The sequence below is a fragment of the Lithobates pipiens genome, unplaced genomic scaffold (genome assembly GCF_037356315.1).
Source record: "Lithobates pipiens isolate NorthernLeopardFrog02 unplaced genomic scaffold, aLitPip1_a1.2 Scaffold_28, whole genome shotgun sequence".
NCBI lineage: Eukaryota > Metazoa > Chordata > Amphibia > Anura > Ranidae > Lithobates > Lithobates pipiens.
This window is the reverse complement of record NW_027507789.1, coordinates 216,189,856-216,261,944: the sequence shown is the minus strand read 5'-3', so window position 1 is coordinate 216,261,944 and position 72,089 is coordinate 216,189,856.

Below are 72,089 nucleotides of genomic sequence, written 5' to 3'. Positions count from 1 at the left end.
AGGCGTTTGTTACTCTAAAACTTTTAACGACTGAAGTCAGAATCCATTATAGGAGGGTTCCAACAGGTGGTCAGATACTAGGGAGAACACCGAGTACGAGTACCAATACTTTTTTTTTCAAAGTACTCACCGATACGGAATACCGATATCTGTTGCCTAGGAAGACCAGGTAGAGGGCTGGTAATAATAATAATACTTAAGTAAAAAAAAAAAAAGTGTAAATAAATTAGGGCTGTGGAAGTTAAAGATTAATTCCTCGATTAATTGTTAATTTTTTTGATCGATCAAAATTTTTTGATCGGTACTCACCTCTCTGCCAGCTTCCGGGAGTTCCGTCGGAGATCCGGTGACATCACGGACATTGATGTCACCGGACTCCTCCCCCCCCTTCCTCAAGTACCTCCGTCTGCTAACGAAGGGAAGGGGGAGGAGTCCGGTGATGTCACAGACATCGACATCACTGGACTCCTCCCCCCTTCCCCAATTACCTCCGTCTGCTAATGAAGGGAAGGGGGAGGAGTCCGGTGACGTTGAAGTTCTGATTGAACGTAACGCGTACGGGGGAGGAGCTACGCATGACGTCACCCGCTGCTGTCCTACGGAACTAACACGATTGTCGGCTTTACATGCTGTGTTTTTATCATCTTTATGTGAGTAGTTTGTGTTTTGAATAAAAAATGTAATCTTATACTTAAGCAGTGAGCACTTAGATCTTTTCTTTCTACCCATGAACTGGCGTCCTTGCTGAGATCTAAGGAGACGTGAGAGACGTTTATGGTCCGTGTTAACCTTTTTGATACCCGCTTGCATGACCACCTGTTTGCACAGGGGTCCATGCCATAAGTTGAGAGCGATTGGTTAGATCGGAGGTGGAGGGATTGTCACGCTACTGTGGAAAAAAAAAATGACTTACATCAGTGCTACAGTTTGAATTTAAAACGTATTTGTGTGAACTGTGAAGTCAAGTCATGGATTGTGGAAACTAACTAGTGTCAGGTCATTGTATATAGTGTATACCACATTTACCACTGACTAATGCAGAGTTGCAATGCAAGGAGATCAGCTAAAAGGAGTTGGATCTGTAAGTGCGTTATAATTAATCGAAATTAGTTGATTAATCATTTAAAAAAAAATAGATTAATCGATTACGAAAATTTTAATCAGTAACAGCCCTAAAATAAATTGATTGATATTTATTGAATTAGTAAATGCAAAAATCATATCCAACAACCTGTCCTTGAAGTGCAAAGTCCTTAAAGTACAGACATCTTGAACTGAGATAATATACAGTCCGCATAAAATCCCGAAATACTGCTGTATATACCATGCCAAGTACAGTACCTTGAAAAAGTATTCACACCCCTTGACATTTTCCACATTTTGTCATGTTACAACCAAAAAAACGTAAATGTATTTTATTGGGATTTTGTGTGATAGACCAGGGGTCTCCAAACTTTTCAAACAAAGGGCCACTTTATTGTCCTTCAGACTTTAGGAGGGCCGGATTGTGGGCAGCAAGGGCAGAAAATGTCACGGGCTCAGCAGGGGCAGAAAATGTCACGGGCCCAGCAGGGGCAGAAAATGTCACGGGCCCAGCAGGGGCAGAAAATGTCACGGGCCCAGCAGGGGGAGAAAATGTCATGGGCCCAGCAGGGGGAGAAAAATTTCATGGGCCCAGCAGGGGCAGAAAATGTCACGGGCCCAGCAGGGGGAGAAAATGTCATGGGCCCAGCAGGGGCAGAAAATGTCACGGGCCCAGCAGGGGCAAAAAATGTCACGGGCCCAGCAGGGGCAGAAAATGTCACATGCCCAGCAGGGGGAGAAAAATGTCATGGGCCCAGCAGGGGCAGAAAATGTCACGGGCCCAGCAGGGGCAAAAAATGTCACGGGCCCAGCAGGGGCAGAAAATGTGACATGTCCAGCAGGGGGAGAAAAATGTCATGGGCCCAGCAGGGGCAGAAAATGTTACGTGCCCAGCAGGGGCAGAAAATGTCACGTGCCCAGCAGGGGCAGAAAATGTCATGGACCCAGCAGGGGCAGAAAATGTCACGGGCCCAACAGGGGCAGAAAATGTCACAGGCCCAGCATCAGTGAGAATAAATATGGCGCCAGGGTTGGTGGTCAATAGGAGGAGTATTCCCCCTATTAATAGGAATAGTATTCCATCATTGGTATCGGTGGAAGATATAATGCCCCATTGTTGGTGTCAGTGAGAGGAATAGTGCCTCATGTTAGTGGAAGGAGTCGTTTTCCAAGGGCCCCATAAAGGCTAGCAAAGGGCCCCATCTGGCACTCGGACCGCAGTTTGGAGATCCCTGTGATAGACCAACACAAAGTGGCACATGAATGGTCATGTTTGTCGCTTTGGATAATTTGGGAGGAACTGTCGCGATCGTCTCTCGAAAGTTGCCAGATTATCGGACGATCTCTTCGAAAAGCGGTATTTTTCCTACGATCTTCTGATCGTGCGTACTAGCGGATTAGTAAATCAACCTCCCCCATGTTTTGCCGTGTGCTGTGGTAAAGCATGTCAATGGATCCTTGGAAAATTCACCCCGTTATATACAACAGCTTAACGCGAGAATTGCCGAGACGGGACATTTCCTCTTACATGACCCATATCAATACAGAGGAGTCACACTTGCTTCGGCGACACATAGCCAGGACCGGCTGTGTTGGCGTGAGTCACACATTTGCACATGCAAACATTACATAAAAGTTGTGTAACTAAGCCCGGCGTGTTCACATGAGTCACACATTCTCCCACCATACAGAGGCTTGCCTTGGGATTTCCTAAACTGTAACCAGATCCATCCATTCATCTGTTATCAGATCATTAGTGAGTTGTGTCAAAACACTGGCCTTAAGAGATAGCACTCTACCGGCTCTGTATAATTACATTTCATCAAGAGCGCAGCTACTACACTTTATATACATTTTATTTTCCAGCACCAGTGTGGACTAAAGTTGTTCCATCTTCATGTATATTCAGTAGGGACCTCTCGGGGAGGTGGCCATGTGGCCCTGACATCTGATGCTCTGCAGACCTTATCTCTGCAGGCTTGCCCTTTCTTCTAGGCACAGACCTCACCAAAAGCCAATAAACACCCCCCCCCCCTCCCCTCCGGTGTGTGATTGAGCCATTACACCTGTTTTACCATCAGCCAGGAACCTTTCTACGGCTCATGTGTATTCGATTTCGAATTCAATTGACACTTCACATATAGAAGTTATAAATGTACCTACAATGAAAAAAAAAGATAAAATAAAATGCGCATTTATACGTTTTTTTTGCAGTGAAGCCTGCCAATCGGGATGGCGGGGGCAATGCATTGGGCCCCTGACGTTGCCTCGTTCATGGACCATTAAAACTACAGTGGGACCTTGGTTAACGAGTAATGCGCTTAACGAGCGTTTTGAGAGATGAGCAACTTTTTAAACAAAATTCTGACTCGGTTTTGTGAGTGTTGTCTTGCAAAACGAGCAGAATTCAAGCTAATGGGGTGTGCAGTACCGCATTTGACCAGAGGTGCGGGGGGCGCCGGTGACACACGGAATGGTTCGGAACCATTCAGAAATACTCTGAATCACTCGGAAATATTTTGTCCCCGTGTTTTTTTAGAGCCTTTCCGGGGCTTTCTGAGTTCAGCCGAGCTATCCCTGATTATTTCCGAGGCTCTCTGGCGCCCTCTCCCCCGCCTTTGGCCACATGCGGTATTGCATGCAATAGAAGTCAATGCGGAACAAATTATCTTCATTTCCATTGACTTCTTTGGGGAAACTCGCTTTGATATGCGAGTGCTTTGGATTACAAACATTCTCCTGGAACGGATTGTGCTCGTAATCCAAGGTTCCACTGTATGGGCAAAATAGTTTTTTGTTTTTTTTTCATGTTGGATAGAGTATAGGAGGGTTATAACTCCTGTCGGATTTTTCTTTTTTTTTTTCGCTGTCGTTTGTCCCATTGGGGAGATTTTCCTTCACATCTGTCCCAAAGCCAAACAGGAAGGGAGAGGAAATCTCCGCAAATTATGGGAACCCCCAGGTCACCAGCACTAGTGCTCCCATTGGAAAATTTCCCCTTTATTATTTTTCTGGCGGTAACCCAAAAATTGGGATTTTCTTTTACTTTCACTATCAATGACAGTAGCGGCTGGTGTTTTTTGTTTGGGGGGGGGAAACAACCACCCCCATGGCAAGTTAAACCCCCCCCCTTGCTGTCTGCTGGTCCACCGGCACTTACCCCATCTAGGCGGCAGGCACATTGGGCAGCGGCAGGGATCTGGTATTGGCAGGCACAACGGGCAGCAGTGGTGATCGGGCATCAGCGGGCACATCGGGCAGTAGCGGTGATTGGGCAACAACGGGCACATCGGGCAGTGGCAGGGATCTGGCATCGGCAGGCACATGGGGCAGCAGCGGTGATCGGGCAGCAATGGGCACATCAGGCAGTGGCAGGGATCTGGATCGGCAGGCACATCGGGCAGCACCGGTGATCGGGCAGCGGTGGGCACATCGGGCAGTGGTGGGGATTGGGCATTGGCAAGGCACATCAGGCAGCGGCAGGGATCAGGCATTGGTGGGCACATCGTGCAGCATCGGGAATCGAGCATCAGCAGACATCAGGCTGTGGCGGGCATCGGCAGCGGCTCCTGTGTCTTCTCCTACTCGCTTCCGCCGTGTGTCTTCTCCCCTCCTCCTAGGCATCTAATAGGATCACCGATCCTTTCAGCCAAGCAGGTGACGGGCATGAGAACCGCTTCCCGATTGGCCGGTAGGAGTATCGGTGTTGCAACAGCGAATATTAATTTCCTGTTGTAACACCTGGGTGGGTTCATGGCGCAATGCTTTGCGCCACTAGCCCACCCTATTTTGAAGCCTACTAGAGCCTCTGTCTCTAATCAGGTGCTTAAAAAAAAACACCCCCGCTGCAGTATTTAATGCACCGTACAGGTCAGATGCAATACACGTGCGCCAACATGGCATTCCCCAGCAAGAGGAGAGAGCAGAGTGCACAGTGAGGATTCATCATTCATGACCTAGCTTGGAGGTCAAGGACTGGCAGTGGGGTCTGGGCTTGGCTAGTGGAGGTCATGGATTGGCAGGGAGGTCTGGGCTTGGCTAGTGGAAGTAAAGGACTGGCAGGGGGGGTCTTGGCTTGGCTAGTGGAGGTCAAGGACTGGCAGGGAGGTCAAGGACTGGCAGGGGGGCCTGGGCTTGGCTAGTGGAGGTCAAAGACTGGCAGGAGGTCTGGGCATGGCTAGTGGAGGTCAAGGACAGGCAAGGGGGTCTGGGCTTGGGTAGTGGAGGTCAAGGACTGGCAGGGGAGTCTGGGCTTGGCTAGCGGAAGTCAAGGCCTGGCAGGGGGTCTGGGCTTGGCTAGTGGAGGTCAAGGACTGGCAGGGAGGTCAAGGACTGGCAGGGAGGTCAAGGACTGACAGGGGGGTCTGGGTTTTGCTAGTGGAGATCAAGGACTGGCAGGGGGGTCTGGGCTTGACTAATGGAGGTCAAGGACTGGTAGGGGGGTCTGGGCTTGGCTAGTGGAGGTCAAGGACTGGCAGGGGGTTCTGGGCTTGGCTAGTGGAGGTCAAGGACTGGCAGGGGGTTCTGGGCTTGGCTAGTGGAGGTTGATCAGGTAAATGGAATCGCCATTTATTTATCAAACATTTAGTTATGATTATCATACATCTTTTTGAATGTGGTTCAGCAGTCAACATGATATTGGAATCCCCTAAGTTCTGGGATTTCCCTATCAAGGTCAAGGACTGGCAGGATGGTCTTGTCTCCACTAGTAGAGGTCAAGGACTAGTAGAGGTCAAGGACTGGCAGGGGGGTCTGGGACGTAAAACCGCTTCCATATATGTATTCCAACTGTGCATTTAGACGCTGCTTGGAGTTCAACAAGCCAACCCAACTTTATTTGTCACCGCTCACGGACAGTTTTTTTCTCCGCTGTCTGTTGTTTTTGCCTGTTCTCTACAAGAAATGTCATTGTTCTTTACTTCTCTATTAACTATCACAATAATGTTCCCACCATGATCAGGGGAACATGTTCCTGTAACAATGTAACACTTTCAAGTTTTTATGGATACATAAAAGTACTTCTATAAGAATAAAGTGCTATTGTTATTATGTATCTTTAGATATTTCTTTATAATTTATCAAAAGTTATGATTTCTATATTATGTATCAAAAGATATTATTTCTTTATTATGTATCAAAACATGATTTTTATATTATGTATCAAAAGATATAATTTATTTTACTTTTATAAAGATGTCGAATATTAACAAGGAAGAGGCTAATAAAGACTTTTTCATCTTCCAGAAGATTCCATATGGTCAGTGAATTTGGTCCCATTAAAAAGAAGAGGAATTAGTTTTAATTTGAGCGTGTAGCAAAGGGCATTGTGGAGAGGAGAGGCAGAGGCTGCAAAAAACTGAAATCCTTTCAAAAGGATTGTGATGGTGCTCTGATTTCATTAGGTTCAAAGGGACTTGGTTTGTTGTGCTTAGTGAAGCAGAGGGAAATTGTAGAGGATTCCAAATAAAAAGAGCCGGGCCAGATAAGGGAACATCCCCCCATTTTGGGGCTGGAATCTACATGAATACAGCTGCAGCCAGCAGAGCCTCTATTGTATGATGGAAGGGCACATAGGTGACATATTAACCCTTCGCTGCAACAATGACCGCACCCAGCTATACAAATCATCCCATATAGATATCATACTGTACACCAGGATACACGTTTATCCATATAGATATCATACTGTACACCAGGACACACGTCATACCATATAGATATCATACTGTACACCAGAACACAAGTCATACCATATAGATATCATACTGTACACCAGAACACAAGTCATACCATATAGATATCATACTGTACACCAGGACACAAGTCATTCCATATAGATATACTATACACCAGGACACAAGTCATTCCATATAGATATCATACTGTACACCAGAATACACATCATTCCATATAGATATCATACTGTACACCAGGACACATCATTCCATATAGATATCATACTGTACACCAGGACATACGTCATTCCATATAGATATACTGTACACCGGGACACACATCATCCCATATAGATATCATACTGTACACCAGGACACACGTCATACCATATAGATATCATACTGTACACCAGGACACACGTCATACCATATAGATATCATACTGTACACCGGGACACAAGTCATTCCATATAGATATCATACTGTACACTGGGACACCAAGTCATCCCATATAGATATCATACTGTACACCAGGACACAAGTCATTCCATATAGGTATCATACTGTACACTGGGACACCAAGCCATCCCATATAGATATCATACTGTACACCAGGACACAAGTCATTCCATATAGGTATCATACTGTACACCGGGACACAAGTCATTCCATATAGATATCATACTGTACACCAGGACACAAGTCATTCCATATAGATATCATACTGTACACTAGGACACAAGTCATCCCATATAGATATCATACTGTACACCAGGACACAAGTCATTCCATATAGGTATCATACTGTACACCGGGACACAAGTCATTCCATATAGATATCATACTGTACACCAGGACACAAGTCATTCCATATAGATATCATACTGTACACTAGGACACAAGTCATCCCATATAGATATCATACTGTACACCAGGACACAAGTCATTCCATATAGATATACTATACACCAGGACACAAGTCATTCCATATAGATATCATACTGTACACCAGAATACACATCATTCCATATAGATATCATACTGTACACCAGGACACATCATTCCATATAGATATCATACTGTACACCAGGACATACGTCATTCCATATAGATATACTGTACACCGGGACACACATCATCCCATATAGATATCATACTGTACACCAGGACACACGTCATACCATATAGATATCATACTGTACACCAGGACACACGTCATACCATATAGATATCATACTGTACACCGGGACACAAGTCATTCCATATAGATATCATACTGTACACTGGGACACCAAGTCATCCCATATAGATATCATACTGTACACCATGACACAAGTCATTCCATATAGGTATCATACTGTACACTGGGACACCAAGTCATCCCATATAGATATCATACTGTACACCAGGACACAAGTCATTCCATATAGGTATCATACTGTACACCGGGACACAAGTCATTCCATATAGATATCATACTGTACACCAGGACACAAGTCATTCCATATAGATATCATACTGTACACTAGGACACAAGTCATCCCATATAGATATCATACTGTACACCAGGACACAAGTCAATCCATATAGGTATCATACTGTACACCGGGACACAAGTCATTCCATATAGGTATCATACTGTAGACCAGGACACAAGTCATTCCATATAGATATCATACTGTACACCAGGACACAAGTCATCCCATATAGATATCATACTGTACACCAGGACACACGTCATTCCGTATAGATATCAAACTGTACGCCGGGACACAAGTCGTTCCATATAGATATCATACTGTACACTGGGACACAAGTCATTCCATATAGGTATCATACTGTACACCGGGACACAAGTCATTCCATATAGATATCATATTGTACACCGGGACACACGTCATCCCATATAGATATCATACTGTACACCGGGACACAAGTCATTCCATATAGATATACTGTACACCGGGACACAAGTCATTCCACATAGATATCATACTGTACACCGGGACACACGCCATCCCATATAGATATAAAAACTGTCCACCAGGACACATGTCATTTCATATAGATATAATAATGTACACCGGGACACACGTCATCCCATATAGATATCATACTGTACACCGGGACACAAGTCATTCCATATAGATATCATACTGTACACCAGGATACAAGTCATGATATATCAGTATGATATCTATATGGAATGAACTGTGTCCTGGTGTACAGTATGATATCTATATGGAATGACCTGTGTCCTGGGTTACAGTATGATATCCATATGGAATGACTTGTATCCTGGTGTACAGTATGATATATATATGGAATGACTTGTGTCCTGGTGTACAGTATGATATCTATATGGAATGACTTGTGTCCTGGTGTACAGTATGATATCTATATTGAATGATGTGTATCCTGGTGTACAGTATGATATCCATATGGAATGACTTGTATCTGGTGTACAGTATGATATATATATGGAATGACTTGTGTCCTGGTGTACAGCATGATATCTATATGGAATGACTTCTGTCCTGGTGTACAGTATGATATCTATATTGAATGACTTGTGTCCTGGCGTACAGTATGATATCTATATGGAATGACTTTTGTCCCGCTGTACCGTATGATATCTATATGGCATGACTTGTGTCCTGGCGTACAGTATGATACCTATATGGGATGACTTGTATCCTGGTGTACAGTATGATATCTATATGGAGTGTCCTGTATTCTGGTGTACAGTATGATATCTATATGGAATGATGTGTGTCCTGGTGTACAGTATGATATATATATGGAATGACTTGTGTCCTGGTGTACAGTATGATCTCTATATGGAAGGACTTGTATCCTGGTGTACAGTATGATATCTATATGGAATGACTTGTGTCCTGGCGTACAGTATGATATCTATATGGAATTACTTGTGTCCTGGCGTACAGTATGATATCTATATGGAATGACTTGTATTCTGGTGTACAGTATGATATCTATATGGAATGACTTTTGTCCTGGTGTACAGTATGATATCTATATGGAGTGACGTGTATCCTGGTGTACAGTATGATATCTATATGGAATGACTTGTATCCTGGTGTACTGTATGATATCTATATGGAATGACGTGTATCCTGGTGTACAGTATGATATATATATGGAATGACTTGTGTCCTGGTATACAGTATCATCTCTATATGGAATGACCTGTATCCTGGTGTACAGTATGATATCTATATGGGATGACTTGTATCCTGGTGTACAGTATGATATCTATATTGAATGACTTGTGTCCTGGTGTACAGTATGATATTTATATGGAGTGACTTGTGTCCTGGTGTACAGAATGATATCTATATGGGGTGACTTGTGTCCTGGTGTACAGTATGATATCTATATGGAGTGACTTGTGTCCTGGTGTACAGTATGGTATCTATATGGGGCGACTTGTGTCCTGGTGTACAGTATGATATCTATATGGGATGACTTGTGATATCTATATGGAATGACGTGCGTCCTGGTGTACAGTATGATATCTATATGGAATGACTTTTGTCCTGGTGTACAGTATGATATCTATATGGAGTGACGTGTATCCTGGTGTACAGTATGATATCTATATGGAATGACTTGTGTCCTGGCCTACAGTATGATATCTATATGGGATGACTTGTAACCTGGTGTACAGTATGATATCTATATGGAATGACTTGTATCCTGGTGTACAGTATGATATCTATATGGGATGACTTGTATCCTGGTGTGCAGTATGATATCTATATGGAATGACTTGTATCCTGGTGTACAGTATGATATCTATATGGAATGACGTGTATCCTGGTGTACAGAATGATATATATATATATGGAATGACGTGTATCCTGGTGTACAGTATGATATCTATATGGAATGACTTGTGTCCTGGTGTACAGTATGATATCTATATTGAATGACTTGTGTCCTGGTGTACAGTATGATATCTATATGGAATGACTTGTGTCCTGGTGTACAGTATGATATCTATATTGAATGACTTGTGTCTTGGCGTACAGTATGATATCTATATGGGATGATTTGTATCCTGGTGTACAGTATGATATCTATATGGGATGATTTGTATCCTGGTGTACAGTATGATATCTATATGGAATGACTTGTATTCTAGTGTACAGTATGATATCTATATGGAATGACTTGTATCCTGGTGTACAGTATGATATCTATATGGGATGACTTGTATCCTGGTGTACAGTATGATATCTATATGGAATGACTTGTATCCTGGTGTACAGTATGATATCTATATGGAATGACGTGTATCCTGGTGTACAGTATGATATATATATGGAATGACTTGTGTCCTGTTATACAGTATCATCTCTATATGTAATGACCTGTATCCTGGTGTACAGTATGATATCTATATGGGATGACTTGTATCCTGGTGTACATTATGATATCTATATGGAATGACTTGTGTCCTGGTGTACAGTATGATATCTATATGGAATGACTTGTATTCTGGTGTACAGTATGATATCTATATGGAATGACTTGTATCCTGGTGTACAGTATGATATCTATATGGGATGACTTGTATCCTGGTGTACAGTATGATATCTATATGGAATGACTTGTATCCTGGTGTACAGTATGATATCTATATGGAATGACGTGTATCCTGGTGTACATTATGATATATATATATGGAATGACTTGTGTCCTGGTATACAGTATCATCTCTATATGGAATGACCTGTATCCTGGTGTACAGTATGATATCTATATGGGATGAATTGTATCCTGGTGTACATTATGATATCTATATGGAATGACTTGTGTCCTGGTGTACAGTATGATATATATATGGAATGACTTGTGTCCTGGTATACAGTATCATCTCTATATGTAATGACCTGTATCCTGGTGTACAGTATGATATCTATATGGGATGACTTGTATCCTGGTGTACATTATGATATCTATATGGAATGACTTGTGTCCTGGTGTACAGTATGATATCTATATGGAATGACTTGTATTCTGGTGTACAGTATGATATCTATATGGAATGACTTGTATCCTGGTGTACAGTATGATATCTATATGGGATGACTTGTATCCTGGTGTACAGTATGATATCTATATGGAATGACTTGTATCCTGGTGTACAGTATGATATCTATATGGAATGACGTGTATCCTGGTGTACATTATGATATATATATGGAATGACTTGTGTCCTGGTATACAGTATCATCTCTATATGGAATGACCTGTATCCTGGTGTACAGTATGATATCTATATGGGATGACTTGTATTGTGGTGTACATTATGATATCTATATGGAATGACTTGTGTCCTGGTATATAGTATAATCTCTATATGTAATGACCTGTATCCTGGTGTACAGTATGATATCTATATGGGACGACTTGTATCCTGGTGTACATTATGATATCTATATGGAATGACTTGTGTCCTGGTGTACAGTATGATATCTATATGGAATGACTTGTATTCTGGTGTACAGTATGATATCTATATGGAATGACTTGTATCCTGGTGTACAGTATGATATCTATATGGGATGACTTGTATCCTGGTGTACAGTATGATATCTATATGGAATGACTTGTATCCTGGTGTACAGTATGATATCTATATGGAATGACGTGTATCCTGGTGTACATTATGATATATATATGGAATGACTTGTGTCCTGGTATACAGTATCATCTCTATATGGAATGACCTGTATCCTGGTGTACAGTATGATATCTATATGGGATGACTTGTATCCTGGTGTACATTATGATATCTATATGGAATGACTTGTGTCCTGGTGTACAGTATGATATCTATATGGGGTGACTTGTGTCCTGGTGTACAGTATGATAACTATATGGAGTGACTTGTGTCCTGGTGTACAGTATGGTATCTATATGGGGTGACTTGTGATATCTATATGGAATGACGTGTGTCCTGGTATACAGTATGATATCTATATGGAATGACGTGTATCCTGGTGTACAGTATGATATCTATATGGAATGACTTGTGTCCTGGTGTACAGTATGATATCTATATTGAATGACTTGTGTCCTGGCGTACAGTATGATATCTATATGGGATGACTTGTATCCTGGTGTACAGCATGATATCTATATGGAATGACTTGTATTCTGGTGTACAGTATGATATCTATATGGAATGACTTGTATTCTGGTGTACAGTATGATATCTATATGGGATGACTTGTATCCTGGTGTACAGTATATCTATATGGAATGACTTGTATCCTGGTGTACTGTATGATATCTATATGGAATGACGTGTATCCTGGTGTACAGTATGATATATATATGGAATGACTTGTGTCCTGGTATACAGTATCATCTCTATATGGAATGACCTGTATCCTGGTGTACAGTATGATATCTATATGGGATGACTTGTATCCTGGTGTACAGTATGATATCTATATTGAATGACTTGTGTCCTGGTGTACAGTATGATATTTATATGGAGTGACTTGTGTCCTGGTGTACAGAATGATATCTATATGGGGTGACTTGTGTCCTGGTGTACAGTATGATATCTATATGGAGTGACTTGTGTCCTGGTGTACAGTATGGTATCTATATGGGGCGACTTGTGTCCTGGTGTACAGTATGATATCTATATGGGATGACTTGTGATATCTATATGGAATGACGTGCGTCCTGGTGTACAGTATGATATCTATATGGAATGACGTGTGTCCTGGTGTACAGTATGATATCAATATGGAATGACGTGTGTCCTGGTGTACAGTGTATCTATATGGAATGACTTTTGTCCTGGTGTACAGTATGATATCTATATGGGATGACTTGTGTTCTGGTGTACAGTATGATATCTATATAGGATGACTTGTGTCCTGGTGTACAGTATGATATCTATATGGAATGATGTGTATTCTGGTGTACAGTATGATATCTATATGGAATGATGTGTATTTTGGTGTACAGTATGACATCTATATGGGATGACTTGTGTCCTGGTGTATAGTATGATATCTATATGGAATGACTTGTATCCTGGTGTACAGTATGATATCTATATGGAATGATGTGTATTCTGGTGTACAGTATGATATCTATATGGAATGATGTGTATTTTGGTGTACAGTATGATATCTATATGGGATGACTTGTGTCCTGGTGTATAGTATGATATCTATATGGAATGACGTGTATCCTGGTGTACAGTATGATATCTATATGGAATGATGTGTATCCTGGTGTACAGTATGATATCTATATGCAATGACTTGTATCCTGGTGTACAGTATGATATCTATATGGGATGACATGTATAATGGTGTATAGTATGATATTTATATGAAACAAGGACAGAAGTCATTCCATATAGATATCATACTGTACACAGGGCCAGCGCTGAAGCTAGGTGAACTATGCACCCAAATAGAGGGTCCACTGCTGCCAATGGGGGCGCAGCCATGACCCTTGACTTCCCTACTAGCCTGACCTGGAAACAGCCTGGAGGGGGCACCCTACACACGGCTGGGGCACTGACTGACTTTCCACTGGCCAATCCAGAGAAAGCAGCAGCCGTGGAGGACATTCATCAAGGCTGCTGCAGAGGAGGTCAGCAGCAGCTCAGCATATGAGGAGGGCAACACTGAGCCGACTCCCGGGAGTCGGAGGACAGCTGGGGCGACGGAGGAGGTGAGCACCATGTTTCAGGATGGAGGAGATGTTCTGCTGCCCCGGGGAGTACGCTCTGACCATCAGCACCTGGCTGTAGGCAGCTACGACCTAGGCAAGACTATCAACCCCCCCCCCACAGGGGTGGTGTTAGTCTTGCCTAGGGCAGGCAATATTCAAGCACTGGCTGTGCACCAGGACAGAAGTTATTCCATATTATTATTATTATTATTATTATAATACAGGATTTATATAGCACCAACAGTTTGCTCAGTGCTTTACAACATAAAGGGAGACAATACAGCATCAATACAATTCAATACAATAGGGTTACGAAGGCCCTGCTCCTGTGAGCTTACAATCTAAGAGGGAGGGGTTGGTGGAACAAAAGGTAGTAACTGAGAGATATGAACTGATGAGGGAAGTAGAAGATTTGATTGTTAGCTTAAGACAGGATAGGCCTCCCTGCAGAGATGAGTTTTAAGGGATCGTCTAAAAGTGGACAGAGTTGGAGAGAAGTGGACAGATGGGGGTAATGAGTTCCAGAGGATGGGAGAGGCTCTGGAGAAGTCCTGGACTTAGATTCCATATAGATACAGTGGGTATAGAAAAAAATCCCCCCTCTTTAAAATTAACATTTAACATTTTGTTGCTTTTGCAGCCTGAAATGAAGATAGACACAGTTTTTGTTTTAACCAGCTGTATTTAACTGGATGTTATAAGTGCAACTTATAACATCCAAATGAAAGATATAACACCAACATGTCAGAGAAAAATATTCAAAAACAGAATCTCTGAGTTGGAAGAAGAATCACTCCTCCTACAAACAACTTGTAAACTCAATTAGGTGTAGCTAATCACCTTCTCAATGGCACACAAAGACTTTCAACTGTGATCAGCTGTGGTCATTTTGATTGGCCCAGCATGCAAAGAGCTTTTCTGGAGCATTTCAGTCCCAGGTAGTGCAACTGAAGCAAGCAATCAACTATAGGTGCCAAGGCATTGTCACCGGGATCTCCGGGATAAAGTTGTGGACAGGCACAAGTCAGCAGATGTATACAAAGCCTTTATCAATGCCTTGAATCACAGTGAAGTCTATTACTATGACGTGGAAGGCATTTGGTACAACACAGACCCTCCCTGGATCAGGACGTCGTTCCAAACGGGATGAAAGAGCCAGGAGGAAACTGGTCAGAGAGGCTACCAATTAGGGTTGCCACCTGTCCGGGATTCACCTGGACAGTTCACGTTTTAAATTATGTGTGTGGGTTTCATTCCACTTGAAACCCGGACACATTGTTCCGACAGGAATGTGGGTCGGAACAGGACTTGACAGGAGGGTGAAGGGGCATTATGTGCACCACATTACTATTCTCTTTGGAGTGCCCACAGGTGCCCCAGGTGTGTTGCAATCCTATAGTTTATACTAAAACAAAAATAAATAAATGACTGTGCACTGCCAAAGAGTTCGGGTTTGGCTTGAAGAAAAAGGCCTACAGCAACTCTGAAGAAGTTTCAGGAACTGATGACAAAGAGTGGCCATTGTATGCATGTGACAATAGTATCACAAATTATCCACAAATGTGGCTTGTATAGGAGGGTTGCAAGAAATAAGCCACTCACCAATATGCCGCGTACACACGGGCGGACTGTATGGCGTACTTAGTTCGTCATACAATCCGACGGACAGTCCGTCGTACTTTCGACTGAACGGACTTGACCACACACGGATACCCAAACAGTCCGTCGAAAGCTTGCGCGATGACGTGTACAGCACGTACGACGAGACTAGAAATAGGAAGTCCAATACACAGCAAAGCACCCTTCCGCCGTGTAAATCCTTTCTGGGCATGCGCCATTCTTAGTCCGTCGAACTAGCCTACTGACGAGCGGATTGTCCGCTGAAACCAAAGTACGACGGACAGAATTTCGAAAAATCCGAAATACTTAGTACGCCAGACTGCACGCTGAAAAAGTCAGCTGAAGCCCACACACGAGCGGACTGTCCGCTGAAATGTGTTTCGACGGACTAAGTACGCCATACAGTCCGCCCGTGTGTACGCGGCAATAGATTTACCAAAGCTCTCCTTGAAGATTCTGAGGCCACTTGGAAAAAGGAGTTCTTGTCAGCTAAAGCCTCGTACACACGATCGGATTTTCCGCAGAAAAAAACCTCGGACTTTTGTCCGAATGCATGTGCCTGGATTTTGTCTAGAATACAAACGGCAAGGAATTGTTGGCCAACAAACACAAACGCAGTGATGTTCTACGTGGTTCTCAGCTCTTTAGCGCCACCCTTTGGGCTTCTTCTGCTAATTTCGTGTTAGTAGAAGTTTGAATGTTGATTTGACTTTTCGTTTCACGCTTTTAATTTTTGCGCTTTTCATTTTGCGCTTTTTCGGTTCATTTCTGAACGGCCGTTCGTCAATCAGACATATTGCGGAATCGGATGGAGATAACGTGTTATTTATTATTGGCCTTGGAGTTATTGCTTTGACCCAAGTCCAGTCCAGGAACAGGAGGAGGAGGATTTCTTGGACCAGAAATTGGTTGCTTTATTAGTCATGACCAATTATGTCATATGCCTTTGCTGCGGGAGCTCCAGGAGAATAATCCGGATGATTTGCAGAATTATCTCCGGATGACGGACCCTTGCTTTCACCAACTCTTGGCATTGTTGACCCCTTATATTAAGAAGCAGGACACATGCATGAGGCTTTTATTTTATTTTATTTATTTGGTTGAATAATAATGATTTGATTTGGTATATTTTCTATATTTTTGGATGCATAGAAAGTTGTATCTTTGATCTTAAAAACTCCGGGATAATGGTGTTGTGGTAATTTGCTCACATAAAAAAAGCATAATAATATTATTCTTGATATTCTTGAGAAAAAGGGGAATGTCCTTGCATGGCCTAGTCAGACCCCCGACTTAAACCCCTTTGAAAATCTGTGGAACGAACAAACGTCATGTCTACCAAGGGCTACAACTACTTAATGCCAAAATAGAAAGGACTACAGCACCGACGTAATGGAGATTATAGAAATTGGAATATTTTATTCCAGAAAAGTGGGACCTTCTAAATTCTCTGAAGTGTTCCCCTGCAACATTTTAGAAAGAGGCTTTTCTCATTAGATGGGGCTTCATTCCATTTAAAGCGGAGCTCCACTCTCCTAAGCACATTTTTAACAAAAGCACCCCCGTGAATCTCAGTACTCGTACAATCGAAATTTGGATATTGTGATAACTGTGCCCATCGTTTTTTCTTAGAAATCTGTAATCTCTTACTTGATCTTGGCAGGGAGGTGCCATCGGGGGAAGCGGGCATCTGAAGCTTGCTCCTGTGGATTTCCGAGATTCGGTGCAGCTGGCTACCCAGCATGCACCTCCCGACCTCACGCCTGCGCAGTAATGACACTGCACAGCACACTTTCAGGTTGCCATAGCAATGGAAGTTCCCGCCCCATTGTTATAGCAACCTGTCAATCAACAGAGAACTCAGAAGGCAAGTGCGGTAGGGCGGGCTTCCCGAAAACTCCTGGGATAGATGATGGCGATATCCCAGGAGTCCAAGGGAATCACCTAATGGTGAAATCGCCCAGGCGGCCGGGACCAGAAGTCCCACTTAAATACATAAAAAAAAAAAAAGGTATTTAGAAATAATAATAAAAAACTAAAATTTAATATCCATTTAGGACTGTACTGCGGGTGGGCATTGATATTCGAGGAACTTGTCAAAATGGGAGGAACTCTTTAAATGTTTAACCACTTGCCGACTGCCTAACTAGGAATGTACGTCATATTTTTGATGTTAGTTACCAGGGTTATGGCTGTGCCTTGATGCCATAGCCCCGGTATCGTCTTTCCCCCTTTGGTGGCCGGCTTTCTAATAAAGGTGATCTCAGCAGCGGATTGGCCACAAGATCATTTTTAAAAGCGGCCGGAGAGGTGCTCTCAACCAACCCCGTTGTTTCCAGGTTTACTGAAGCACCCCATGCTGATGAGGACAAGGGCCTCTTCCCGACAACCCTGGCCGGTGGTTGTCGGGGGTCTGCGGGCGGGGGGCTTATCGGAATATGGAAGGCCCCCTTTAACAAGGATACCCCCAGATCCCGCCCCCCTATGTGAATGAGTATGGGGTACACTGTATACATTGTACCCTTACTCATTCACCAAAAAAAGTAGTGTAAAGTGATAAAAGACAATAGCCAGTTTTTGACAAGTCCTTTATAAAAAAAAAGTCTTCTTCTTTCCCCACTTCTTCCCCTGGTCTTCTCCTTCCCCCGCTTCTTCCTCCGGTCTTATTCTTCCTCTGCCGCCGCTGCCGCCACAACCCACAGAAGATCCAAAAACGACCCTCCTCCGACACTGGGGCCCGCCGATCTGTCCCCTTCCATGGCACACATTTCATTTATAACTAAGGGGAGTGGCCACTGGATGGCATCATCTGGGGACTCCGCCCCCTTGTGACATCATGGACCCATCATACCCTGGCGGTAAAGTCAAAAGGGTTGGGCTCTCTGAATGAAGTCATCCGACCCATCGCAGCATCGGAGGAGGTTCAGCGGGTCGACGGTGGGAGTGGTAGGGGAAGAAGAAGTAAGTAGAAGACTGGAGGATGAAGCGGGGGAAGAAGAAGCCAGAGGAAGGCCAGAGGAAGAAGGAGAAGAACAGAGGAAGAAGTGGGGGAAGGAGAAGACCAGAGGAAGAAGGAGAAGACTGTAGGAATAAACGGGGAAAGAAGAAGACATTTTTAATAAAGGACTAAAAAAACTGGCTATTGTCTTTTGTCACACTACACTACTTTTTTTGGTGAATGAGTAGGGGTACAATGTACCAGATACCCATTCACATGGGGGGGGGGGGCAGGATCTGAGAGCCCCCTTGTTAAACGGCGCTTGCAGATTCCGATAAGCCCCCCACCCGCAGACCCCGACAACCACCGGACAGGGTTGTCGGAAAGAGGCACTAGTTCTCATCAACATGGGGACAAGTTACTTTGGAGGGGGACCCCAAAGCAACCTTCCCATGTTGAGGGCATGCGGCCTGGTACGCATCAGGAGGGGGTGGGGCGCTCACTCGTCCCCCCTTTCCTGACCTCCACAGGATGCATGCTCGGATAATGGTCTGGTATGGGTTTTGGGGGGAACCCCACGCCATTTTTTTTTTATTTTGGCGTGGGATTCCCCTTAAAATCCATACCAGACCAGAAGGCCTGGTATGTACTGGGTACAGTAGTTGGCAGGGCAGTTGGTGGCAGTTTTTTTCAAATTTTACATCTATATTGCCAGGAGCTGGCAATACATTACAAGTTTGTATTAAATTATTTTCTTTAGAAATGTAATTATTGCTGTAGCATGTTCTACACATTGCACATATGCACCACTTTAAAGACAGACTAAGGGGACCCCCCAGGGACGATATTTAAAGGAATATCTAATTTTTATTGTTTCACTTTAAGCATCATTAAAATCACTGCTCCTTTAAAAACGATTGTTTTAAAAACTTTTTTTTGCATTGATACATGTCCCCCAGGGCGGTATCCCGGTCCCCATACACTTTTTTATGGCCAATAATTTGCATACAAGCCTTCAATGAGGACTTTGGATTTTGCAGGTTCGAGCCCCATTGAATTCAACTATTCCCGCATATGCGGATGTGACAGGCATGTTCGCCGCCAATAGCGCCTTTTCCATTTGCATGTCCACCGAGGTCTTAATTGACTTTAATTGGGTGCTATTAAATGTAGATCGCATATACTTCCTGGGAATAAATTAGTAAATCAACCCCACAGTGTCTTTGAAAAAGTATTCATACCCCTTTAAATTGTCCACATTTTGTCATGTTACAACCAAAAACATAAATGTATTTTATTGGGATTTTATGTGAAAGACCAACACAAAGTGACACATAATTGTGATGTAGAAGGAAAATGATGAATGATTTTTAAAATTTTTTACAAATAAATATGTGAAAAGTGTGGCGTGCATTTATATTCAGCCCCCTTTACTCTGAGACCCCTAACTAAAATCTAGTGCAACCAATTACCTTTAGAAATCCCCTAATTAGTAAATAGAGTCCACCTGTGTGTAATTTATTCTCAGTATAAATACAGCTGTTCTGTGAAGCCCTCAGAGGTTTGTTAGAAAATCTTAGTGAACAAACAACACCATAAAGGCGAAGGAACACACCAGACAGGTCAGGGATAAAGTTGTGGAGAAGTATAAAGCAGGGTTAGGTTATACAAAAAATCCCAAGCTTTGAACATCTCACAGAGCTCTGTTCAATCCATCATCCGAAAATGGAAAGAGTATGGCACAACTGCAAACCTACCAAGACATGGCCGTCCACCTAAACTGACCGGCCGGGCAAGGAGAACATTCATCAGAGAAGAGCCAAGAGGTCCATGGTAACTCTGGAGGAGCTGCAGAGATCCACAGCTCAGGGGGGAGAATCTGTCCACAGGACAACTATTAGCCCTTGTACACACGGTCGGACATTCTGCCAACCAATTCCGTTGGATTTTGTCCGACGGATTGTGTCCAAAACTGTTGCATACACACGGTCGGACCAAGTTGTCTGAAAATCCGATCGTTCAGAAGGTGATGACGTTATTTCGTTACAACGGGACTACGTTCAGGCTAGTAGCCAATAGCTTTGATGTAGGAATTTGATCTGAGCATGCGTGGCACTTTGTCCGATCGAAATTCTCTACACATGATCGGAGTATGTCCGATCGGACCAGTTTGTCGGAAAATATTTCCAACAAGTTGGAAAATTGGGTCCGATGGATATTCCGACGGAAACAGTCCGATGCATACCACACACAGTCGGATTATCCGACAAAACGGTCCGATAGGACACATTCCGTCGGAATCTCCGATCGTGTGTACAAGGGCTTAGTGGTGTTCTCCACAAATCTGCCCTTTATGGAAGAGTGACAAGAAGAAAGACATTGTAGAAAGGAAGCCATAAGAAGTCCTGTTTGTAGTTTGTGAGAAGCCATGTGGGGGACATGTGGAAGAAGGTGATCTGGTCAGATGAGACCAAAATTTAACTTTTTTGCCCAAAAAGCAAAACGCTATGTGTGGGGAAAACTAACATTGCACATCACCCTGAACACACCATCCCCACCGTGAAACATGGTGGTGGCAGCATCATGTTGTGGGGATGCTTTTCTTCAGCAGGGACAGGGAAGCTGGTCAGAGTTGATGGGAAGATGGATGGAGACAAATACAGGACAATCTTAGAAGAAAACATGTTATGCTGCGTACACACGGTCGGACTATCCGATGGAAAATGTGCGATCGGATCTTGTTGTCGGAAAATCCGACCGCTTGTGGGCTCCATCGGACTTTTTCTGTCTGAATTTCTGACACACAAAGTTTGAGAGCTGGATCTAAAATTTTCCGACAACAAAATGCGATTGTTTAAATTCCAATCGTGTGTAGACAATTCTGACGGACAAAGTGCCACGCATGCTCAGAATAAATTACAAGACAAAATCTATTGGCTACTGCCCTCTTTATAGTCCTGTCGTACGTTTTGTACGTCACCGTGTTCTGAACGATCGGATTTTCTGACAACTTTGTGCGACCGTGTGTATGCAAGACAAGTTTGGGCCAAAATCCATCTGAAAAAAATCAGACGGATTTTGTCGTCGGATTGTCCGACCGTGTGTACAGGGCATTAGAGTCTGCAAAAGACTTGAGATCGGGGTGGAGGTTCACCTTCCAGCAGAACAACGACCCGAAACATACAGCCAGAGCTACAATGGAATGGTTTAGATCAGGGGTAGGCAACTGTAGCCCTCTAGGTTTTGTGGAACTACATTTCCCATGAGGCCTTGCAAAGCTGGCAGTTACAGTTACTCAGAGGAATGATGGAAATTGTAGTTCTGCAACAGCTGGAGGGCCCCAGGTTGCCTACCCCTGGTTTAGATAAAAGCATATTGATGTGTTAAAGTGGCCCAGTTAAAGTCCAGACCTAAATCCAATTGAGAAACTGTGGCAAGACTTGAAGATTGCTGCTCAAAGACTCTCTCCATCCAATCTGACAGAGCTTGAGATATTTTGAATGAAAGAAGAATGGGCAGAAATGTCCCTCTCTAGATGTGCAAAGCTGGTAGAGACATCCCCAAAAAGACTTGCAGCTGTAACTGCAGCGAAAGGGGGTTCTACAAAGTATTGTCACATATTTAATTGTAAAAAAAATTGAAAACCATTTATCATTTTTACTTCCACTTAACAATTATGTTCCACTTTGTGTTGGTCCATCACATAAAATTCCAATAAAATCCATTTACGATTTTGGTTGTAACGTGAACAAAATGTGGAAAATTCCAAGGGGTATGAATACTTTTTCAAGGCACTGTAGGTGATGATCAGCATGAATGCTGGATTTTCTTCCTTTTTGATTAAAGAAGAACTCCAGATATGGATATTTTCACAGCTTGGACCAACATGACTATGCATACTATGGGATCCCTCTAGAACAGGGGTAGGGAACCTTGGCTCTCCAGCTGTTTTGAAACTACAAATCCCATCATGCCTCTGCCTCTAGGAGTCTACCTGTGATTGTTAAGGTCTTGCAATGTCTCATGGGACTTGTAGTATCAAAACAGCTGGAGAGCCGAGCTTCCCTACCCCTGCTCTAGAACCTGCAAATCCTGTAATAGGCGGCACTATTCCAGTGACCGCCGCGAGCTTCCGGGTGCCATGCAGAGTGGCAGCCGTGCTACATCGTGAACTCGGAAGGGCGGCCGTTCAGCACAGGCACCATTCAGAGATCACTTTGCTTTTTTTCTCAATAAATACAAAGCATTTTCTGATTACACGATGTGGGCTGGTGGACTGGTGGGCTGTTGACATCACGATCTGCGCCTCGTCCAATCAAAGAACACTTGAGAAAATGCAAAAAACAGTCTCTCGACCGGCGTCCTTGCCGAATGGGTGCTGTGCAGGCCCTCTGCTCGACATGGGTCCTGGATTAATATTAGTTTTTTTTTGGCTTTGGATTTAATACCGCTGTAAAAAAAGTACTGCCGGTGTTGAGGTCCCGGCATATTCAGTCCGGCCATCATATAGTGTCCGCCCTGTACTGCGCATGCGCAGCGCTTGCGCAGTACGGAGCAGGAGAAGCTTCGGAAAATCTCCGAAGATGAACGGCGCGCCTGCGCCGTGAGTTGAGGTGGTAGCCCCACCATCCAAGCGGACATAGGGCTGGCGAAATTAGAGGGCCCTTCGCGGGCTCGCTTCGCTCGTCACGCTTCGGGCTTGGCCTCAATGCGCTAGGCTCTTTTTATTCCAACTCTATGTCCACTTGGATGGTGGGGCTAGAACCTGGACTCACGGCGCAGGCGCCGTTCATCTTCGGGTATTTTTTTCGGAATCTGTGTGTGCTGTGTACTGCCCATGCGCAGTACACAGCGGACACTATCCGATGGGGGACTCTATATGATAGGACACCGGCAGCCCGTGTGGATTAGTTTACCTACAGAATATATTATCAATAAAACCATGTACATGTAAGCCCTTGTACACACGGTCAGACATTTCGACAACCAAATCCGTCAGATTTTGTGCGTCGGATTCTGTACGTCAGATCTTGTCCGAAACTGTTGCATACACACGGTCGGACAAAGTTGTCGAAAAATCCGATCTTTCAGAACGTGATGACGTTATTTCGTTACGACGGGACTACGTTCAGGCTAGTAGCCAATAGCTTTGATGTAGGAATTTGATCTGAGCATGCGTGGCACTTTGTCCGATCGAAATTCTCTACACATGATCGGAGTATGTCCGATCGGACCAGTTGGTCGGAAAATATTTCCAACATGTTGGAAAATTTGGTCCGACGGATATTCCGACGGAAACAGTCCGATGGAGACCACACACAGTCGGATTATCTGACAACACGGTCCGATAGGACACATTCCGACGGATTCTCCGACCGTGTGTACAAGGGCTAAAAAGATATCTATGTACCGAGATAGAGAAATAAACACACAGGCTTTTCTAGAGGTGTTTTTATGTTATCGGCATAAAATGATAAAAAAAAAAAACCTTTTGGTAAATGTGCACGGTATTAAATTGTGGAAAAGACATAAAAATGTCAAAATGGAAAAAGCTGCGATTCCATCTTGATTAGGATCTCATTAAGTCTCCCTGCATATTAGAGAGCTGCTGTTAAGCTTTCCGGATAACATATAATGAGTTTCCTGTTCAAACCATAAAGACATAAAATCCATTTCCAAAGTTGGTGGTGTTGGAAAACAGAATACACATACCTGAAGGATTAGAACAAATCCACCAGTATTATGCTTCCTATCCAGTCGCCTTTTGTTTTACTTTATGTATTTATCACCCCAAAACACCAGGCAAGCATCTGATCACATGAAAATAGTCGTGCATACCTAGAATATGGAACCGTCAGACTTAGGCCTGCCATACACGGGACGAACGCCGAAAGAACTTTCTTTCAAAAATCGTAACTAAGAATTTTCGTTTCCAATTTCGCACCATCAGCGGCGCTGCAGATTCCCAGCCACGAAAAGAAAAATTCTGTCCCGTAGCAAAATGAGGGGAAGTTGACGGCTTGGTTGGGCAAATTTCAGAATCGATGGTGGGACCATCGCATCACAAAACGCACAAAAGTTCTAAATTTTTTCGGAAGAAAATTTGTTCGGAATTCGCCCCCTTGTATGGCCTTGCATTAGTATTCTAGATTTTGATTTGATGTATGCGTGTGTACACAGTCTTCCAGACGCATTCAAATACTAGTTTTCACAAGATTGTCTAAGCCCTTGTACACACGGTCGGATATTCCGATGGACAATGTCCGATAGGACCACGTTGTCGGATAATCCGAACGTGTGTGGGCTCCATCGGACTGTTTCCGTCGGAGAATCCGACGGACCAAGTTTTCCAGCTGGGCTATAAAATTTTCCGACAACATGATCCGATCGGACTTTGTCCGATTGTGTGTAGAGAATTCCGATCGGACAAAGTGCCACGCATGCTCAGATCAAATTCCTAGACCAAAGCTATTGGCTACTAGCCTGAACGTAGTCCCGTCGTAACGAAATTACGTCATCACGTTCTGAACGATTGGATTTTTCCGACAACTTTGTCCGACCGTGTGTATGCAACACAAGTTTCGGACAAAATCCGTCGGACAAAATCCAAGGGATTTGGTTGTCAGAATGTCCGACCGTGTGTACAAGGGCTAAAAGAAACAAAAAAACAAAACTGAAAAACGAACAGTCAAGAGAAGTTTGACCTCTAAAACAACAACAAATGAGCCCCAATGGCACACAACAGTCAATCCAAATGCTAATTGCATGGACTCTCAAAACCGGAAGTGTGGACGTTAACCGCTTCAGAATTTAGATACTAAATAAGTGGACTTTAGAGGCACACCGGTAGTAAATCTAAAAAGTATTTTTAGTTTTTATCTAATTGTATTATTCAAATATAAAAAATAAAATTTTATGAATAAACATACATAAAAAAACAAATAATAAAATTAATTATTGATATACCCTACATATATATCAATGTTGACGCCACATAGCATATTAATATATTGCATAACCACATCCATAAATAATTGAGCCAAGTAGGTTGTTAATTAATATTCCAAAGAAGATATGGCTGTCCAAAAAAGGCTATGGGTCCAGGTATGGGTCCGGGTATACTGAAATTTCTTATACGCTGACCCATACCTGGACCCATAGCCTTTTGGACAGCCATATCTCCTTTGGAATATTAATTAAGAATCTACTTGGCTCAATTATTTATGGATGTGGTTATGCAATATATTAATATGCTACGTGGTGTCAACATTGATATATATGTAGGGTATATTAATAATTAATTTTATTATTTGTTTTTTATGTATGTTTATTCATAAAATTGTATTTTTATATTTGAATAATAAAATTAGATAAAAACTAAAAATACTTTTTAGATTTACCGGTGTGCCTCTAAAGTCCACTTATTTAGTATTTAAATTCTGAAATCAATCACTTTTGGGACGTTGGCACCCTATTATTTTGTGCTTCCACAGTGTCACCCTGTGCAAGCATCTTTCTAATCCATACAAGTGTTTCTCCAATTAACCACTTCAGCCCCGGACCATTTGGCTGGCCAAAGACCAGACCACTTTTTGCGATTCGGCACTGCGTCACTTTAACTGACAGTTGGGCGAACGTGCGACATGGCTCCCAAACAAAATTGATGTCCCTTTTTCCCCCCACAAATAGAGCTTTCTTTTGGAAGTATTTGATCACCCCTCCGGTTTTTATTTTTTGCGCTATAAACTAAAAAAGAGTGAGGCCGCGTACACACGCGCGGACTGTTGGCCCAACCTTGTCCGCTGAACAGTGTTTGGGCGGACAGTCCGCTCGTGTGTGGGCTTTCAGGGAACAGTTTCAGCGGACAGTTGGACGGACAAGGTTTTACGGAAATTCCGAAAAACTGTCCGCTGAAACCTTGTTTCAACGAACAGTCCGCCCGTGTGTAGGCTTGTTCGTCAAACTAAGTTCCGCGCATGCGCAGAAAGGATTTTCAAGCCGAAAGTTATAATGCAGTGTATAGGACGTCGTATTTTGCGTCCCGTCGTACGTGCCGTTCACGTCATCGCGCACGGTTTCAGAAAACTGTTCGTTCGTCGTGTGTGGCCATGTCCGTCCATGCTAAGTTTGAGCGGACTGTTCGCTCAAACTGTTGGACGGACAAAGTTGGGCCAACAGTCCGCGCGTGTGTACGCGGCCTGACAGTTTTGAAAAAAAAAGCATTATTTTTAACTTTTTGCTATAATAAATATCCCCCAAAAATGTATAAAAAAAAATGTTCTTCCTCAGTTTAGGTCGATACGTATTCTTCTACATATTTTTGGTATAAAAAAACCCCGCAATAAGCGTTTATTGATTGGTTGGCGCAAAAGTTATAGCATTTACAAAATAGGTGATAGTTTTATGGCATTTTTATTAATATTTTTTTTTTTACTAGTAATGGCGGTGATCAGTGATTTTTATCATGACTGCGACATTATGGCGGACACATCGGACATTTTTGACACATTTTTGGGACCATTGTCATTTATACAGCAATCAGTGCTATACAAATGCACTGATTCCTGTGTAAATGACACTGGCAGTGAAGGGGTTAACCTCTAGGTGGCAGTGTAGGGGTTAAGTGTGTCCTGGGGAGTGTTTCTAACTGTGGGGGGGCGTGGCTATGTGTAACACGTCACTGATCACCGCTCCCGATCACAGGGTGCAGAGATCAGTGACACTGTCACTAGGCAGAACGGGGAGATGCTTGTTTACATTAGCATCTCCCCGCTCTTCTTCCCCTTGAGACGACCGCGGGTATACCCGCGGCGATCGAGTCCGCGGGACCTGCGATCGGACTTACGGAGTTCCCGACCGGCGTGCGCACATGCAACGGCACGGTGGCAAATTTAAAGCGATGTACCTGTACGCCCATTTCCCTGTCCGTGCCATTCTGCCGACGTATATCGGCGTGCGCCGGTCGGCAAGTGGTTAAACAAACCCCCTTACAATCACTTTAAGGCCTCTTTCACAGGGACTGTCCTCCTAAAAAAAAAAAAAAACTGACAGGCGGACCTGAACGGACGCTCCATAGTCCTCTAAGGAGCGTCGGATGTCAGCGGTGACATGTCCGCTGACATCCGACCCGCTCCGATCCGAAAAAGTGTGACGGAGGAAACAACCTACTTTTCCATCCGTCTGCGGATCAGATCGGATGACCACGGACTCTACGGTCCGTCCTCATCCGATCCCCCCCATAGGGGAGAGTGGCGCTCTGACAGGTCCGTCCCCGCACAGTGTGCAGAGACGGACCTGCCATCTTTGAGGGAGCGATCCCCCGCTGAGCAGAGCGGGCTCCGTACACGGACCTTAGGCCTCTGCTGTTAAACTCACGTTTTTTTTCATGGCTTTAAACTCCTCTCTGTTATCCATGTACACATGAAAGTTTTTAGTCATTTAGTAGCTCTAAAAATCTCATTCATGAGAGGGAATTCTGACCACAAAAAAAAAAAACGCAGAACGCTGTTAAACGCACATAAATGCGAAGCGCTTTCAGCACTTAGCACAAATAAACTCCCAATTGCCAAACAATGCTAAACTGGTTTGAAATAATGCATCTTAGGTGAGTTTTTTTTAGCGCTAATTTACCTTCTGTCAGGATAAACAGCGTTTACAGGAGACCAGTGTGCAGGAGGCCTCATACAGAAGGCTTTCTGTGCAACAAGCAGTTACCAGCAGGCAGGGTCAGAATGAATGGACTGGAAACAAAGCACACCGGGAGGCTGCTGGTGATCACAATCATTGGACAGTGATCAGCTGACAAAGTGGTGTTATCCAAGCGTTGTTTTTTTTTTTTTTTTTTCGGCAAACATGAAGGGCAGACCTCTCAAACTCGCCAAAACACGGAATATTCACAAACTCGTTTCTTTGCTATGAAAGACACAAACTCAGAAGTTTTTTCTAATGTGTATGGCAGGCTAACCAACAATCGTACAATTGCTAAATCATGTGCTTTTTATTAACATTATTATTATTATTCAGGATTTATATAGCGCCAACAGTTTGTGCAACGCTTTACAAAACAGAGGGAGACAATACAGTTACGATATTTATTTATTACAGGTACTTACAGTGCCTTGAAAAAGTATTCGTACCCCTTGATTTTCCACATGTTGTCATGTTACAACCAAAAACGTAAATGTATTTTATTGGGATTTTATGTGATGGACCAACACAAAGTGGCACCTAATTGTGAAGTGGAAGGAAAATGATAAATGGTTCTCAAATTTATTTTTATTTTTTTTAATAAATATGTGAAAAGTGTGGGGGGGTACATTTGTATGAGTGAGTGAGTGACTTGTATAGCGCTACCTATGCGAACTGAATCGCCTCAGGGCGCTTTCTTGCCACCAGAGTCCATCTGCGGCTTTGCGTGGTCCTTTACCCTGTAAGGTCCTGACACGCTTACAAACACATACAACATTGACATACACATACACATATTAAGGCCAATTTTTTTAGACAAGGTCTAATTAACCTACCAGCATGTCTTTGGAGTGTGGGAGGAAACCGGAGTACCTGGAGGAAACCCATGCAGGCACAGGGAGAACATGCAAACTCTAGGCAGATGGTGTCGTGGTCAGGATTTGAACCAGTGACCCTATTGCTGCTTGGGTGAAAGTGCTAACCACTACACCACTGTATGGTGCCCCCTGGAGTCAATACTTTGTAGAATCGCCTTTCTCTGCCATTACAGCTGCAAGTCTTTTCGGGGATGTCTCTACCAGCTTTGCACATCTAGAGAGGGACATTTCTGCCCATTCTTCTTTGTAAAATATCTCAAGCTCTGTCAGATTGGATGGAGAGCGTCTGTGAACGGCAATTTTCAAGTCTTGCCACAGATTCTCAATGGGATTTAGGTCTGGACTGTGACTGGGCCATTCTAACACATAAATATGCTTTGATCTAAACGATTCCATTGTAGCTCTGGCTGTATGTTCCGGGTCGTTGTCCTGCTGGAAGGTGAACCTCCGCCCCGGTCTCTTAAGTCTTTTACAGGCTTGAACAGGTTTTCTTCTAAGATTGTCCTGTATTTGTCTTCATCCATCTTCCCATCAACTCTGACCAGCTTCCCTGTCCCTGCTGAAGAAAAGCATCCCCACAACATGATGCTGCCACCACCATGTTTCACGGTGGGGATGGTGTTTTCAGGGTGATGTGCAGTGTTAGTTTCTCCCCACGCATAGCATTTTACTTTTAGGCCAAAAAGTTGAAATTTGGTCTCATCTGACCAGATCACCTTCTTCCACATGATTGCTGTGTCCCCCACATGGCTTCTCACAAACAGGACTTCCTCTGGCTTTCTTTCACCAATGGCTTGGTATAGTACAGCATTTTTTTAAATAAAGTACATACACTGGGCATTATGGAACACAGGGGATTGCCTGAAAATTACAAAGTTATTTCAGCAGCAGGAGGAAAGGGGTGGGCAATGACACAGATGACAGGCGGGGGAGGGGGAGGAGAGGACGGAGGAAAGACAGCGGATGACGGAGGCACGGAGACACAATTTTCTTTATTCTCGAATAAAGAGTCTCGAATGTATCTGAATTTCTGAATCACAATAGCAACAAATGTCAACGAATCCAAAATAAATTCAAAACGAATTTGAAAAATTCAAAAATGAATTTGAGAAAAATGTGAAAATGGAATTTAAAATAAAAACATAATTGCAATAAATACAGTAAGGTATAAACGTGAAATAAGATGATGATAAGGATAGAAAATAATAGTATAGAAATTAACTGCTTTGTGCACTGGTCCAAATCATTTGGTGGAGGGGGGATTATGGTGTGGGGGGTTGTTTTTCAGGGGTTGGGCTTGGCCCCTTATTTCCAGTGAAGGGAACCCTCATGCCGTGTACACAGAATCGGACTTTCTGTCAACAAAAACCGTGGATTTTTGTTCGAAGGATGTTGGCTCCAACTTGTCTTGCATACACACCGTCACACAAATGTTGGCCAACAATTACGAACGTAGTGACGTACAAGACGTACGTGGTATCTCGATTACGAACGCTAGTCTTACAAGACCGAGCACTTCCGGCTCATACTTGATCCCGAGCATAAGTGGACTTTTGTTCCGACGGACTTGTGTACACACAGTCGGAATGTCCGACAACGAAGATTTGTTGGCGGAAAATTTGAGAACCTGCTTGCCAACATTTGTTGGCGGAAGGTCCGACAACAAATGTTTGATGGAGCGTACACATGGTCGGACTTTCTGCCAACAAGATCCCATCCAACATTTGTTGTCGGAAAATCCGATCATGTGTACGGGGCATTAAGGCGTCTGCATAGCAACACATTTTTTAACAATTTCATGATCCCAACTTTGTGGAAACAGTTTGGCGATGGCCCCTTCCTGTTCCAAACATGACTGCACACCAGTGCACAAAGCAAGGTCCATAAAGACATGGATGAGCGAGTTTGGGGGTGGAGGAATTTGACTGGCCTGCAGAGAGTCCTGACCTCAACCCCGATAGAACACCTTTGAGATGAATTAGAGTGGAGACTGTGAGCCAGGGCTTCTTGCCCAACATCAGTGCCTGGCCTCACAAATGCGTTTCTGGAAGAATGGTCAAACATTCCCATAGACACACTCCTAAACCTTGTGGACAGCCTTCAAAGAAGAGTTGAAGCTGTTATAGCTCCAAAGGGCGGGCCAATTCAATATTGAATGGACTAAACCCTTGTACACATGATCGGAGATTCCGACGGAATGTGTCCGATCGGAGCGTTTTGTCGGATATTTTCCGACTGTGTGTGTGGTCTGCATCGGACTGTTTCCGTTGGAATATCCCTCGGACCAAATTTTCCAACTTGCCGGAAATATTTTCCGACAAAATGCTCCACTCGGACATACTCCGATCATGTGTAGAGAATTCCGATCGGACAAAGTTGGCCATTGGCTACTAGCCTGAACATAGTCCCCTCGTAATGAAATAACGTCATCACGTTCTGAACGATCGGATTTTCCGACAACTTCGTCCGACCGTGTGTATGCAACAGTTTCGGACAAAATCCGTCGGATTTGGTTGTCGGAAACTCCGATTGTGTGTACAAGGGCTTAGACTGGGATGCCATTAAAGTTCATGTGCGTGTGTAAAGGCGGATGTCCCAATACTTTTGGTAATACAGTGTACTGCATGTGCTGTGTTTTTTTTTCTGATGTCGATGGTGACATACGTGCAATGTATTGTTCTTATATGGATGGTGACATACGTGCAATGTATTGTTCTTATATGGATGGTGACATACGTGCAATGTATTGTTCTTATATGGATGGTGACATACGTGCAATGTATTGTTCTTATAATAAATAAAGTCAATAATTTGTATCTTTCATATGTTGATCAGATCCATATATCTTCTAAAATAAAGCATTCAGCTCTGAATGATTGCCTCCTGTCACAGCGTCTCTATCTCCATCCCATAGAAGAGAGTTTTTCTCCTCATTTCTCTCTCGGTGAAACCTTGATAAATGATCCCACTTTATGTTTCCAAAGTGTTTCATTTTTTAACCTGTCTTCAAAAGAAGGGGAAAAAGGAGCAGCGTTAACAAATGTTACAGCCCGCTCCACAAACAAAAGGCCTGCTCGCCATTCATTAAAATGTGTTGGTAAGTTAACAAAAGCAGGAATTTAGTGTATTGGTGAGAGGAATTTCAGAGCTGGACAATGCGAAGTATGTCTGTATTCCCCCATTCCTCCCAATGTTTAGCCAACAACAACAAGTATACTGCGGGGGGGAGAAGAAATTACACATTTCGCATTAAACTAAACCAGCCAATCACAGTTTGCCTGATGTGAAGGAGCCAATGAAATGGAGGGGTTGCTGTACAATGTAAAGATTCTTGGTCTAGGTCTTGCATGGGAATCTGGAATATAATGGTTTGGTGTTCCAGCTGGGCTGGGGGTGAAGAAAAGTTTTTGGTAAACACAGAAATATGCTCTGTGGGATATGAACGCTGCTTATACCATTCGTATCAAATGGCACACTCTCTGTGCCCAATTTGGCACAGGGGGATCTCATTTGATGGCAATCTTTCCTTGCCTGATTGCAGAAGGTGAAACCGCAGATATCTGTGATGGGTTTGGGAACGGTCATGGGATAACTATGGCATTTTGAAATCGTCTAGTTCTTACCTGGAGGTATCCGTAACCCTTGGGAATCAAATGAAGGGAGTGGGTAGGAAAATGGATCTCTAAATAATTTTAAATAAATTATTATTAATTATTTAAATAAAATAATTAAATAAAATAATTTCTAAATAAGCTCTGCAAAGAATCCAGCTCTATCTACTGCTGGGCAAGCCTGTCCAACTCAGTCACCCATTGCTCCTGGGGCCGCTCTCCCAGGAACGCCATCCGCAACGCCTGCTGGTCACCGGCTCGGTGCTCAAGAGTTGGAAAGCACTTGCCCTGTTGCATACCAGCGACCAACTCAGAGTCCTACCCGAATCTGCTGCCTGAGCTCCGGGTATTCATCCTCAGACACAGTCCTGGAGCATCCCGAAAGGAGCTCCAGGTATTCATCCTCAGACAAAGTCCTGGAGTATCCCGAAAGGAGCTCCAAGTATTCATCTTCAGACACAGTTCTGGAGAATCCCGAAAGGAGCTCCAGGTATTCATCCTCAGACACAGTCCTGGAGTATCCCGAAAGGAGCTCCAGGTATTCATCCTCAGACACAATCCCGGAGTATCCCGAAAGGAGCTCCAGGTATTCATCCTCAGACACAGTCCTGGAGTATCCCGAAAGGAGCTCCAAGTATTCATCTTCAGACACAGTTCTGGAGTATCCCGAAAGGAGCTCCAGGTATTCATCCTCAGACACAGTCCTGGAGTATCCCGAAAGGAGCTCCAGGTATTCATCCTCAGACACAGTCCTGGAGTATCTCGAAAGGAGCTCCAGGTATTCATCCTCAGACACAATCCTGGAGTATCTCAAAAGGAGCTCCAGGTATTCATCCTCAGACACAGTCCTGGAGTATCCCAAAAGGAGCTCCAGGTATTCATCTTCAGACACAGTCCTGGAGAATCTCGAAAGGAGCTCCAGGTATTCATCCTCAGACACAGTCCTGGAGTATCTCAAAAGGAGCTCCAGGTATTCATCCTCAGACACAGTCCTGGAGTATCTCGAAAGGAGCTCCAGGTATTCATCCTCAGACACAGTCCTGGAGTATCTCAAAAGGAGCTCCAGGTATTCATCCTCAGACACAGTCCTGGAGTATCTCAAAAGGAGCTCCAGGTATTCATCTTCAGACACAGTCCTGGACTATCCCGAAAGGAGCTCCAGGTATTCATCTTCAGACACAGTTCTGGAGAATCCCGAAAGGACAGCCCGCAGCAGCCCCAGGAACTCTGATGCCAGATCCATATCTCCGCTGGGATGACCGAAGTCTGCTATCCTGATCTTGGATCCCGGTGGAGGTTTGGATGTCCCAGACCGCAGGAAGCATCCCACTGCTTGCCACCAATGTAAAGAAACGTCCCACACTCAGCTTGAGTGCTTTTGTCATATACCGCTTCAAAATTCTGACATTTGAAATTCAGAAATGGAAAAATTTCAGAAATTCTAAATTTCAGAAATTCGGAAGTTTGGAAATTGGAAATTCGGAAATTGGAAATTTGAAAATTCTGAAATTTAAAAATACGGAAATTCTAAATTTGAAAATACGGAAATTCTGAATTCGGAAATTCGAAAATTTGAAAATTCAACATTTTGAAATTCTGAATTTGGAAATTAGAATTTCGGAAATTCAAAATTTTGGAAATTTGAAATTTCAGAAATTCGAAATTCTGAAATTTGAAATTCAGAAATGGAAAAATTTCGGAAATTCAAAATTCCAGAAATTCGAAAGTTTGGAAATTTGAAAATTCGGAAATGTGAAAATTCAGAAATGTTAAAATACGGAAATTCACAATTTGAAAATACAGAGTTTCGGAATTCGGAAATTTGAAAATTCAGAAATTCGATATTTGGAAATTCTGAATTTGGAAATTAGAATTTCGGAAAGTCGATGGTCATTGATACCCTGATATCAATTACCATGGGATGATATCAGGGTATCGATGACCATGGGATGATATCAGGGTATCGATGACCATGAGATGATATCAGGGTGTCAATGACCATGGGATGATATCACGGTATCAATAACCATGGGATGATATCAGGGTATCAATGACCATGGGATGATATCAGGGTATCAATGACCATGGGATGATATCACGGTAAAAATAACCATGGGATGATATCAGGGTATCAATGACCATGGGATGATATCAGGGTATCGATGACCATGGGATTATATCAGGGTATCGATGACCATGGGATGATATCAGGGTATCAATGACCATGGGATTATATCAGGGTGTCAATGACCATGGGATTATATCAGGGTATCGATGACCATGGGATGATATCAGGGTATCAATGACCATGGGATTATATCAGGGTGTCAATGACCATGGGATGATATCAGGGTATCAATGACCATGGGATTATATCAGGGTATCGATGACCATGGGATGATATCAGGGTATCAATGACCATGGGATTATATCAGGGTGTCAATGACCATGGGATGATATCAGGGTATCAATGACCATGGGATGATATCAGGGTGTCCATGACCATGGGATGATATCACGGTATCAATAACCATGGGATGATATCAGGCTATCAATGACCATGGGATGATATCAGGGTATCAATGACCATGGGATGATATCACGGTATCAATAACCATGGGATGATATCAGGGTATCAATGACCATGGGATGATATCAGGGTATCGATGACCATGGGATGATATCAGGGTATCAATGACCATGGGATTATATCAGGGTATCGATGACCATGGGATGATATCAGGGTATCAATGACCATGGGATTATATCAGGGTATCGATGACCATGGGATGATATCAGGGTATCAATGACCATGGGATTATATCAGGGTGTCAATGACCATGGGATGATATCAGGGTATCAATGACCATGGGATGATATCAGGGTGTCCATGACCATGGGATGATATCACGGTATCAATAACCATGGGATGATATCAGGCTATCAATGACCATGGGATGATATCAGGGTATCAATGACCATGGGATGATATCACGGTATCAATAACCATGGGATGATATCAGGGTATCAATGACCATGGGATGATATCAGGGTATCGATGACCATGGGATGATATCAGGGTATCAATGACCATGGGATTATATCAGGTTATCGATGACCATGGGATGATATCAGGGTATCAATGACCATGGGATTATATCAGGGTGTCAATGACCATGGGATGATATCAGGGTATCAATGACCATGGGATGATATCAGGGTGTCCATGACCATGGGATGATATCACGGTATCAATAACCATGGGATGATATCAGGCTATCAATGACCATGGGATGATATCAGGGTATCAATGACCATGGGATGATATCACGGTATCAATAACCATGGGATGATATCAGGGTATCAATGACCATGGGATGATATCAGGGTATCGATGACCATGGGATGATATCAGGGTATCAATGACCATGGGATTATATCAGGGTATCGATGACCATGGGATGATATCAGGGTATCAATGACCATGGGATTATATCAGGGTGTCAATGACCATGGGATGATATCAGGGTATCAATGACCATGGGATGATATCAGGGTATGGCTGGTTAGCTCTATGTTACAGAGCTCTGTCCACCTGCTATGGTCAGAGACACTTCTGGAATAACGTGAAGTTTAATTTATAACGTGGAAAAAGCAGTGAGAGGAGTGAGATTATGTCAAATTTGTTCAAAGGCAGCCAAGAATAACTCAAATACTAGTTTTTGTTATTAGAGGCGTCTCTCTTCGCAGGCAAATACCATTCTATTCCATTTCTTTTATCATCGAAATCAAGGAAATGTCTCCACTGACAAAGATAAGCTGTATCTATGGTCAAAATGTAAAATCTTGTATTTATTTGTATTTATTTATTTCCACGTTGTATTTCAACTCAATCCAGGTTTGCTTCGATCGGTGCCTTCTGCCACAGGTGCTTTGTGATGAGCTTCCTTTTGTCTCATGCTACAAAGGTCATACAAAGTATGCAGAAGCACGCCAAAAGGGAATTGTGAAGAGCAGCAATCAATGGACAGAACAAATAGTTCCCTATGATGTAAGCTACACAGGTATCAGCAAAGTTCCAACTGTGTGCAATGAATTGCTACTACTTGTGCAGGTTATACTATACTATATAGTATGTATGTACAGCTAGCTATTAAAGTGTATGTAGCAGTGGCGGCCCTTTGTCGTTGGTGTTATCGCCACCTTCCTGTCCGTCCGTCTCCCATGGGGAGGGGGTTATGGCGCCTCGCCGTACGTCTCACCCACGGGGGCGGGGGGGTTGTGAGTGATCACTGCCTTCCTGTCCATTTATCTCCTACGGGGGAGGAGATACGGCACCTCCCCATCCGTCCCTTCCAGGGGGGGGCGAAGGGGTGTGGGCGATCACTGCCTTCCCGTCCATCCGTCTCCTGCTGGGGAGGGGTTTTGGCACCTCCCCGTCCATCTCTACCACGGGGGGCGTGGACATTCGCTGCCTTCCTGTCCGTCCGCCTCCCATGGGGGAGGGGGGTTATGGCGCCTCCCCGTCCGTCTCTCCCACTGGGGCGGGCGTGGGCGATTGCTGCCTTCCTGTCCGTCTGCCTCCCGCGGGGGAGGGGGTTACGGCGCTTCCCCGTCCGTCTCTCCCACTGGGGCGGGCGTGGCCGATTGGTGCCTTCCTGACCATTCTTCTCCCTCAGGGGAGGGGGCTATATCGCCTTCCCATCCGTGTCTCCCATGGGGGCAGGGGGGCATGGGCGATCGCTGCCTTCCTGTCCGTCTCCCGCTACAAAGGTCATACAAAATATGCAGAAGCACGCCAAAAGGGAATTGTGAAGAGCAGCAATCAATGGACAGAACAAATAGTTCCCTATGATGTAAGCTACACAGGTATCAGCAAAGTTCCAACTGTGTGCAATGAATTGCTACTACTTGTGCAGGTTATACTATACTATATAGTATGTATGTACAGCTAGCTATTAAAGTGTATGTAGCAGTGGCGGCCCTTTGTCGTTGGTGTTATCGCCACCTTCCTGTCCGTCCGTCTCCCATGGGGAGGGGGTTATGGCGCCTCGCCGTACGTCTCACCCACGGGGGCGGGGGGGTTGTGAGTGATCACTGCCTTCCTGTCCATTTATCTCCTACGGGGGAGGAGATACGGCACCTCCCCATCCGTCCCTTCCAGGGGGGGGCGAAGGGGTGTGGGCGATCACTGCCTTCCCGTCCATCCGTCTCCTGCTGGGGAGGGGTTTTGGCACCTCCCCGTCCATCTCTACCACGGGGGGCGTGGACATTCGCTGCCTTCCTGTCCGTCCGCCTCCCATGGGGGAGGGGGGTTATGGCGCCTCCCCATCCGTCTCTCCCACTGGGGCGGGCGTGGGCGATTGCTGCCTTCCTGTCCGTCTGCCTCCCGCGGGGGAGGGGGTTACGGCGCTTCCCCGTCCGTCTCTCCCACTGGGGCGGGCGTGGCCGATTGGTGCCTTCCTGACCATTCTTCTCCCTCAGGGGAGGGGGCTATATCGCCTTCCCATCCGTGTCTCCCATGGGGGCAGGGGGGCATGGGCGATCGCTGCCTTCCTGTCCGTCTCCCGCGGGTGAGGGGGTTATGGCTCCTCCCTGTCCGTCTCTCCCACTGGGGTGGTCGTGGGCGATCGCTGCCTTTCTTTCCTGCAATCCCTCGTTGCAGGACAGAAATTTGCACTGTGTATGGCTGTCCTTCGGACCTTGTTTAAAACCGGTGGCTAGAACTCAATCAGTTTCCAGGTATCGTTTTTTGCAGAAACACAATGAAAGGGAGATACTGATTGGTTTGCTGAAGATAACACAAACAGTTATGTAGACCCTTTCATCACCAGACGTTTGCATATGCCCCCATATGCCAAATCCACTTCAATACACTGAAACTTTATTTGGATGCAGTGACGTTAAACAACGTGTGGTCTCTCAGCTGCTGTTTAAGAATGCGTGCCAGCATGGCTGAAAAGAGTGAAATGCTGGGCCTTGTAGTTTTATGAGAGATGGAAATTAATTCATTGTCATGGCATGCTTCAGTGGCAGTGCGTCCATAAGGGCGAACGGGAGCGCCGCCCCCTCTCTCCAGCCACCCCCCTCTATCACTAATGGATAGATTCATGCATTGCCTAAATCTATCCACATCCGCTGCTGCCACCCCCTATTCAGGTGTCCAGACCCTTTTCGGGCACAGGGAACCTGAATTACAGCGGCAGGGGGGGGGGGTGTTTTTGAAGCACCTGATTAGCACCATAGGCTCTAATAGGCGTAAAAAAAGGTGACCTGCGAACTCCATGCTGGCGGCTCGCAGGTCACTCAATGAATATTCGCTTTCCTAACACTAAACCGCCTCGACGCCAATCAGGTGCTTGGGTCTGTTAACTGTCACCTGATTGGCTGAAACAACAGGTGCCACTATTGGAAGCCTATCAGGAGGAGATGACATGAGATGAGGACGGCGGGAGACGCACAAAGGACCCCGCTCGTCGCAGTCACCCACTGCCAAACCAAGACAGGGTAAGTGCTGGGCAGATGGCGAGCAGGTGGGGATCACACTGGGTGCATTCAGGGGCACACTGCCAGCATTTAATGGGCACTCTGGCAGCATATGATGGGCACACTGCCAGCATTTAATGGGCACTCTGGCAGCATATGATGGGCACACTGGCAGCATTTAATGGGCCCACTGGCAGCGTTTGATGGCACAGTGGCAACGTTTAATGGGCACAGTGGCAGAGTTTAATGGGCACAGTGGCATCGTTTGAGGGCAAAGTGGCAACATTTGATGGCATAGTGGTAGCATTTTATGGGCACAGTGGCAGCATTTGATGGCACAATGGCAGCGTTTGATGGTACAGTGGCAGCGTTTCATGGCACAGTGGTAGCATTTGATGGGCACAGTGGCAGTGTTTGATGGCACAGTGGCTAAAATTGATGGCACAGTGGCAGCGTTTGATGGGCACAGTGGCAACAATTGATGGCACAGTGGCAGCATTTGAGGGTGCAGTGGCAGCGTTTGAGGGCGCAGTGGTAGTGTTTGATGGCACAGTAGCAGCGTTTGATGGCACAGTGGCAGCATTTGGGCACAGTGGCAGCATTTGATGGGCACAGTGGCAGCGTTTTATGGGCACAGTGGCAGCATTTGATGGTACAGTGGCTGCGTTTGATGGGCACAGTGGCAACGTTTGATGGGCACCGTGGCTGCGTTTGATGAGTATAGTGGCAGCATTTGATGGCACAGTGGCAGTGTTTGATGGGCACAGCAGCAGCATTTGATGACACAGTGGCAGAGTTTGATGGGCACAGTGGCTGCGTTTGATGAGTATAGTGGCAGCGTTTGATGGCACAGTGGCAGCGTTTGATGGCACAGTGGCTGCAATTGATGATTTTTTTTCCACAATTTTTTTGAGCACCAGCTGCCACTGCATGCTTGGGTGATGTTGTTAAGGATCCAGACTGCAGGGGGACTGGTGAGCTGCGCAGAAGGAACAAGGCTGGAGGCCGGGACAAGCGTTTCCCCAAAGAGTTTACTAAACGTATTTTATGGAGCTGCAAATCAGCAAGTCGGGCGGCGTGCACAGGATTGGACGCTTAGACTCTCTCTTCACTTCTGCTACAATTATTACTGTATTTGATAAAACTGTGTAAGGCCATCACAATGTAAAGATTTTAGAGTCCTGTTTCTATTCATACAACAAACATAAAATAAAAACAATGTATAGAAAGAAAATAAAGAACAGAAAATACATACGAAAGCATTGAGTCGGGTATAACTTTTGTATTTTGCGTGAGAAATTTCCCCCCCGGGGAGTGCTGTCTATCTGTAAGCTCTTTCTACCCAGCAGCCTTTCATACAATCTCCCTGAAACAATCAAATACGATTGCGAATGTCTAATGTGCTCGGGAAGCTCATTGGACGTATAATTGCATTGGTATGTGTCACATTTTCTTTCGAGGAAATGAAATGATACCCAATAGATGTATAGTTGAGCCTCTCCCCATACAACGAGCGACTCCACATCTCCACTACCTGACACAGAAGACTCTGGGGGGGGGGATTTACTAAAACCGCAGAGTGCAAAATCTGGTGCAGCTGTGCATCGTTTCTACAGTCAAAACATAAAGGGTAGCTCCACCTTCGTGGGTGGAAAAAAAAATAGCAAATAAAGAAAAAAATAATATAGCGTATGCGCTTTGCGACACAAGTCATATTGTAATTGAATGTTATTAGAAATGACCTTTCCTTTTCAATCTGCAGCCGCTGTCATTTTCTGAGAATGCAATGCAATATGGCTACCTGGAGTTTTTCTGTACACAGAATTAGGGTTGCACCGGTATCGGTGCCGATACCGAGTATTTGCACAAGTATCGGTACTCGTGCAAATGCACCGATACCTGAAGCCGATACTTTCAGGCTCGGTTCTTTGAGCTGTCAGTGGGTCTCCCCAGTGTTAAAGAAGTCCGGTAATTGGAGCTGTGAAAAAAACAAAAAGCAGGCGGCAATGTTTATTAACAACATTGCTCAGCCCCTGAAACACTAAAATAAAAAGAAACATTGTTTCTGTCAGGTCACCTTGAGGCGAGGTGACAGATGCACACCGTAGGGATCAGGAGTGCACCGCAAGGTTGTGGACCCTACGGCTGACTGCTGTGGACGGGAGACAGATCCCACCGGGGTTAGAGCGTAAGATTCCCTGGGGCGCGGAGTCTAAGAGCCAGCAGGTGTTCACCAGAGCCTTGAGTGGTGAGGATGGACTTGGCTGCAACTGGCTCCAGGTCGCGACCCCCAGGGTCCCCCAGCTCACACCCACAGTAGGCAACAGGAGGATAGGGATGGTGAGGGACAAAGCCAAGGTCGGGGCCACAAGCAGACAGGAATAGTCAGGGACACGCCAAAAGGTCAGGATCATATGCAAACAGGGATAGTCAAAGACACACCAAAGTCGGTAACGGAACAACAGAAGAGCACACGGCAGGTAACAGGAAGCTAAACACACAAAGGAATACACAATGGTTGATCAGCGGGGATGGCCTGCAGTGCACAGGTTAATATAGAGTTCCCTGATAGGAGCTAGGGTGGAGTCATGCCAGAGGATGGATTACAAAAGCAGTCAGGTGAGGGTCGGCTGGTCTCTACAGATGGACACATGGAAACAGGTAAGCAGACCAACTCTATTGCATAACCATGACAGTTTCTTTTTGTATCTTTCTGTTTCTTCATCTGCAGATCAAAGGGATGAACGAATATTTAACCCCTTAATAACCCTTAATTTACTCCCTATTCTCCTCCATTTAAAGCGGAGTTCCACCCGAAAATGGAACTTCCGCTTTAAGTGCTCCTCGCCCCCTTACATGCCACATTTGGCATGTCATTTTGTGGGCGGGGGGAGTGGGGGCTTCGTTAGGAGGGGGACTTCCTGTCCCACTTCCTCCTTCCACCCAGGGACCGCCAAGGCGACTCCTCCTTTCGCCTAAGACGGCCCCTTCCTCTAAGCGATCTCCTGGGACACGTGACGTGTCCCAGGAGATCGTCTGTCCACTCCGGGAGCGCAGCGTGACTCGCGCATGGGCCGTGCGTGCCCGGCCGTGAAGCCGAAAGCTGTCACAGCCGGGTGCGCAGAGTGGAAATGGAGGCGCCGGCGGAGAGGAGGGGGAGAGGAGCGACACCCCGTTTGGCCGCATTGCTGGACCGTGGAACAGGTAATTGTCTGTTTATTAAAAGTCAGCAACTAAACTTTTTAAACTTTTAATAAACATAAACAGCCTAGAACTCCGCTTTAATTATTATTTTCACGTCTTTAATTTGCTTTGTTAGTGAATATTTTTGCCCATATATATTAACCACTTCAATACAGGGCACTTAAACACCTTCCTGCCCATACCAATTTTGAGCTTTCAGCGCTGTCGCACTTTGAATGACAATTGCGCGGTCATGCTACACTGTACCCAAATGAAATTTTTATCATTTTTTTCCCACAAATAGAGCTTTCTTTTGGTGGTATTTGATCACCTCTACGGTTTTTATTTTTTGCGCTACAAATAAAAAAATACCGAAAATTTTGAAAAAAAAAATGTTTTTTTTTGTTTCAGTTTCAAAACTTTGTAAATAATACGTTTTCTCCTTCACTGATGGGCACTGATAAGGCGGCACTGATGGGCACCAATGTGGCACCAATGAAGTGGCACTGATAGGCGGCACTGATGGGCGACACGGATGGGCGTCACGGATGGGCGACACGGACAGACACTGATAGGTGGCACAAATTGGCACTGATAGCTGGCACGGATGGGCGGCACGGATGGGCATGGATAGGCGGCACAGGTGGGCATGGATAGGCGGCACAGGTGGGCATTGATAGGCGGCACAGGTGGGCACTCATAGGCGGCACAGGTGGGCACTCATAGGCGGCACAGGTGGGCACTCATAGGCGGCATCGGTGTTATACTATAGTAATGGATGCCAATCAGTGCCAAACAATAATGCATGCCAATCAGTGATGCCCATTGTGGGCACTGATTGGCATCCATTATGGGCACTGATTGGCACCCATTGTGCTGACTGGCATCCCTGGTGGTCTAGGGAGGATTATGACCTTTATTACCTTTTCCCTGGTGGTCTGGTGGCGTCCCTGGTGGTCCAGTGTGGGCATCCTCGGGGGGGCTGTGCTGATAATCGATCAGCACAGACCCCCCCTGTCAGAGGAGCAGCCGATCGGCTCTCCTCTACTCGCGTCTGACAGACGCGAGTGAGGGAAAGCCGATCACCGGCTCTTCCCATTTACACTGTGATCAGCCGTGATTGGACACGGCTGATCACATGGTAAAGAGTCTCCGTCGGAGACTCTTTACCGAGATCGTAGTTGCCGGGTGTCAGACTGACACCCCGCAACAACGATCGCCGCGAGCGGCTCATAACCCTGATCACGTCATATGACGTCCGGTCAGGATTATGAAACCACTTTGCCGCCGTCAATTGCCTATAGGGCGGGCGGCAAGTGGTTAACATATATTTTCACACTGAAAAAGCGCAAAATCAAAAACAAAAATCAATTTATTTGATTTGTAAATAACTTTTCAATGCTTTGTACCATTGCTGAAGTGAAAACAAAACAGTTGTGGTTGGTTTTGGTAATTGGTATCGGCAAACACTAACAAAAAAGTATCGGTACTCGTTGCAAAAAAAAAATGGTATTGTTGCAATCCTACACAGAATGTGTTCTGACCACGCCCCAGAAACATCATTTCCTGCTTGTGTGATTGGCTCACCAATTTTCCCAGAAGTCTGCCTAAAAATACAAGGCAGATTTCAGGCATCCCCTGCAACAAAAATTTCATTTTTTGGTGAGATACTCCCTGTAAGAGCACGTCTAAAGGGATGCAGGCCCAGCAGATTTCCTCATTAGTGCTGTGCAGGCGCACACTCGATAGATAATTATGAAATAATTTATTAGACCCAGAACAGAGGCACAGAGGAACACACAGGGATTTCTGCAGAATAGCAAAAGGTAGGAATCTGCAAAAAAGTTTTTTTGTTTTTTTTTTCTCAACAAAAGTGGAGTTACACTTTAAGTGAACAAGCTGAAGTTGGAAGATGATTGGCTACCATGCACAGCTGCACCAGATTTTGCACTCTCCGGTTTTAGTAAACCCCATGACTACAATACAAAGCCACCCAATTGCTCTCCCTATGGTATGTGATGTTATATTTATGACTTCTCTGTACAATGTAGTTGAATTCCAGAGAATCTGTGTCTCCAGACAACAGGGCAGGGGAAACAAGTGAGCACTCAAGTCTTCTTTTCATTTTAACCAGCTTACAAAGAGAACACTTTTAATTTTATACACACACGTTAAAGTGGTTCTAGAGCATGGGTGCTCAACATGTGGCCCTCCAGCTGTTGCGGAACTACAAGTCCCATCATACCTCTTGTCTTTGGGAGTCATGCTTGTAATTGTCAGCCTTGCAATGCCTCATGAGAGTTGTAGTTTCACAGCAGCTCGAGGGCCACAGGTTGAGCGTCCGTGTTCTAGAGCGGGGGGTTAGCAACCTGTAGATTGAGGCAAAGTGACTTATAGATCTCGGTCTGGGCTTGCTGACCCTCCATCCCAGAGCATCAAACCGAGTGCAATGCAGGGGGACTACTTGTAAAATTGAAGCTGTAGTAGGGAGCAAGAGCTGCATACATCTGATGCCTCCTCTGTGGCTCCTGTCCCATGTGGAGTGATACCAACTGCAGTCCACCTCTTATTCCGGGTAGTGGTCTCCAGAGTGGTGCCACCAGCATGAAAGAAGAGCTCTTCAGGTCAGTGTGAAGCAATGCACCGGGCATAATAGTATAGGACTGCTTTCACAATGATGCGCTGCGGTTTACCCACACCATGTTTCCTAAGGGTTTGCTGCATTTAACCATAGCCCGGTGATCTTTGACTACTCCCATATCGTTCAGGTAGATCTCCACCTCCACCAGGTTGCCTACCCCTGTTTTAGAGGCTCAATGCTCTACACATGAAGGTGTTAGGTTAGAAAGTTGCTGTGTTAATCCGGTGGTGGCAGCATAGATATCAGCCATGGCTGGTACACAGGGTGATTAGGGTGTGCCCAGGCACACCCAGCGCACCCCCTGCACACGCCTATGGTTACAAGCATGACTTCTAAAGGCAAATTCATGATTGGACTTGTAGTTCTGCAACAGCTGGAGGGCCACAAGTTGAGCGCCCATGGTTTAGGACTTTCTACATTTCCTATATCCCTCAATGGATTATAATGAGAGAACTTTTTTTTAGGGGGGAGGGGGGGCGGCTAACTAACCTGGCCCCTCACTCCCCCCAAAAAATTGAGCACCAGCCGCCACTGGATGTAACCCAACTGGTGTATCTGTGACATTAAAGTGGTTGTAAACCCTTACAAACCACTTTGACCTACAGGTAAGCCTAGATTAAGGCTTACCTGTAGGTCCAAGAAATATCTCCTAAACCTACATGGTTTAGGAGATATTTACCTGAAGACAGCGGCGCGCAAGCGCACTGGGCAAGCCGCAGATCACGGCGATATGCCGCAGATCGCATCGATATGCCGCGAGTGTCGGCTCCCGTGCGCATGCGTGGGAGTGACGTCATTGCTGCTCCAGCAAATCACAGCGCCGGAGCAGCGAGACCCACCAAGAAGATGGACGCTCGGAACTACAGGGGACAGCAGTGACTTTGCTGGCTCCTGTGTCAGGTAAGTGACACATAATGGACTACTATGCAATGCATAGTAGTCCATTATGCTTTACCTTTGCAGAGAATCAAAGAGGAAGTAAACCCATCAGGGTTTACTTCCTCTTTAAAAACGAGAAAGTTGCTGTATTACTCTGGCAGTGGCAGCATAGAGATCAGCCATGGCACACAGTGTGATTAGGGTGTGCCCAGGCACACCCAGCGCACCCCCTGCACACACCTATGGTTACAAGCATGACTCCTACAGGCAAAGGCATGATGGGACTTGCAGTTTCTGCAACAGCTGGGGGGCCACAAGTTGAACGCCCATGGTTTAGGACTTTCTACATTTCCTATGTCCCTCAATGGATTATAATGAGAGAACTTTTTTTGGAGGGGGCTAACTAACCTGGCCCCCTCACTCCCCCACCCCCCAAAAAAATTGAGCACCAGCCACCACTGGATGTGACCCAACTGATGTATCTGTGACATTAAGTAGGTTAATTGGCTTCTATCTAAATTGGCCCTAGTATATGAATGTGAGTTAGGGACCTTAGATTGTAAGCTCCTTGAGGGTAGGGACTGATGTTAATGTACAATGTATATGTAAAGTGCTGCGCAAATTGACAGCGCTATATAAGTACCTTAAATAATAATAATAATTAAAAGCAAGAAAGTTGCTATGTTACTCCGGCGGTGGCAGCCTAGGGATCAGCCATGGCACACCCAGCGCACCCCCTGCACACGCCTATGGTTACAAGTATGACTCCTAAAGGCAAATTAATTATGGGACTTGTAGTTCTGCACACCCCCTGCGCAAGCCTATGGTTTACAAGCATGACTCCTAAAGGCATGATGGGACTTGTAGTTCTGCAACAGCTGGAGGGCCACACATTGAGCGCCCATGGTTTAGGACTTTCTACATTTCCTGTGTCCCTCAATGGATTATAATGAGAAAACTTTTTCTTTTGGGGGGGGGTGGGGCTAATTAACCTGCCCCCCACACTCCCCCCAAAAAATTGAGCACCAGTCGCCACTGGATGTAACCCAACTGGTGTATCTGTGACATTAAAAACGAGAAAGTTGCTGTATTACTCCGGCGGTGGCAGCACAGAGATCAGCCATGGCACACAGAGTGATTAGGGTGTGCCCAGGCACACCCAGCGCACCCCCTGCACACGCCTATGGTTACAAGAATGACTCCTAAAGGCAAAGGCATGATGGGACTTGCAGTTCTGCGACAGCTGGAGGGCCACACATTGAGCTCCCATGGTTTAGGACTTTCTACATTTCCTGTGTCCCTCAATGGATTATAATGAGAAAACTTTTTTTTTGGGGGGGGGGGGGGGCGGCTAATAAACCAGGGCCCCCTCACTCCCCCCACCCCCCCCAAAATGGAGCACCAGCCTCCACTGGATGTGACCCAATTGGTGTATCTGTGACACCAGGAACAAGAAAGTTGCTGTGTTACTCCGGCAGTGGCAGCATAGAGATCAGCTATGGCACACCGAGTGATTAGGGTGTGCCCAGGCACACCCAGCGCACCCCCTGCACACGCCTATGGTTACAAGCATGAGTCCTAAAGGCAAAGGCATGATAATAACCCAACTGGCTGCTAATAACCCAACTGGTGTATCTGTGACATTAAAAACGAGAAAGTTGGTGTGTTACTCCGGCGGTGGCAGCATAGAGATCAGCCATGGCACACAGTGTGGTTAGGGTGTGCTCAGGCACACCCAGCGCACCCCCTGCACACGCCGATGGTTACAAGCATGACCCCTAAAGACAAAGGCATGATGGGACTTGCAGTCTCTGCAACAGCTGGAGGGCCACAAGTTGATTACCCAAGGTTTAGAACATTTCTCGTGTCCCTCAATGGATTATAATGAGAACGCTTTTTTTTGGGGGGGGGGGGGGGAATTCAGAAATAAAAAAATAAAATTAAAGACTATTATACAGGTGCTGAAGACAACCTGTGTAGCTCCAGTTGCTGGCCAGCTGCAAGGTCTGGCGTCATGGGACTTGTAGTCCCCCCCCCCCCCCAGCAGCTGCTGAGGCACAAGTTGGTCACATCTGCTTTTAAAGTTATTTATCAATGAAGGACAATGAGCGAGACGCTTTCTATATGGCGGCGAAGTGTCAATGAACTCCCCGGTCCAGCCCTCCCACGTTTTTCTCCTCTGTACTCAGCAGCTGTCAGGATGGATACAGAAGGTGAGCTGACTGGGCCTGTAAAAAATAAAAAAAAAAGCCTTTACTACATTTCATGTCAAATATACACAGGCCAGGGGGACCGGGAGCATTGAAAAGGCCTCCCGCGTCCAGCGGCCTCGCAGCAGATGTGGACTGTTCCGCAGTGTCAGAATGCCAATTAGATATTAAACATGGCAGGGGAAGGGTGGAGAATTCCAAACAAATGAATGATGAATGGCAACAGAGCGTCCGCCCTCTGCTGAGTCCTGCTGTTCTTTTGTAAAATGATTTGTGGCAAATTTGTTTTGTCACTGAGGCACATTTCCCCCTCTGTGCATTTAAGTGGTTTTATTTTTCACCCAAAAGAAACGCGTTTAAAGGGAAAAAAAAAAAAAATACAATGTCCAAAAAAAAAAAAAAATTTAATCCCACCGGGGGGGGGGGGGCCTTTTCTCTATAGATTTCCCGTAAAGAGAAACAAAAAACATTGACGCTACCGAGGAAGAGACGCGAGGTTTAAAACACAAGTTTAGGCAACAAACTCTGCAAATCAAACTTACTAAATTTTATATAAATTGAATATTTTTTTTTAAAAATGGCAAAATATAAAAAGTAACATAATGGCCAAAAAAAGTAAAAATAAAAAATAAAAGTTAAAAAATGTTTTTGAATAAAAATTGTAACAATGGAACCTGCGGGGTGAATGAAGGGTGTTTGGAGTGGTCGGTGGTGGAAACATTGTATTTATTTGGGTTGGAGTGGAATTCCTGCAACAGATGAAAGTATTTATTAGCTGACATGGAATGCTGGCTGCTCGGTATTGTCTGTTGGAAAGAAACAGAGCGTGTATTCTGGAAGTCCATCCGATGCCTCTGGTTTTGTTGTTGACTTAAATTAGGGAGGGAACTGTGACAAAAATATTTAGTTTTAGTTTGACCCGCAGAGGTCAGATTTGATCATTTCTGCCATCCTCCAATGTTTTATGGCCTGCTAACAATTATGTGGCCGGCACAGGCCGCCTCCTATACAAGTCATTAGGACCGTTCTCTGCACTGACCCCCCATGTATACTCCGACTTCAACCTTTCTGTAAACACCTCTCCCCATCCCACAATCCATGGAGACTTCTAGAAGGAACGGGACACCTTCATCCACCGACCCACATCATCTCTCCAAACTTCTCCAAAACATTTACATTCAATCTACAAGCAGAATGGACATCTGTGATTATTGGAAGAGCAGCTTTCATACATATTGATCATATTCAATGTATTATAGGTGGGAGAAGAAATGCAGAAGGGAAATGATAGATACAGATAGATAGACAGACACACAGATAGATATTTATTGATAGATATATAGATAATTAGATATTGATGGATAGATAGACAGACAGAGAGATAGATAGATAGATATTGAGGGATAGATCAATAGATATAAGGAGATAGATACAGTAGATATATAGATAGATAGATAGATAGATAGATAGATAGATAGATAGATAGATAGATAGATAGATAGATAGAAATTGATGGATAGATACAGATAGATAGATAGATAGACAGATAGATATTAATGGATAGATCAATAGATACAGACAGATAGATACATACATACATACATAGATGGATAGACATAGATAGATAGATAGATAGATAGATAGATAGATAGATAGATAGATAGATAGATAGATACATATTGATATATAGATATTGATGGATAGATCAAGATAGATAGATAGACATTGATGGATAGCTATAGATAGATATATGGATAGATAGATAGATGGAGATCGATTGATAGATAGATAAATAGATACAGATAGATAGACAGATAGATATATATTAATGGATAGATCAATAGATACAGATAGATAGATAGATAGATAGATAGATAGATAGATATTGATGGATAGATCAATAAATACAGATAGATAGATAGATAGATAGATAGATAGATAGATAGATAGATAGATAGATAGATAGATAGATAGATAGATAGATAGACAGATAGATAGACATATATATATATATATATAGATAGATAGATAGATAGATAGATAGATAGATAGATAGATAGATAGATAGATACCGGTATTGATGGATAGATACAGATAGATAGATATTGATCAATAGATATTGATCGATAGATAAATAGATACAGATAGATAGATAGATAGACAGATAGATATTAATGGATAGATCAATAGATACAGACAGATAGATACATACATACATACATAGATACATAGATGGATAGACATAGATAGATTGATAGATAGATAGATAGATAGATAGATAGATAGATAGATAGATAGATAGATATTAATGGATAGATCAATAGATACAGACAGATAGATACATACATACATAGATACATAGATGGATAGACATTAATGGATAGATATAGACAGATAGATAGATAGATAGATAGATAGATAGATAGATAGATAGATAGATAGATAGATAGATAGATAGATAGACAGATATTGATTGGTAGATATATAGATAGATAGATATTGATGGATATTTCAATAGATACAGATAGATAGACAGATATTTATGGATAGATATATAGATAGATAGATAGATAGATAGATAGAAAGATAAATATATATTAATGGATAGATTGATAGATATTTTCTCCTAGTGATCCTGGCAGTAATGCTGGGCGTACACGTACAGAAATTTTGGGCCCTTCCTAAAACATAGTTTTGACAATCGTGCCGTTAGGGGACCCAACGTTACAGACAATTTTTCAACCGTGGGCCCGCGGCTAATGTCGATGGACCCGAAGTGGAAACTTTTACAGTTTCAACTAAAGTGTATATGTGTATGTTGTGATTGAAACAATAAGAATATTCTGTCTTGTATCATTTATATATGTTTTTATTGTTTTCCAAAGGTCACTGCGATCATGGAAACGATCATGGAAACGATCATGGAAACGATCATGGAAACGATCATGGAAACGATCATGGAAACGAGTTTATCATGTCAGTTAGTGGCCAATTCGATTTTGACCGACGAATAATCGTTTGGTCAAACGAGCCAAAAATAAGAAAATGCAGAGGTGATCAAATACCTCCAAAAGAAAGCTCTATTTGTGGTGAAAAAAAGGGTATAAAAAAAAATTAATAATAAAAATGCCATAGATCTATCCCCTATTTTGTAGACGCTATAACTTTTGCAGAAACCAATCAATATACACTGGGATTTTTTTGTTTAACCAAAAATATGTAGAAAAATACATGGCTTAAACTGAGGAAGAAATTATTATTATTTTTTTTTTATTTGGGGTATTTATTATAGCAGTATTTTCAAAATGATCGCTCTTTTTTTTGTTTAAAGAGCCAGAAATAAAAATCGCAGAGGTGATCAAATACCACCAAAAGAAAGCTCTATTTGTGGGAAAAGAAGGACATACATTTTATTTGGGTACAGCGTCGCACGACCGCGCAATTGCCAGTAACGCAATGCCGTATTGCAAAAAATGGCCTGGTCATGAAAGGTGGGGGGGGGGGGGGGTGTAAATCTTCCAGAGGTCAAGTGGTTAACAGACCAAGTTGTCCAGCAAAAGTGTCAGTGTCACGCGATCGAACTTTCCGACAACAAAAAAAAATGGATTTTTATTCGAAGGTCGTTGACTCCAACTTGTCTTGCATACACACGGTCACACAAATGTTGGCCAACAATTCCGAACGCGGGAACGCGGTGACGTACAAGACGTACGACGGGCCGAGAAAAGGGAAGTTCAATAGCCGGCGCGGCTCCTTCTGCTCGATTCCGAGCATGTGGAGAACTTTTGTGCGACGGACTTGTGTACACGCGATCGGAAATTCCGCCAACAAAACTTTGAGAACCTGCGAGCTAACATTTATTGGCTGAAAGTCCGACAGCAAATTTTTGATGGAGCGTACACACGGTCGGACTTTCCGCCAACAAGCTCACATCCAACGTTTCTTGTTCCCATGTTCCTGGGAATTGAGCAGCCCTGTTTTAGAGGAATTGATCTCTATAGATGGTGTGGCCATTTTTCTAACATCCCTTTCACACCGGGGGCACTTTGCAGGCGCTACTGCGCCAAAAATAGCGCCTGCAAAGCGCCTTGAAAGAGCCGCTCCTGTGTCCCCAGTGTGAGAGCCCCCGAGGGCGTTCACACTGGAGCGGTGCACTGGCAGGACGGTAAAAAATGTCCTGCTAGCAGCATCTTTGGAGCGGTGAAGGAGCTTGGTGTACACCACGCTCCTTCACCACTCCTGCCCATTGAAATCAATGGGCAGCGCGACTATACCGCCGGCAAATCGCTTTGCGGGTGGTTTTAACCCTTTTTCGCCCGCTGTCGGCCGAATACCCGTGCAAATACCCCGTTTCCAAAATAAGACCTAGCGTGATTGTCGGTGATGGCTGCAATATAAGCCCTACCTTGTTTCCCCAAAAATAAGCCCTACCCTGAAAATAAGACCTACAAGGACTTTAACTAGGGCTTATTTGGGGGGTAGAGCTTATATTGCAGCCATCACTGACAATCATGCTAGGTCTTATTTTCAGGGAAACAGGGTATGGCGGTAAAGCAGCACTAAAAATAGCGGCGCTTTACCGCCAACGGACCTACCGCCCCCAGTGTGAAAGGGGCCTTAATGTAAAAATGTTTAGAGACTTTATGAGGGATCTTCGGTGTCTTCCCCACACACATCTCTGCAGATTTCTGTACCGTCGCTCGGATTTTTATTTGGTCGTTTTTTCCGGTGATTCTCCCTACCGGGGTCACCGGCATCACCTGGATTATGATGTAGAGTATGGGGAGAATGCTCCTCTATCTGGCTTGGAAATCAATGGAAAAGGGAATGATCGGCACTTCCTGTTTTGTGGAAATCTGGGAGGAGATGGAAACGCGCTGATAATGTCTTTCAGGTGTCAATATCCAGAGAGGCTTTTCCTGGAAATGTCAGTGTGATGGGATAAATGCCCCTCTCTGTCAACATGGCCCTCGGATGAGGCAAAATACTGCGGGGGGGGGAGGGGGGTCTCAACCATCATTTTTAGTGAATGGAATGTGACAGCTTGTTACGGGGGCCACACATCAGTCCCCGACACCCAGGAAGATTCAGAAGAACACGTAATAATGACAGCGTTCAATGGCCACATGTTGCAGTTTTGGGCTTTGATTCAGTTGGAATCATTCTAGCTCCATGATCCTCCCGACCTCTGACAGTAAATCTTCTGTCTGTCGCTCCGAGTATAATAGATGATAAATACATACAAGGGAGAGATTTTACCTGTCAGGCAGATTTGTATTTATGTCCAGCCAGTCCTGTGATTTACACAGACTTGCTAGACAGTACAGTCAGGCTGGTGGCCTGATTTACCCCTACAGCTAGGTCACATCCCTGCCCCCACTCAGTAAGGGAGCAGCAGACTGATGGCTTCCAACTGTCAGCATTGCTCCCACTCTATGATTGGACAGTAAGGGAGCAGCAGACTGATGAGTTCCTCCTGTCAGCATTGCTCCCACTCTATGATTGGACAGTAAGGGAGCAGCAGACTGATGAGTTCCTCCTGTCAGCATTGCTCCCACTCTATGATTGGACAATAAGGGAGCAGCAGACTGATGAGTTCCTCCTGTCAGCATTGCTCCCACTCTATGATTGGACAGTAAGGGAGCAGAAGACTGATGAGTTCCTCCTGTCAGCATTGCTCCCATTCTATGCTTGGACAGTAAAGGAGCAGCAGACTGATGGCTTCCTACTGTCAGCATTGCTCCCACTCTATGATTGGACAGTAAGGGAGCAGCAGACTGATGAGTTCCTCCTGTCAGCTTTGCTCCCACTCTATGATTGGACAGTAAGGGAGCAGCAGACTGATGAGTTCCTCCTGTCAGCTTTGCTCCCACTCTATGATTGGACAGTAAGGGAGCAGCAGACTGATGAGTTCCTCCTGTCAGCATTGCTCCCACTCTATAATTGGACAGTAAAGGAGCAGCAGACTGATGGCTTCCTACTGTCAGCATTGCTCCCACTCTATGATTGGACAGTAAGGGAGCAGAAGACTGATGAGTTCCTCCTGTCAGCATTGCTCCCATTCTATGATTGGACAGTAAAGGAGCAGCAGACTGATGGCTTCCTACTGTCAGCATTGCTCCCACTCTATGATTGGACAGTAAGGGAGCAGCAGACTGATGAGTTCCTCCTGTCAGCATTGCTCCCACTCTGATTGGACAGTAAAGGAGCAGCAGACTGATAGGTTCTTCCTGTCAGCATTGCTCCCACTCTATGATTGGACAGTAAAGGAGCAGCAGACTGATAGGTTCCTCCTGTCAGCATTGCTCCCACTCTGATTGGACAGTAAAGGAGCAGCAGACTGATAGGTTCCTCCTGTCAGCATTGCTCCCACTCTATGATTGGACAGTAAAGGAGCAGCAGACTGATAGGTTCCTCCTGTCAGCATTGCTCCCACTCTGATTGGACAGTAAAGGAGCAGCAGCATTCCTCCCAACATTTTGAGATGGGAATGAGGGACACCTACTAGCAAAGGTATGTAGGTATAGGACACGCCTCCTGCCACACCCCCTTAAAGGAGAATTAACCAAAAAAAAAAAGGTTAATTAAATCCACAAGTCCTTTTTTTTTTTTTTTTACCACTACTATTTACTGCTTTTAAAATTTACAAATGCAGAAATTTAAAGATCAGATGAAAGGTTTAGAGCACAGAGAAACACTTTTTGATAGATAAAATATGCATTTTATATACAGTGGGTGCCACCGATATTGTGTCAATCTCGCCGCTAACACACCCACGAGCCCTGTCATGTCGCTCCTATGTTGGCGAGCGCGAGAAGCACAGCTCGCAGTGGTGATTTCCGGCGCGATCCCATCCATACGCTGGAAACACAATATTGGCGGCACCTACTGTACAGACCAAAATGAGGGACAAATGAGGAGGAAAGAGGGACAGAGGGACATTGCTCCAAATCAAGGACAGTTGGGAGCTATGGGGACAGTCCCTGGAAATCAGGGACAGTTGGGAGCTATGGGTTCCTCTTGTCAGCATTGCTCCCACTCTATGATTGGACAGTAAAGGAGCAGCAGCAGACTGACGAGCTCCTCCTGCCAGCATGTTCCACCTCGGTTCATGTGCCCTGTAGTATAACTAATTGGCTCTGAGTGCAGCCCCTCCCCCTTCCAATCTGATTTGTAGAATGCAGAAAATAACAGAAGGCTGATATGAAGACATATTTAGCTATTTTAGCTATTTACATTAATTACAAATAGGGATTTTTTATTTTTTTTGCAAACACAAGAATTGCATAATTTTTTAATGGCTAATTGAAGGTCAGTTTGTCACTGTGGTAAAAACATAAACTGTCATCACAAACCAAGAGTGACTTAGAGGTGACCTCTCTTATCTCTCCCAGCACTCCGCATTGCATGCTGAACTGTGATTGGAGTGGCCTGGGCTGAGATCCCCCGGGGGGGGGGGGGGACATTTTATTATATAATAGTGTGACTATTGTATAGTGACAGGTTTACTTTAACCCTCTTCCTTTCCTTCCTCTTGCTTGCTAGGAATTACAGAACCCCACCCCTATTTTCACCAGGTTACAGAACACCACCCCTCTTTTCACCGGGTTACAGAACACCACCCCTCTTTTCACCAGGTTATAGAACACCACCCCTCTTTTCACCGGGTTACAGAACACCACCCCTCTTTTCACCGGGTTACAGAACACCACCCCTCTTTTCACCGGGTTACAGAACACCACCCCTCTTTTCACCGGGTTACAGAACACCACCCCTCTTTTCACCAGGTTATAGAACACCACCCCTCTTTTCACCAGGTTATAGAACACCACCCCTCTATTCACCGGGTTACAGAACACCACCCCTCTTTTCACCGGGTTACAGAACACCACCCCTCTATTCACCAGGTTACAGAACACCACCCCTCTTTTCACCGGGTTACAGAACACCACCCCTCTATTCACCAGGTTACAGAACACCACCCCTCTTTTCACCAGGTTATAGAACACCACCCCTCTATTCACCAGGTTACAGAACACCACCCCTCTTTTCACCGGGTTACAGAACACCACCCCTCTATTCACCAGGTTACAGAACACCACCCCTCTTTTCACCAGGTTATAGAACACCACCCCTCTATTCACCAGGTTACAGAACACCACCCCTCTTTTCACCGGGTTACAGAACACCACCCCTCTATTCACCAGGTTACAGAACACCACCCCTCTTTTCACCGGGTTATAGAACACCACCCCTCTATTCACCAGGTTACAGAACACCACCCCTCTTTTCACCGGGTTACAGAACACCACCCCTCTATTCACCAGGTTACAGAACACCACCCCTCTTTTCACCAGGTTATAGAACACCACCCCTCTATTCACCAGGTTACAGAACACCACCCCTCTTTTCACCGGGTTACAGAACACCACCCCTCTATTCACCAGGTTACAGAACACCACCCCTCTTTTCACCGGGTTACAGAACACCACCCCTCTATTCACCAGGTTACAGAACACCACCCCTCTTTTCACCAGGTTATAGAACACCACCCCTCTATTCACCAGGTTACAGAACACCACCCCTCTTTTCACCGGGTTACAGAACACCACCCCTCTATTCACCAGGTTACAGAACACCACCCCTCTTTTCACCAGGTTATAGAACACCACCCCTCTATTCACCAGGTTACAGAACACCACCCCTCTATTCACCAGGTTACAGAACACCACCCCTCTTTTCACCGGGTTACAGAACACCACCCCTCTATTCACCAGGTTACAGAACACCACCCCTCTTTTCACCGGGTTACAGAACACCACCCCTCTATTCACCGGGTTACAGAACACCACCCCTCTTTTCACCGGGTTACAGAACACCACCCCTCTATTCACCAGGTTACAGAACACCACCCCTCTTTTCACCGGGTTACAGAACACCACCCCTCTTTTCACCGGGTTACAGAACACCACCCCTCTTTTCACCGGGTTACAGAACACCACCCCTCTATTCACCAGGTTACAGAACACCACCCCTCTTCTCCCTGGGTTACAGAACACCACCCCTCTATTCACCAGGTTACAGAACACCACCCCTCTTTTCACCGGGTTACAGAACACCACCCCTCTATTCACCAGGTTACAGAACACCACCCCTCTTTTCACCGGGTTACAGAACACCACCCCTCTTTTCATGGGGTTACAGAATACCACCCCTCTTTTCACCGGGTTACAGAACACCACCCCTCTTTTCACCGGGTTACAGAACACCACCCCTCTTTTCACCGGGTTACAGAACACCACCCCTCTATTCACCAGGTTACAGAACACCACCCCTCTTTTCACCGGGTTACAGAACACCACCCCTCTATTCACCAGGTTACAGAACACCACCCCTCTTTTCACCGGGTTACAGAACACCACCCCTCTATTCACCAGGTTACAGAACACCACCCCTCTTTTCACCGGGTTACAGAACACCACCCCTCTATTCACCAGGTTACAGAACACCACCCCTCTTTTCACCGGGTTACAGAACACCACCCCTCTTTTCATGGGGTTACAGAACACCACCCCTCTTTTCACCGGGTTACAGAACACCACCCCTCTTTTCACCGGGTTACAGAACACCACCCCTCTATTCACCAGGTTACAGAACACCACCCCTCTTTTCACCGGGTTACAGAACACCACCCCTCTATTCACCAGGTTACAGAACACCACCCCTCTTTTCACCGGGTTACAGAACACCACCCCTCTATTCACCAGGTGACAGAACACCACCCCTCTATTCACCGGGTTACAGAACACCACCCCTCTATTCACCAGGTTATAGAACACCACCCCTCTTTTTACTGGGTTACAGAACACCACCCCTCTTTTCACTGAGTTACAAAACACCACCCCTCTTTTCACCGGGTTACAGAACACCACCCCTCTTTTCAACGGGTTACAGAACACCACCCCTCTTTTCACCGGGTTACAGAACACCACCCCTCTTTTCACCGGGTTAGTAAATAGCGCCCACAATGACAGTAGAGAAGACGTTCCACGTCCTTCTACATGAGAAAAACAAGATAATTAGATGGGGGGGGGGGGGGGGATTCTGATACCTCTCTCTCTCTCTCTATATATATATATATATGAGACTCTGACACTGGATCTTCTTTTGGGATATTTATTTGCAATATAAACAGAGTCTCTCAGTTTAGGGTAGAGGGTTAGGATTAAGTTCAGGTACTTTGGACTGCAAAAATGTGATAAGTCTCGTATCGAAGAAATCCAGAGAATTACTGTTTCACAGCTGGATTTTCACAACCCCCGGATAGACCTCCTCTAACTAGTCCTAGCAGCCGGCGAGGTGTTAAGTAAAGTCTCTGCTACAGACTTGGGCATAACTGAGGGACGTAGACAAATGTATAGAGCTATCATACGGTACCAGTATCTCTCAGTCGGTCCGGCGATACCGTATGAGTGTAGATCCATGAGGTGTCCTTCAACTGAGCTTCCAGGCTCCTTCAGAGAAGCCAGCCATACACATGGCCTTCTCCTGAAGAGTCCTGCCCTGGTTGCTCCTCCAGTTGCTGGGCCTCTCCTTTAGATGAGGTGGCACCCTACCACCTTTGAATCCCTAGGCGCCAATATCCACTCAGGCCTGTCCCTGCAGTTGCTTCACCTCGGGCTACCCAGCCCCGAAACTTGGAAATGCATGGATCCGCACCTCAGGCCAGGAGGGCCATGGGGGGCTGGTCAGGAGGACCAGAACTCAACAGACAGAAAATATCTTCTGGAACGGAACCCCTGAAGCACGTGATGTCAGTCCTCCCCTGGTTGCTCCTCCAGTTGCTGGGCCTCTCCTTAGATGAGACGGCGCCTGACCACCTTTGAATCCCTTAGATCCCGATATCCATTCAGGCCTCTCCCTGCAGTTGCTTCACCTCGGGCTACCCAGCCCCGAGACCTGGAAATGCATGGGTCCACACCCCAGGCCAGGAGGGCCATGGGGGCTGGTCAGGAGGACCAAAACCCAACAGACGGAAAATATCTTCTGGAACGGAACCGCCGAAGTACGTGATGTCAGTACCTTAAATGCCACTTCCCAGAATGCACAGCAGGAGTGGGTTGGTTCCAGGAGAAACGTGGCACTCAATACGCCCAGCTAAACTGCGTTCTCACACTTGCCGGCGGTGACAGCGACACCTGCATCGAAGGAGAACCCAGTGCAACCCAGCTGGACTGGTACTGAAATCATAAGTTTGTAAAATTAGCCCCAAAACCCAACTGTGGCTTCAGGAATATTAACTTTCAAAAACATATAGTGCATGCTCGTCAGGAGCCGGCGCTACACACCTATACCAACCCTATACTGAATTATACCGAACCTTTACCACATCTACCACATATACCCTGCACCTACGCCGAGACGAAACTGTGCCTATACAGCAGCACCTGGAGTATGCTGTCCAGTTCTGGCCACCAGTCCAATTACTTTAACCACTTAAGGACCGAGCCTCTTTTTTAGATGTGTTGTTTACAAATTAAAAAAACTTTTTGCTAGAAAATTACTTAGAACCCCCAAACATTATACATTTTTTTTCCTAACACCCTAGAGAATAAAATGGCGGTCGTTGCAATACTTTCTGTCACACCGTATTTTCGCAGCGGTCTTACAAAAGCACTGTTTTTGGAAAAAATACACTATTCAAAAATAAGACAGCAGTAAAGTTAGCCCAATTTTTTTTTTTTTCTTTTATATTGTGAAAGATAATGTGATGCCGACTAAATTGATACCCAACATGTCACGCTTCAAAATTGTGCCCGCTCGTGGAACGGCGACAAACTTTTACCCTTAAAAATCTCCATAGGCGAAAAAATTCTACAGGTTGCATGTTTTGAGTTACACAGAAGATCTAGAGCTAGAATTATTGCTCTCGCTCTACCGATCGGGGTGATACCTCACATGTGTGGTTTGAACACCGTTTTCATATGTGGGCGCTACTCACATATGTGTTTGCTTCTGCACGCAAGCTCGTCTGAACAGGGGGGCGTTTTAAAAAAAATTATTTTTTTATTTGCACATTTAAAAAAAAAAAAACGATTTTTGTCACTTTTATTCCTATTACAAGGAATATAAACATCCCTTGTAATAGAAAAAAAGCATGACAGGACCTCTTAAATATGAGATCTGGGGTCAAAAAGACCTCAGATCTCATATTTACACTAAAATGCAATAAAAAATAAAAAAAATAAAAAAAAATCATTTAAAAAACAGATTTTAAAAAAAATGCCCCTTTAAGAGCTATGGGCGGAAGTGATGTTTTGACGTCACTTCCGCCCATAGCTCTTAAAGGGCCATTTAAAAAAAAAAAAATTTGTCCGTCGGATTTTGTCCGAAACTGTTGCATACACACGGTCGGACAAAGTTGTCGGAAAATCCGATGTGATGACGTTATTTGGTTACGAAGGGACTACGTTCAGGCTAGTAGCCAATAGCTTTGGTGTAGGAATTTGATCTGAGCATGCGTGGCACTTTGTCCGATCGGAATTCTCTACACACGATCGGAGTATGTCCGATCGGAGCATTTTGTCAGAAAATTTTACCAACAAGTTGGAAAACTTGGTCCGTCGGATATTCCGACGGAAACAGTCCGATGGAGACCACACACAGTCGGAATATCCGACAAAATGGTCCGATCGGACACATTCCGTGTGTACAAGGGCTTAAAGGGCCATTTTTTTTTATTTTTTTTTTAATCTTTTTTTTTTTATTTTTATTTCATATTTAGACTAAAATGCAATGGAAAAAAAAATTGTCATTTAAAAAAAAGATTTAAAAAATAATGGCCCTTCAAGAGCTATGGGCGGAAGTGATGTTTTGATGTCCATATTTTTTTTAAATCTTTTTTTTTAAATGACAATTTTTATTTATTTTTTTAAATCTTTTTTTTAAATGACAATTTTTTTTTTTTTTTTACTTCGCATCCACCTTGCAATGTCAAGGAGAGGGGTGGGGGCCATCTTACCCTCACTCATCTCCATGCACAGCCCTGAGAAGGATCGGATCGCCTCCGCCGATGCTGGCGGCTCTGGTAAGTGGCGGAAGGGTACCGGAGAGCGGCAGGGGGGGGGGGGTGCTGCAAATCCGCCGCAGAGATCACTTTTATCTTGTAGCCGGCCAAACACGAGGATACCGGGGGTTATGGCAGCTAGTTGCTGCCATAACAATGATATCGGTTTTCAAAATGAGGACGTATATCGGCGTTCGGTGGTCGGTAAGTGATTAATGAATTTAAAAAAAAACAAAAAAAAAACTAACCAGTAAAGTTAGCCTAATTGTTTTTTTTTTTGTATAATGTGAAAGATTTTACGCCACGAGAATCGTGATCTTTATTCTAAGCAAAAAAAATGGTGATTCTCATTTTGGCCAGAATCGTGCAGCTCTAGCACACGGGATGGTCAGAAATTGCATACATGGCACACGGGACGGTTAGAAATTGCATATATGGCACATGGTACGGTCGTTATAATAAAACAAACAAAAATTTGTGCATGGGAACCAGGGTCGGGGGCAAGGGGCCGGTACCCGCTGATTGGCATCTGCTGTCAGTAACCATAGCTAAAGCGGCGCACCCCCTATGCCGAACTGCAGAATTACACACATATATATATATATATATATATATATATATATATATATATATTTACATATAGATATGCAAGCTAAATCCGCTATATCGCGGTCGTGAACTGGTTAATGGAACAGGTACTGCAGTATAAATACCTTCCAGACACTGCAGATATCATTCCCTTCAAGGGCAGCAAATGAAAAGGTTCACTAAGTGTTTGTGTGTGCCATTTAACCGAACCTTTAAGGCCACTAGAGTGCCTTTTGAAATCTATGTATACGGGGGCCAAAAGGTAAGGGAGAAGAAGGGATTACTTAGATTGGTTAAGAATGAAGGAATGCAAATGGAGCATCATTTTGTCATAAAGAACATCTGAAGACAAGTGTGACTTCCTCCACCAGAGCTCAACAGACCTACAGAATGTTTGAAGGTAACAATGACAGTAATTCCGAGCCAGCTCTGGTAAACAATACATTCTCCAGGCCTCCTCTGCTGATAACGGGCCACAGCCAACTCCCAAGGCCAATATATACTATACTACCAAAAAGTATTGGGACGCCGGCCTTTACACGCACATGAACTTTAACGGCACCCCAGTCTTAGTTCCGTAGGGTTCAATATTGAGTTGGCCAAACCTTTTGCAGCTATAACAGCTCCAACTCTTCTGGGAAGGCCGTCCACAAGGTTTAGGAGATGTGTCTATGGGAATGTGTGACCATTCTTCCAGGAGAACATTGGTGAGGTCAGGCACCGACGTTGGGCGCGAGAAGGCCTGGCTCTCAGTCTCCATTCTAATTCATCCCAAAGGTTTTTTATCGGGTTGAAGTCCCTGGGTCTGGTGAATGAGGAATCACGTCGAGGATACCAGCCCTGATTGCCGAATCTACAGTAGTACTTCTAGTACTATACTGAAGGTACATAATACAGCTGTTAGATACAGGGGAAAAACAAACGGACAAGAAGGTGAAAAAAGGCACATATTCAATAAAAGCAGATAAAAGTGAACACTCACAAAAAAAGCAACTACAGATAGCCGTCAGGCCACACAAAGCCATGCAGTGCGGACACCAAACGTCAAGAACATCAAAGGGGTGTAGAGCTGACACATTTTGGGGAAACGCCGCCTTCCTTCCTACATTCAGTTGGAGGCAGGTTTGGTGAAGAACCAGATCCGGACCTCATTGAAGTTAACAGGAGTCTTATGCCGCGTACACACGAGCGGACTGTATGGCGTACTTAGTCCGTCATACAATCCGACGGACAGTCCGTCGTACTTTCGACTGAACGGACTTGACCACACAAGGATGCACAAACAGTCCGTTGAAAGCTTGCGCGATGACGTGTACAGCACGTACGACGGGACTAGAAATAGGAAGTCCAATACACTGCAAAGCACCCTTCCGCCATGTAAATCCTTTCTGGGCATGCGCCATTCTTAGTCCGTCGAACTAGTATACTGACGAGCGGATTGTCCGCTGAAACCAAAGTACGACGGACAGAATTTCGAAAAATCCGAAATTCTTAGTACGCCAGACTGCACGCTGAAAAAGTCCGCTGAAGCCCACACACGAGCGGACTGTCCGCTGAAATGTGTTTCGACGGACTAAGTACGCCATACAGTCCGCCCGTGTGTACGCGGCATTAGTTAGATATTTACATTCCACCTCTATTTAGGTATAATATACTACTTGTGGTACTACTGTATACTGAAGGTAGCATGGGGAAAACATTACTCGATCTCCTGAAGATTTTGTACGTTTGCCCACTTAAAAAGAAATAAAGGGTCTATCATTTTTTATCATAAGTGTATTTTAAATGATAGAGACCAAATATGAACCAAAAAATCCAGAAAAAAACACATGATACAAATGTTATAAATGAATTTTCAGTTCAGTGAGTAAAATAAGTATTTGATCCCCAAGAAAAACATGACTTAGTACTTGGTGGAGAAACAATTGGTAAGCACGGAGGTCAGACGTTTCTTGTGATTGGTGACCAGGTTTGCACACATCTCAGGAGGGATTTTGCTCCACTCTTCTTTACAGATCTTCTCCAAATCCTTAAGGTTTCTTATGCTGCGTACACACGGTCGAACTGTTTGATGTACTTAGTCCGTCATACAATCCGACGTACTTTCCACTGAACGGACTTGACCACACACGGATACACAAACAGTCCGACGAAAGCTTGCGCGATGACGTACAGCACGTACGACGAGACTAGAAATAGGAAGTCCAATACACAGCACCCTTTCTGAGCATGCGCCATTCTTAGTCCGTCGGACTAGCATACTGACGACCGTATTGTCCGCTGAAACCAAAGTACGACGGACAGATTTTTGGAAAAACCGAAATTCTTAGTACTCCGGACTGCACGCTGAAAAAGTCCGCTGAAGCCCACACACGAGCAGATTGTCCGCTGAAATGTGTTTCAACGGACTAAGTACGTCAAACAGTTCGACCGTGTGTACGCGGCATTAGTTGTCTCTTGGCAACTCGAAGTTTCAGCTCCCTGCATATATTTTCTATAGGATTAAGGTCTGGAGTCCTGCTAGGCCACTCCATGACCTTAATGTGCTTCTTCTTGAGCCACTCCTTTGTTACCTTGGTGGTATGTTTTGGGTCATTGTCATGCTGGAAGACCCACCCATGACCCATCTTGAGGGAAGAAGGTTCTCGTCCAAGATTTTACAATACATGGCCCCGTCCATTTGCCCCTCAATGCAGCAAAGTCGGCCTGTACCTTTTACAGAGAAACAACCCCAAAGCATCATGTTTCCACCTCCGTGTGTGACTGTAGGGATGATGTTCTTAGGGTCGTAGTTAGCAATTTTCTTCCTCCAAAAACAGCGAGTCGAGTTAATGCCAAAGAGCTAAATTTTGGTCTCATCTGACCACAAAACGTTCTCCTAATCCTTCTCTGAATCATTTAGATGTTCATTGGTGATCTTTTTAGACGGGCCTCTACATGTGCCTTCTTGAGGCTGGGTTCTCACTTATGCAAATTGGATGGGGGTGTGTATGAGGCTTTAGAGACCGAAGTTCCTCACGCCCCATGCTCGAGTGACAGCACCGTGCCAGATAAGGGCTGCTGTAAGTTCCCTCCTTTCTTTCCTTTGGTTGGCCACCAAGGTTTAGATTACCATTCCCCGCTTTAATCTACTATCATTCTATTCCTATTAGGAAATTAAAGGCCAAAGCTCCTGATGAAGCGGTGTGTAACTCATAAAACATGTAGGGCAATCCAAGCTGAGTCATTTATGATATACTGTCTGTGTTGTTGTTTTTTTTGACAATTGTTACTTACTTACTGGATTCAAGTACAATATTCGGGGCATCCGATTGATTTATGATCCAATTTGACTGTGACGACAGTGTAATCATTATGCTCTGAGGCAATTACTGTGAAAGTATGCATGTTTCTGTATGTGCTTTTGCACTCTAGTATTTTAATTTTGTAAATAAATGTTGTTAATTTCTTACAAATATTGCTGTGTTATGCCTATAAAGTCCATAATTTTCAACAAAATCCTTCTTCTAATAACTTGTGGTACTACAGTCCACCTCTGCTGCTGTACTCGCTCTTATATGAAGGAATCGCATCCACGAGGCTTGGATGAATACGCTCTCCCATGGCAGGAGTCGCAGCTTCTGTTGGGAAAAAGTAACACTCCTTATTTACCTACCTAACATTTCCTCCTAATACACTCATGCCAGTAAAGAGTTTTTTGCACATTTGTGTGTGACAGGAACCTTATTTATGAGCTCATCTGGTATGAGTTAGGCCAGCTCTGGGGATGGAAACTGTTTTGCATGAGGATTATTGAGCCCCTTTGTTTGTGTAGTTAATATAACCAGAGTCTGAAAATCCTGTCTGGTTTTGCTTTGTTTTGCTCTTTCTATTAACTTGATGTATAACTCGGTGGCAGCTGCCACATATTTTATATACAACAAAAAAAAAAATTGAAATCTGCCACACAAGCTCATTTTCTAGTAACAATGTAAAGTTTCCTTTTTTTTTTTTACTATATCTCACTGTGGCAAATTGCAAGACTGGCTGAACAGAATTACAAATCTTCTGTAATCCTGGTCAGACAGTCTACATATCATATAACGGTGCATTTAGCTTTTTTCCTAGTTGCACTATAACCTTTTATCTGTTTGCAGTAGTCAGCACACTAACCAGCGGCAGCCCCCCCTCCCTTTCAAAAGGGGCACAGGGGTGCCACCCCCCCCAATCTCTATGGATCTGGCCCCTAATCTCCACGCAGGGCGCCGGACACATAGAGTTCTACATTTTATTGTAAGCGAAGCACATGATTAGAGCTGGAGGCTCTAATTGGCTTCAAAAAGGATGGGCTTGGGGTGCAGAGCAGTGCACCCAGAGCCCACCTACTTGTGACAATAGCGAATCGACTTTCGCTATTGTCTCCCTGTTTCTCTTTGGTTGCAAATAGTGCGTGCGTGTTATACGCCGATACTGCAATTTGGGCTACCTTGGAGGGAACGGGGAGGGGGGAGAGATGGGCTCCGTCAGATTACATACAGCGAGAATCTCCTGTTTACTCAGCGGCCCCTGTAATGGGAAGTCCCATCACCTGGGCCGGTGTTCTGACACAAAGTGTCCGCCTATCGGATAGTGTCCGGGCCGAGCGCTTGCGCAGTACAGGGGACAAGGAGAAGCCGAACATCTCCGAAGAAGTCCAGGTTGAAGCCCCACCATCCAAGTGGACGTAGGGTTGCTCATAGTAACAGGGCCCCTCGCGGGCTCGCTTCGCTCGCCAAGCTTCAAGCACAGCCTCGCTTTGCTTGCAATGCTTCGGGCACAGCCTCGCTTCGCTCAGCTCTTTTATATTCTAACTCTATGTCCACTTGGATGGTGGGGCTTGAACCTGGAACACAGTACGCAGGCACCGTTCTTCTTCAGAGATGTTCGGCTTCTCGGCGGACACTATGTGATGGGGGACAGTATCTGATAGGACACTGACATTGGACCAGTGTTCTGTCTATCATAGAAGCCGGCCCAGGAGACGGGACTTCCTATTACAGAGGCCGCTGAGTAAACAGGAGATTCTCGCTGTATGTAATCTGACAGCACTCGTCCCGCCCCCCCCCCCCCCCTCCTTGTCCCCTCCAAGGCAGCAGTAATCTGAGGTGAGGCTGCAGATGGGCGTTGATCAGGCTGCATTGATGGGCAATAGTGAGGCTGCATATGGGCATTTATCAGGCTGCGTTCATGGTAATAGTGAGGCTGCAGATGGGCATTGATCAGGCTGCAGATGGGCATTGATCAGGCCACATTGATGGGCAATTGTGAGGTTGCAGATGGGCATTGATCAGGCTGCATTGATGGGCAATTGTGAGGCTGCATTGATGGGCATTGATCAGGCTGCGTTCATGGCAATAGTGAGGCTGCAGATGGGCACTGATCAGGCTGCGTTCATGGCAACGGTGAGGCTGCATATGGGCATTGATCAGGCTGCATTCATGGCAATAGTGAGGCTGCATATGGGCATTGATCAGGCTGCATTGATGGGCAATAGTGAGGCTGCAGATGGGCATTGATCAGGCTGCATTGATGGGCAATTGTGAGGTTGCAGATGGGCATTGATCAGGCTGCAGATGGGCATTGATCAGGCTGCATTGATGGGCAATTGTGAGGCTGCAGGTGGCATTAATCAGGCTGCAGGTGGGCAATGGTGAGGCTGTATTGATGGGCACTATCCCACCCCCCCTTGTCCCCTCTGAGGCAGCAGTAATCTGAGTTGAGGCTGCAGATGGGCATTGATAAGGCTGCATTCATGACAATGGTGAGGATACATATGGGAATTGATCAGGCTGCATTGATGGGCAATAGTGAGGCTGCAGATGGGCATGGATCAGACTGCATTTATGGGCAATAGTGAGGCTGCAGATGGGCATTGATCAGGCAGCGTTCATGGCAATAGTGAGGCTGCAGATGGGCATTGATCAGGCTGCATTGATGGCAATAGTGAGGCTGCATATGGGCATGCATCAGGCTGCATTGATGGGCAATTGTGAGGCTGCAGATGGGAATTGATCAGGCTGTGTTCATGGCAATAGTGGGGCTGCAGATGGGCATTGATCAGGCTGCATTCATGGCAATAGTGAGGCTGCAGATGGGCATTGATCAGGCTGCTTTGATGGGCAATTGTGAGGCTGCAGATGGGCATTGATCAGGCTGCGTTCATGGCAATAGTGAGGCTGCAGATGGGCATTGATCAGGCTGTGTTCATGGCAATAGTGAGGCTGCAGATGGGCATTGATCAGGCTGTATTGATGGGCAATTGTGAGGCTGCAGATGGGCATTAATCTGGCTGCAGATGGGCAATGGTGAGGCTGCATTGATGGGCACTGATCCTTATTTTGCTTCAAAGTTATTCATTTAAAATTTGAAGTTTTTTCCCTGAAACTTCCCTCCTAAAAATGAAGGTGCGTGTTATATGCCCATAATTTAGCTGCCAACAATCAAACAGTGACATTTTTATTTAATAATTTTTGCAGGAACGCCAATGTTACATGCTGCACAAAACATGTAAAGCAAAATAATGATAATAATAATTATTGTAATGGAGAGCTGTAGCTTCCTCCTCTATAATAAGATTTATTTATAAGGTGTTTGCGGTACGTATTCCCTATACTTCATCATATTTCACAGATCATTATAGTATTTACTCCCTATATTCTGTAAAGTCCAGTATTGTTCCTGTATAAGATCAGTATAATCCATCTGACATTTATTAAAGCAATCACCGAATAAATTGGTTTTAATTCTTCATATTTTTGTATGACTCCTGTCGGTTTTCTTGTTATGTAAGCTGCTTTTTATATTATTTATGGTCTGTTGTGATCATGAAATATAATTCGGACATGTATTTGCAAATTAGTCCTCATTATCAAAACGTATACAGTATTGATGATTAAATTCCCTGCGTGTAATTGAATCTTGACATGACATCACCAGAGGCTTTCAATGCAATTATATGCTATACATGGAGGTTTAATAAAGAGGATAATTGCGGCGCTCTCTTATTCACGTACCGGTAGGTGTGTTTACTACATATGTATTAAAAGGTCTGCTCTCAGCTGTGCAAGCAGATTACAAGAGGTGCTGCTATACAGTACCTCTACTAGAAAAGTACAAGAGAATAGGAGCGTATTGTACAACCCCTATTAATCAAATGATTACATCTTTTTTTTATATATAACAATATTATAGTAATGTGCAGTCATTTTACATTTTCTTCCTGTGTGACCATTCCACACCTCCACTCCAGTCCTCGGAGGGGAACAAAGCAGAGCCAGTCTGGACTAAGGTAGTCAATTTAATCCATAACAAAAAATCAGATCATCATCTCAGCCTATTCTTGTATTCCTGTACTATTTACTCTGTTCTGTCAGTGTCAGAAACCATGAAATCAGACCGAGACAGAAGTACAGTTAAATCCCACTTGTTTATTAATAAGAGTGAAAAGAACAAACGTAGTCAAAACATAGCCGAAGTTCAGTAACCGGAATGGATAGTCAGCCAAGCCAGAAGTCAGGGATCAACGTAGTGGAACAGCAAGCAGGATCTGGAGCCAGAAGGGATGTCAGAAAAAGCAAGTCTTTACACAGGAGATAGTTTCTTGTGATGTGACCAAGGCGATGGCAGAGATCCTCAGGACTGGACGGCTTAAGTAGGCAGGACTGACGAGCAGGATATCATCAACAGCCGAGTAATTGTTGAGAGAGATGGGAGCTGGCAATTAGCCGCCAGCTCAGAGCCCAGCCCTGACAATCAGTCAGCATGAAAAACTCCCTTTTTTTAATTTTAAGTTTTTTAGCACACTACCGGGGCTGGGACAAAGGAGGAGGGGTAGGAGTGGCATCCCAAGTGCAGGGCCCTGAAGTAGAGAGATGGGCACACTACTAGGGCTGGGACCAGGGAGGGTGGGAGGGCAGGAAGCGCCCCAAGTGTAGGGTCCTGAAGTAGATGGGCACACCATCAGGGCTGGGACAATGGAGGGTGGGAGGGGAAGGCGCCCCAAGTGCAGGGCCCTGAAGTAGAGCAATGGGCACACTACCAGGGGTGGGACAATGGAGGGTGGGAGGGGAAGGTGCCCCAAGTGCAGGGACCTGAAGTAGAGCGATCAACACACTACCAGGGCTGGGATAATGGAGGGTCAGAGGGCGAGGCGCCCCGAGTGCAGGACCCTGAAGTAGAGCATTGGGCACACTATCAGGGCTGGGACAATAGAGGGTAGAAGGGGAAGGCGCCCCAAGTGCAGGGATCTGAAGTAGAGCGATGAGCACACTACCAGGGCTGGGACAATGGAGGGTGGGAGAGGAAGGCGCCCCAAGTGCAGGGTCCTGAAGTAGAGTGTTGGGCACACTACTAGGGCTGGGACAAGGGAGCGTGGGAGGGGCAGTCACCCCAGGTGAAGGCCCCTGAAGCTGATTGATAGGAACATTACCAGGGTTGGGACGGGGAAAGGTGGGAGGGGCATCCTGAAGTAGAGCGATAGGTGAGTTGCAGTGGGCATCACACTGCATTCGTGCTCCAGATCATTGTTTAACAATTAGCAGACTGCAGCCTGTCTGCTCTGACAGCTGTTGTTGTCACAACACACTTCAAAAAGCCCACTCTCTGCCCTCCTTGCCCCACCTGCTCATGAGCATCCGCCTTCCCACCCCCAGTTCATAGAAAGCAAGTGAATGGCCAGCCACACGCAATGAACCCTCAATGCCAGCAGGAGCACGGGGGAGGGGGCAAGACCACGCAGAGCAGTACATCCATCTACTCCAGCCTTTCTCAAAAATTTTCAACACGGACGACCCTTGAAATAACTTTCCGGTCCTTACAGATAGCTACAAAGATCAATGGTGTCAGTGGAAATTATCTGATTGGCAGAAATTGCTCAACAAATCCTTAGCAACCTCTGGAACCCTAGGCTTCCATGGAACCCTGGTTGAGAACCCTGATCTACTACATACTTTAGCAACCAGTTCTGTATCCTCACCCTGGGAGCTGGATGACTGTACAGGCAGAGAGGAGACCATACTTCTATAGGTTTTTATAAACAGTAAAGAATGGACTTGGCTGGTTGTACGAAGAAATGGTGTACAACAGGGTTTCTCCAGCAAAGATTCCATTGACTAGGGTTCCTCCAGAGGTTGCTAGGGGTTCCTTGAGTAATGAGCAATTTCTGCCTCTCAGATATGTTCCCACTGACACCATCTTTCTAGCTACACTATACTACATGCCTTTACACGCATATGAACTTTAATAGCATCCCAGTCTTAGTTCCGTAGGGTTCAATATTGAGTTGGCCCGCCCTTTGCAACTATAACAGCTTCAACTCTTCTGGGAAGGCCGTCCACAAGGATTAGGAGTGTGTCTACGGGAAGGTTTGACCATTCTTCGGGTTGAGGACAGAACTCTGTGATGATACATCAGTGAGATGGTCCTTGGGAAGAATTATCCTCTTATGCCGCGTACACACGAGAGGACTTATGTCCGACAGACTTCCGAAGGAGTTCCGCCGGAGTTCTGCCGGAGTTCTGCCGGAGTTCTGACGGACTTTCCGAATGAGCGGACTTGGCCACACACAATCACACCAAACTCCGACGGATTCGAACGTGATGACGTACGACTGGACTCGAATAAGGAAGTTCATAGCCAGTAGCCAATAGCTGCCCTAGCGTCGGTTTTAGTCCGTCGGAATAGCATACACACGAGCACATTTTTCGGTAGGAACTGGGTCCGGCGGAGTTCCGTCGGAAAAATTTGAAGCATGTTCCATTTTCTAAAGTCTGTCAGACTTTTGCGAATCAA